This window comes from Puma concolor, chromosome C1 (genome assembly GCF_028749965.1).
Source record: "Puma concolor isolate L17-30 chromosome C1, mPumCon1.1.hap2, whole genome shotgun sequence".
In the NCBI taxonomy this organism is placed as follows: Eukaryota; Metazoa; Chordata; class Mammalia; order Carnivora; family Felidae; genus Puma; species Puma concolor.
In genome coordinates this window covers 143,571,519-143,640,728 of record NC_141674.1, presented here as the reverse complement: position 1 = coordinate 143,640,728, position 69,210 = coordinate 143,571,519, and the positions used below count along the sequence as shown (strand labels likewise).

Genomic DNA, 69,210 nt, shown 5'->3' with positions numbered 1-69,210 from the left:
AACCTAACCTTACATGTAAAGGAGCTAGAAAAAGAAAAATAAACAAAACCCAAAACCAGCGGAAGGAAGGAAATAATAAAGATTAGAGCAGATATAAACGAAATAGAAACTAAGAAAGCAATAGAACAGATAAATAAAACCAGGAACTGGTTCTCTGAAAAGATCAACAAAACTGATAAACCTCTAGCCAGACTAATTGAGGGGGAGAAAGAAAGAAGAGAGGACTCAAATAAACAAAATCAGAAATGAAAGGGGAGAAATAACAACTGATACCACAGAAATACAAAGGATTATAGGAGAATATCATGAAAAATTAAATGCCAACATACTGGAGAACCTAGAAGAAATGGATACATTCCCAGAAACATATAACCTCCCAAAAATGAATCAGGAAGGGGGCGCCTGGGTGGCTCAGTCGGTTAAGCGCCTGACTTTGGCTGAGGTCATGATCTCGCGGTTCGTGGGTTGCAGCTAAAGACACCTGCAGCTCTGTCAGCTCTGCTGACAGCTCTGAGCTCTGAGCCTGGAGCCTGCTTTGGATGCTGTGACTCCCTCTCTCTCTTTGCCCCTCCCCCACTCATGCTCTGTCCCTTTCTCTCAAAAATGAATAAACGTTATAAAAAAAAGTGAATGAGGAAGAAATAGAAAATTTGAACAGACTGATTGCCAGCAATGAAATTGAATCAGCAATCAAACAACTTCCAACAAACAAAAGTCCAGGACCATATGGCTTAACAGGTGAATTATACCTAACATTTAAAGAAGAGTTAATACCTATGGTTTTCAAACTATTCCAAAAAATACAAGAGGAAGGAAATCTTCCAAATTCATTCTATAAGGCCAGCATTACCCTGATATCAAAACCAGATAAAGACACCACAAATAAGGAGAATTATAGGCCGATACTCTGATGAACATAGATGCAAAAATCCTCAAAAAAACACTAGCAAACCTAACCCAACAATACATTAAAAATCATTTACCATGATCAAATGGGATTTATTCAAGGATGTAAAGTTGGTTCAATAATCACAAATCAATCAATGTGATACATCTAATCAATAAGAGAAAGGATAAAAAGCATATGATCATTTCAGTAGATGCAGAAAAACACTTAACAAGGTACAACAGCTATTCATGATTAAAAAAAATAAAACCCTCAACAAGGGGCACCTGGCTGGCTCAGATGGTAGAGCATATGACCCTTGATCTTAGTGTCATGATTTTAACCCCCACATTGGGCAGTAGGGCTTACTAAAAAAACAAAACAAAACAAGAAAAAAACCCACCTCAACCAAGTAGGTGTAGAGGCCATAATAAAGGCCATATATGAAAAACTCACACTGAACATCATATTCAATGAGGAAAAACTGAGATCTTGCCCCGACGGTCAGGAACAAGACAGGATGTTCACTCTTACCATGTTTACTCACTCTTATTCACCACAGTACTGGAAGTCCTAGGCACAGCAAACAAACAAACAAAAAAGACATTCAAATTGTTAAGAAAGAAGTAAAACTTCCACTCTTCACAGATAACATGATACTATATATGGAAAACCCTAAAGACTCCATGAAAACACTACTAGAACTGATAAATCAATTCAGTAAAGTTGTAGGACACAGTATCTCTGTTGAGGAATATATTTCATTTCTATACACTGATAATGAAACCACAGAAAGTAAAATTAATTTAAAAAATCCCATTTACAATTGTAACAAAAATAGTAAAACACTTAAACTTAAAAAACTTAACCAAAGAGGTGAAAGATCTGTACTCTGAAAACTATAAAACAACAATGAAAGAAATTGAAGGTGACACAAAGAAATGGTACGACATTCCATGCTCATAGACTGGAAGAACAAATATTATTAAAATGTCTATACTAACCAAAACAATCTACACATTTAATACAATCCCCATCAAAATACCAATAGCATTTTTCACAGAACTAGATCAAGCTAGAATGTATTATGCTAAGCAAAATAAGTCAATCAGAGAAAGACAAATACCATATGATTTCACTCATATATGGAATTTAAGAAACAAAACAGATGAACATATGGGAAGGTGGGGAAAAAAGAGAAGAAAGGGAAACAATACAATCTTTATCTTAATGATAAAGGACAAACTATGAGTTAATGGAGGGATGTGGGTGGGAGATGGGCTAGATGGGTGATGGGTACTAAGTAGGGCACTTGTGATGAGCCCTGGGTAGTGTATGTAACTGATGAATCACTGAATTCTATTCCCAAAACCAATATTACACTGTATGTTAACTAACTAAAATTTAAATTAAAAAAAAAGGGGAAAAAAGAAAAATAAAAATTAAAATCAAATATTACTCTAAAAAAAAGGAAAATTGATAGTTGTAGGGGGCAGGCAGAATAGGTGAAAGGGATCAAGAGGTATAAAATTTCAGTTATAAAATAAGTAAGTCATGAATATATACATATATATATATGGCATGATGACTATTATCAATAATATTGTATTGTAAATTTAAAAACTGCAAAAAAAGTAAATCTCAAAATATTTCTCATCACAAGAAAAAATATGTAACTTTGTATGCTGACAGATGTTAACTAGATTTATTGTGGTGATTATTTTGCAATGTACACAAATTCGAATAATTATGTTGTATACCTGATACCAATATAATGTATGTCAATTACACTTAAATAAATGCTTTAAAAAAGTCTCTCAGGAACCAACCCAAAGACAACAGGGGAGACAAAAACAAGCACATCAGAAGAAAGTTAGTCTCTGACACCTACAGTTACAGCAAACAATAAACACAGCCTAACCCTTAACCAGATAAATAGGCATCAGAACTAAACTCAGGGGCACCTGAGTGGCTCAGTGGGTTAAGTGTCTGACTCTTGATTTTGGTTCAGGTCATGATCTCACAGTTCCCGAGATTGAGCCCTGCATCGGGCTCCACATAATGGTGTGGAGACTGCTTGGTATTCTCTCTTTCTTCTCTTTCTCTGCCCCTCCCACCCCCCCAAAGATAATTTTTTTTTAAAAGAACTAAACCCAGATATGGCAGAGATATTAGAATTATCATACCAGGATTTAAATTAACTATATTAATATGTAAAGGTGCTAATGGAGCAGGCTGCAGGCTCTGAGTTGTCATGCAAGAGCAGATGGGTAAATCAGATGGTAACTACACTTAACAGTGGTGAGCATTTTGTAATGGATATATAGTTGACCCTTGAACAACATGAGTTGAACTGCATGGGTCCACTTACATGCAGATTTTTTTTACAGTACAAAAGTGTAAAGATATTTTCTTTTCTTTATGATTTTATTAATAGTATTTTCTTTTCTCTGGTTTTATTGTAAGAATACAACACATAATGTATATATAAAATACCAAATATGTGTTAATCAACTGTTTATGTTATTGGTAAGGTCTTGGTCAACAGAATGCAATTAGTAGTTAAGTTTTTAGGGAGTCAAAAGTTATATGTGGACTTTTGACTCTGCAGCATGTCAGCACCCCTAAGCCCCATGTTATTCAAAGGTCAAATGTAATTGTCAAATCACTGTGTTGTACACCTAAAACTAATATAATATTAAAAGTCAACTCTAATTAAAAAAAAGAATAGATGGGTAATATTAGCAAAGAAACAGAAACCCGAAGAAAGAATCAAAAGGAAATACTAAATATTGAAAATACTGTACAGAAAATAATGTTTTTAATGGGGTCATCAATAGCCTGGACATGGCTGAAGAATCTGTGAGTTTAAGAAATGTCTAACATCCCTGCCATGTCTGAGTCTGGTTCTAATGCTTGCTCTTTCTACTGTTTTGTGTTGGTTTTGTCTTTCAGTACACCTTGTAATTATTGGCTGAAAGCCAGACATGATATGCTAAGTAAAAGAAACTGAAGAAAATAGGTCTGTAGCGGCAGGGTTTTATATTTGTCTGCTTAGGGGTTAGGTTGTGCTCCACAAAAGACTTACTAAATCAGAAACTATGAGGTAGGGTCCAGTAATTTGTGTTTTTAACAACCCCCACCAGCTGGTTCTGATGGATGCCAAATTTGAGAACTACCTCTGTACCATCACAATTACTAAGACCATGGTAAATTGGGGTTAAGCATAGGTGAAGGGCATGCACTGGTTTTACAATAGCTCTAACTAGCAGTTGAGAAAGATGAAGACAATTATAAGTACTGTGGAGTTGGTTGATTATTATTAATTGCTATTAATGTGCTGCAGGAAATGACAAGCTCAGGTTAGCCAGCTATCTACTCAAAGCATATCATAAAGGCTAGAAATCATCTATGGCAGCCTTTAAAGAGCCTTTCAGAACCTGGGTTCCTTTGAGAAATGGTTGCATCTAAGACTGAGGCAGAGAAAATACAAGATGAGCCTGAAGCATTGTAGTACCAGAAAGTAAAGAAATTCTCAAAAAAAAAATGGGGGGGACTTAGAAGTCATTTAGAAGAGCCCCCAGTGGGGCGCCTGGGTGGCTCAGTCGGTTAAGCGTCCGACTTCAGCTCAGGTCACGATCTCGTGGACCGTGAGTTCGAGCCCCGCATCGGGCTCTGGGCTGATGGCTCAGAGCCTGGAGCCTGCCTTCGGTTCTGTGTCTCCCTCTCTCTCTGCCCCTCCCCCGTTCATGCTCTGTCTCTCTCTGTCTCAAAAATAAATAAACGTTAAAAAAAAAAAAACATTAAAAAAAAAAAAAAAAAAAGAAGAGCCCCCAGTGACCAAAGCTGGAACAATTTGAGCAAAACCAAACAAGACAGCAACAATAACAACAAAACATATTATTGGATTTCAACTCAAACTATAAAATACATGAGTTCATCCTGGACATAATTAAACAATTTAATAAATACATATATAGGAGAAAAGAGACAAATTTTCCTTACAGGAGAATTCTAATAATATATTTAGATATTCACCTTTATAGAAAGTAAAGCTTAATTCCCTCTCTTCCCTTTAAGGATGGGCTAGACTCAGTAACCTGCTTCCTTTAAATTTAAATTTAAAAAATGTTTTTTAAGGTTTATTTATTTTTGAGAGAGAGAGAGAGAGGAAGGGAGACACAGAATCGGAAGCAGGCTCCAGGCTCTGAGCTGTCAGCACAGAGCCCTAGGCAAGGCTTGGATGTGGGGCTTCAACTCATGAACTGCAAGATTATGACATGAGCCGAAGTCGAATGCTTAACCGACTGAGCCACCCAGTACCCCATCAGTAACCTGCTTCCCAAGAATAGAGTATGGAAAGAGAAAACTATTAACTATAAAGCGGAAGAACTTGGCAGCTGGTACATTTACCAAGTGCTGAACAGTTACCATCACCAGAAATCATGTGGACATCATGTACCCCCTACAATAATGTGATGAGGATACCTCACCTCAGAGGTATTCTTTCCAAAACCCTGTAATGCCTATTTAAGCACAAAAAAGACATGAGACAAACTTCAATTCGGGGACACTCTGCAGGATATCTGATCAGCACTCCTCAATGCTATCAAGGTCATGAAAAACAAGACTAATAAATTGCCACAAACCAGAGACAACTAGGGAGGCATGGCCACTAAATGATATGTGGTACCTTGGTATGCAGAAAAGAGATAATATTGCAGTCTTGAGATTGCTATCTTTATAAAAGGCCTGCTTGCAAGGTTGGTCCTTGACTAGTGTCTGGGAGCTTAGATTTTTGGGAGAACTCCCACAATTCCCTTATAAGAATGATTCATGGCACCTAAACTATAGAAACAACACGGTTTATGCAGAACACCTGCTTTCCTTCTGAGAGTCTAGAAATTTGGGTGCATGTTAGCTAGAGGGTGCCTGTGTGACTAGCCCTAATAAAAATCCTAGGCATTGAATCTGCAATGAGCTTCACCCCATGTACCATTTCTCTTTGCTGATTTTGTTTTTTAATCCTTTCACTGTAATAAATCATTGTCATGAGGATGACTACATGTTGACTCTTGAGTCCTGGCAAGTCTTTGAAATTGGGATGGTCTTGGGGAACCCTGACATACCTGGGGAAAAAAAGAGGACATTAATGTAAACATTGGTAAAGTACAAATAAAGTTTGGAGTTTAGTTAATGGCAATGAGCCAATGTTGGTTTCTTAGTTTTGACAAACGTATCATGGAACCATAAGATCTTAACAATAGGAGAAACAGGATGAGGGGTAAATGAGAACTCTCTATACTATCTTTGTAACTTTTTTGTAAATTTAAAATTATTCCAAAATAAAAAAAAATATTTTAAAAAATAACACAAACAAAATGCTTTGGAAATTCATGGAAAAGAATACACCATTCATCAGAGAAAGAGGGAGAGATTATCCAACTGAAACACGACGAAAAAAATGAGGAGGGGGGATGAGAGTGCTTTATTTACTATAGCCAGAGGGACAGATGATAGTTTAAAAAAAAAAAAAATTAAACTCAGGACCTGACTCTGAGAGTTACAGAATTTGGAAGAAGGTTGAATTCAGAAACTCACCGCATATCTCCTAAATTAAAGTCAGGGCTCCGAAGGGAGAAGACTGAGACCCTGACACCCTATGACCTAGGATGGAGATACCTGGGTGGATACTCTTGAGAATTTTTAGTGGATAGATTTACCTCAGTCCTCTGGACTAGAGACACTCACCCTTGCTATAGAATAGTGACCTCGTTTTGAAGACCACACAGAAGTCTCACCTTATCAAGATGCCTTCCAAGATGTTAGATTCCCTTCTTGAGATTTGCCACAACCATCTCCAGTGTTTCTAGACCAGTAACTAGGGTCAGCTCTCATTATGGTCTTATTGGGGAAGCACTGTCCCTGTTTTGGAAGAAAAAGGATTCTTCACCAAACATTTACTGGCAGAACTGGAAGAACACACATGGCTGGGGATGGATCTTGGTATATGCTCAGGGAAAGTGGTCTGAGGTCAGGATATTATATATTTGTTGAGCGTAAACCCAAAATAACCAAGAAAACTAAAGAACTGAATTGAACTGAAATTGATAAGATCATTTTCTGTTATCAGGGAGCCCCTGTTAGGGGCCTCAAAAGAAGTTGCATTATAGAAAAATGAAAAAGTTGCATTTCTTTACACACCAGAATTTGTGAGCAGTCACTAACATATCTTTTAATTCCTCAATAACTTCATTAGGTGAAGTAGCAACAGACAATCTTTGTATCCTCTCGTTTCTAACAGAGTCTGGCTCTTAGTGACCATTAGGAAATTTGTTAATTGGAGGAACTCACGAAGAGACTGAGGACACCCAGAGAAAGATAAATCCCTATAGATTCTTGGGTATGCTTGCTCTTAAAGATGCAGAGGACTGTCTTTAAAATGTTAATGCTTTCCACTGCTAATCCTCAGCCCTGTGCTCCTTCCTGTCTCAACACGAGCTCCTCTACAGTACCTCTTCTAATGGCTTTCAAGTGCTGCCATAGCCTCCGAAACTGTTCTGCCAGGGTCTTCTTCTTCAAATACATCATGCATGCTGATGTCAGATTACTATCCAGGAACTCTTTTTCGCATGTTACTCTGCTGCTCAAAATCATTAAATGAGTATTTAGTGTCTTATATGCTAAAATTAAAATCTTAGCTTCTTTAAGGCTCTTACCAATCTATTTCCTCTTTACCTAGTTTTCCCTTCCAACCCTAAGTCTTAATCCTAGACAAATCCATCTACAGTCTCCAAACATATCTTTAATATCCTAAGTTCAGTTTTTGAAAACCAGCACAAATGTTTATTTGTGCACCTATCTTTATAGTATATGCAACCACTGTTCTGAAGTATTGCATGTGCAAGGGTTCACTCTTCTATACATCTTCTTTATACTAAAGGTTGTAAAATGGTTTTGTTTAACCCATTGTTAAAATGTGAAAGTAATTCTAAACATTTTAAAATCATTTAAGTTCTAGTGGGGCCCACACTGCAACAAATGGCTAAAGTTCACTAGAAGCTGCCATCTTTAGATATGTACTGTTCAGTTGGATAGTCACAATTACATTCGAAAAGTACTTTTTGAGCACCCATTACTTGCCAGACACTGTATTGGATGCTGGGGATAATGCAATCAACAAAACTGGTAACGGAGTTTGTATTCTAAAGAGGAGAGACAGAAAACATAGTAATTACGTAAATTATTAGAAAGTGATAAATGCTACAGAGAAAGAAAGCAGGGGTACGAGGGATAGGGAGCGTGTGGTTGGGAAGCATGCTTGCACTTTTACATTCATCTAAGTATCTGGCTGGCTCCTATGGATATTTGAGTTTGTGACCCCTCTATTAGGATCGTAATATACGGTCTTGTGTAAGCTATACACTGGCCCTACAAAACTGTCTGCAACTTGAAAACAGGGAGTGTGTGCCTCATTCGTCTTTGGATTCCCAGAGTCAAGGAGTGTGATCACGTGTTCAGAGAACACGATGGAAAGCGAAAAGTTAGGGAGTCCCCCACAGAGCCATAGGTCCACCACCGATTTCCAGGAGGGTTATTCCAGCAGGGATTAGGCGCGGAGGCTCCATCCGTTTCCAGGGCAACGGGACTGTGACGCGAACACAGCCACTGGTCCGCCCTCGAGGGACTAGGCTGCAGTTTAGGAACGAATTAAATTAGCGAGAACTAGAGACTCCAAAGGCGGAAAATCCGGCAACACCGCGGCCCTCCGGGTGTCGCCGCACGCACAGCGGCTTCCGGGCCTCTAGGGTTGCCCAGTTCTAGGCGCGACAACTTCCGGCCCCGAAGGTCCCCTGCTCCGTGGCTTGCCGGGGTCCTAGCGATGAAGAGGTGGCCGCGGCGGCCGCCTGACCCCCCACGAACGTCTGGGACAGGGCTGCTGCCTCTTCCTGAGAGGCGGAGGCGACAGGTGCGCTGAAAGAATCCCCGCGCCGGCGGGACCTCGTTCCGGGAGGGGAGTTAGGCCGGAGCGAGGGGGTGGAGTGCGAATCGGCAGCTGGCCTGTCAGGCGGGGGCTGGACAGTGGCGGTGGCGGAAGTGCGAGGACGCGGTCGGAGCGGAGCCGTCTAGGAAGCGGCAGCCGCGGGTCACCCAGCTCGGAGCAGCCGCCGAGCCTCGGCCAGACCACAGCGTTTAGGGCTTGGGCACCGGCAAGATGTCTCTGTTCACTGCAAACCCCTTCGAGCAAGACGTGGGTAAGTGCTGGGCCCGCGCACAGGACGCTGTTTGTCGTGCTAGAAAGTGGGCGGTGGCGACTCCGAGGACTGGAAAGCCAAGCAAAGGGAGAGAAGGGGGCGGCGCCGCTGCCTAGTCGCGGGGACGTTTCAGTGGGGCTACCTTGGCGCGTCGCTGGCAGCCTGGAGAGTACCTCTTACCTGAGATTGGACACCCTGAAAAAGAGGTTATTTCCCTTTGCCAATCGCAGGAATAGGGAAGAGCCTGTGGCTCGCAGGGGACTGGACTAATTAAGCAATTGCGGAGTTTATGATACAAACTTCCTGCTCCCTCTATAGTTGGTTCATTACCGTTCCCCTCACCCCTCACCCCCGGCTTTGAGATGGTGCAGCGGTGGACAGACCCAGCTGTCTGAGGCAGCGCAACACTAGGGACCTCGACTTGCCTCCGTTCAATAGGAGAAACCCATTTCACTTCACTTCATTCATATACAAACGCATCCAAGCTCTGATAGCATAGCTTCGGGATTTATTTACAATGCTTGGGAGTGTTACTCTCTATCCATGGACGGCGCAAGTGCTACGAGATGCTGTGTCTTAGGGTATGAAAAGGAAAACACTAGAATGTCAAAACAGATCAGGACAACTACTATTTTATTTGTTGGAGTTGTAAGAGTGCTGCTGCTGTCTTTAGTGATTGTGGAATGAGAAAAACAGTAAAATAAACTGGCCACGTACACATTTCTGTAGCAGGAGTTAACGGAACCCTAGGTAGAGTTTTAGGACTTAGTGGAATGGAAAAACCCATGGCTGAAAATTGCCAGTCACATAGAATACAGCACACCAAAGCGGTGAGCCACCTTTTCAGTTACATTTTTCTAATGATGAGTAGACTTAATAGAAAGTGCCCTATTTTGGTGTGTTAATGTGATTCCAAAAACATGTTCAAAAGTCAAATACAACGTATGTAAGAACCTTCTTCTATTCCTAGAGACCTAAAAAATTTATGATTATCTTTTGACCCTTATATAGTCGTCAAATATGTATTTCCATAATTTCTTTCAGCTTTTTTCTTGGTGGGTTAACACAGGTGACTGGCATAAATCTAGGAAGCATCAGGTCGAGGCTCACAGGCTCTGCTTTTAGGAACACCTAAGGACGTCTTCTGTTGTTCCAGTGAGACCTCTCCTTTTTATTGCTGATTTGAAGACTTTCGTTTTGTCTTAGTGAAATCAAACAAGTCAAAATAGAATAAGACAAATTATTTTCTGACTTGAAAATCTGTAGAACTCTTTCTTCAAGGGAAATCTTTCCCGGAAGCCTATTGTTTTCTGTTTGAAAACTGGTAGAAGTGGGCGGAGTTGCTCTGCCTGTTTTGCCTTCCTAACCCTTCCCCGCAGTGACTCTTGATGTCCCTGAATGTCTTAGTGGATCACAGTTTAATGCCCCTGTAGTAAAAGAGGCACTGCTGTTCAAACAAAAACCACTGCTGTGTAGAGATCATTTCATGGGCAGTGCCACCAACCAGAGCTTCAAGTCCTTGTTAGTTTAAGTATGATTGAAGTCACTGTCCAAAAGTCAGTTTGATAGTAAAAGCAAGTTGGATCAAGGCCCACCGGTAACTCCTGTTAGACAAATGAATGGAATTAGAAGAAAAAGTGGAATGAAATAGGAAGGAGTTTAAATTGCCCTTAACTCTGTATCACAGAAGAAAAGTTATATATCGCATTTTTCAGAACTTAAATCTCTTTTAAATTTGAAATAGTTAAGTAATATAAGAAAGTTATTATTTAATTTAAAATGTCTACAGGAATATGTTCCTTTGCAGTGTCATTGCCTTTCCACTTACCCTTTGTGATTCAGTCAGATTTTTTTGTCATTCTTTTGTTCATATTTATTTTCTTTGTCATTCTTTTGTTCACTTTTCATTCAACACACAGGCATTGAGTGATTACTGTGTTTCAGATTTGTGTTAAGTTCTGGGGACACAGAAATCCCTGCCCTCGAGGAACTCTCAGTCTAATGGAGGATACATACACATATAAAAAGATAATTGTCACATAGTGTGATAAATACAGTGCTAGAAATACACAAGATGCTTTACATTCCTTTTTTCTTTAAAAGTCAACTTCCCTGAAGAGACAGCAAGGACTTTTCAGGCACATGCTTTCTCTGTAAAGGTGTTGACATTATTCTCTCTCTCCCCCACTCCTTTCCTGACAGCAATTCTGCCTGCAGAATTGTATATGGTCATTTTATAATTAAGGGTTTTTAGAGATGAAACTACATTCCTTTTGTAGGTGCAGTTTCACTGGAGGTTGAGAATTCTTTCTGACATTATTCATGTGGGGAAGAAATTCTTTCCTCAGACCTTGAGAAAAAGCTGTAGTGGGTCAGAATGTCTACGAAGGCATTCATAAGTTGTTGATGGTAAATGACTTGTCAGATGGAAGCAGGCCAAAGCCTAGGAAGTAAGGATCTTTGGCAGGTTCCTATTTTTTTCTTGGAGTCAGATCCTATAAACCCTGAAGGGTATGTTAGCTGTCGTAGCATTAGAGATCTTTAAATATTTTATTGGATTTCTTCAAATCTGCATTTATTTTTTGGTCCATAAAATTCCTTTGAAGCTGGGCTGAAGAAAAAAATATATCCACACACATGCCACCATCCTCGGTCACCCCCAAGGTGTGTAAGCGTTCTTGAGGTGGAGCCTGGTTGGGGCAGCCATTGTGAGGGAATTCCAAGGGGAGAGTGAAACCTGAGGGACAGAACCACAGTAGGAGGATTGAGTGGTTAGTGTTAAAAAGGAAGATGTCATTTCCTTATATTTTGTACCAATTTTCTCAGTTTTCCTACATTGCTTCCCAAGTCAGGACGTCTGTTCTACTCTCCACGTCTGGTTCTTACTCGGACATCCTTTTTCTTGATACTCAAGCCAGACAACCTTTTTCTTTCTTTTTTTTTTTTTTTTTTTTGTCATTCTTTGCCTTTGTACCATTTACTATTCAGTGATAGCTTTTTTCTTTTCTTTTCTTTTTTTTGTCTTTACTTTTGAGAGAGAGAGAGAAAGAGAGAGAGAGAGGGAGGGAGGGAGGGAGGGAGGGAGGGAGGGAGGGAGGGGCAGAGAGAGAGGGAGACACAGAATCCGAAGCAGGCTCCAGGCTCTGAGCTGTCCGCACAGAGCCTACCGCAGGGCTCAAATTCACAAACCATGAGATCATGACCTGAGCCGAAGTCGGAGACTTAACCGACTGAGCCACCCAGGCACCCCACCTTTTTCTTTTTTCAACAACCTTGGTATTGCCTCCCTTACAGATACACTAACTTGTGTCTCACAAAGCTGAGCTCAAATTCTACCTCTGTAAAATGCTTCTGACACAGTGCATTGAAGGGCGAACTTTCATCTTAAAAGTAGACTTTTTTAAGTGACATTTGAATGCACATATTGCTGTTTCTTTCATTTGTGTTAGACGAGCTTGCCCATGAGGTAACTTGGGCTTTTGGTCATGGAATCTTCTCCAGTGGAGTTTTATAAGAAATGCTTATAGGGGCATCTGGCTGGCTCAGTGGGTGGAGCATGCAACTCTTTATCTGGGGGTCCTGAGTTCAAGCCCCAGGTTGGGCATAGAGCTTACTTAAAAAAAAAAAAAAAAAAAACAAAGAGGGTCGCCTGGGTGGGTCAGTCTGTTAAGCTTCCGACTTCACCTGATCTCACAGTGTGTGATTTCGAGCCAAGCGTTGGGCTCTGTGCTGATAGCTCAGAGCCTGTAGCCTGCTTCAGATTTTGTGTCTCCCTCTCTCTGACCCTCCCCTGGCTCACGCTCTGTCTCTCTCTCTCTCTCTCAAAAATAAACAAACATTAAAAAATTAAAAAAAAAAATGTTTACATAAAAAATGGATAGTATTCCTATAATACAATTTACTTAATATGTTCAAATTTATAACATTTACATACTTATTAACATACTTGCTTGAATACAATGAGATTGCTGTGATCTTTGCAAAAACTTACAATTAAAAATTTTTTTGCTTATGGATGAGAATGGTAGCTTTAACAGCCAATTTCATTCTGTATTTTGCTTACAGTGTTAAGCTTTCAGATAGTTATAAATTTTAATTAATGTATTTTAACATAAAGTATAGGTTATGACATAAAGTCCTTTTCCTATCAGCCAACTCTGTCCAGCCTAATATTTTATACACTTTTTTTTTTTTTAAGAAAAATTCCTGATAGAGTTTAATTTCTCTGGTGTATTTAGTAGCTACCTGATCCAATTCTTTTTCCTTCCTTCTCAGAGTTAAACACTCCAAAAAGATATAATATACATACAAATATACTGTATGTATTTTATTTGTTTGTAAACTTTATAAAAAGTGTCATTCTTTGTTATTTGCATTTTGTGAATGCACCTCAGCATTTTTGTCGATTATTTCTGTTGATATTTATTGCTCTACTTCCATTAATTTTAATAGTTGTGTAATATTCCACTGTACAAATGTACCACATTATTTGTTCATTCTCCTATTAATGGACATGAAGTTTTTTCCATTTTTCCTATAGACAACAGTGCAGTAAAGGCTCTTACTCATGTTTTCTTGTTTACATGAGTGAGAGATTGTCTAGGGATTGTGTCTTGAAGGGGAATGCCTTAATTAAAGTTTAGATAGTGAAAACTTGCAAAATATTAGTGTAGAACTGCCTTTCCAAGTGCTTGTGGGAGATTTTACTCCCACCTGCAGTGGTAGTGAAGTTCGTTCTTGTTCCACATCATTACAAATACTGGGTATTGCCATATTTTTTAAAATTTATTCCCATTTGATGGGTGTGAAATAGGGTAGGCAGTGTTTTCATTTCATTTCAACTTCATTGTTAGTAAAGTTGAGCATCTTTTCATCTATTTCGTGGTTATTCTGTTTTCTATACATTATCTGCTTGTTACTTATTTTTCTGTTGGGTTATTTTTTCTTACTGAGTTTAGAGTTCCTTGTACATTCTCTCCTAATCTTTTGTTGGTTATGTCAGTTGCAGGTGTATATCTCAATTTGTTGTGTTTTATTTTCTGATGTCTTTTGTTAAGAAAATCTAAGTTTAATTTAAAAAAATTTTTTTAATGTTTATTTATTATTGAGAGACAGAGAGAGAGCATGAGAGGGGCAGAGAGAGAGGGACTCACAGAATCTGAAGCAGGCTCCAGGCTCTGAGCTGTCAGCACAGAGCCTGACGTGGGGCTTGAACTCACAAACTATGAGATGATGACCTGAGCTGAAGTCGGACGCTTAACCAACTAAGCCACCCAGGTGCCCTGAAAATCTAAGTTTTAATTTAGTGATACCGTCTGATTTCATTTTTCTTGTTTTTTAAATTTATTGTTGGGGCGCCTGGGTGGCTCAGTCGGTTAAGCGGCTGACTTCGGCTCAGGTCACGATCTCGCGATCCGTGAGCTCGAGCCCCGCGTTGGGCTCTGTGCTGACTGCTCGGAGCCTGGAGCCTGTTTCAGATTCTGTGTCTCCCTCTCTCTCTGACCCTCCCCTGTTCATGCTCTGTCTCTCTCTGTCTCAAAAATAAATAAACGTTAAAAAAAAAAATTAAGGGGCGCCTGGGTGGCGCAGTCGGTTAAGCGTCCGACTTCAGCCAGGTCACAATCTCGCGGTCCATGAGTTCGAGCCCCGCGTCGGGCTCTGGGCTGATGGCTCAGAGCCTGGAGCCTGTTTCCGATTCTGTGTCTCTCTCTCTCTCTGCCCCTCCGCCGTTCATGCTCTGTCTCTCTCTGTCCCAAAAATAAATAAACGTTGAAAAAAATAAATAAATAAATTTATTGTTAATTTATTTTAATGTTTATTTATTTTTGAGAGAGAGAGACAGAAAGAGTGCAAATGAGGGAGGGGCAGAGACAGAGGGAGACACAGAATCTGAAACAGGTTCTAGGCTCTGAGCTGTCAGCACAGAGCCCCAAGTGGGACTTGAACCCATGGAACCATGAGATCGTGACCTGAGCTGACATTTGACACTAAGCCACCCAGGTGCCCTCATTTTTCTTATTTGAAGAAAGCCTTCTCAGGGCACCTGGCTGGCTCCGTGGGTTAAGCGTGGAACATCAGCTCAGGTCATGATCTCACGGTTCGTGGGTTCGAGCCCTGCATTGGGCTCTGTGCTGACAGCGCGGAGCCTGCTTCAGATCCTCTGTCTCCCTTTCTCTGCTTCTCCCCTGCTTGCTTTCTCTCTTTCTCTCCTTCTCTCTCAAAAATAAATAATAAACTTTAAAAAAAAAAAAAGAAAGCCTTCTGTGTACCCTTAGGTTATAAGGATCTTCTCATATTTTTTCTGAAAGTTTAGAGTTTTGATTTTCATAGTTAGGTCTTTAATCCACCTGGACTTGATCTTTGCATAGGATCTGAGGAGGAATTTGGATAATCAGTCTATAGTAGGCAACAATCAGTTGTCTCATCACTACTTATTGCATTGTTTGTCCTTTCCCCATGACTTTGGAAACACTCTCTCCTTACAGTACATTTCCTTTTATGAAGTCTGTGTCTCTGCTTCCTGTCCTTCTACACTATTCTCTATCTATTCTGCACCAATACCACATTGAAATGCCAGTGGCCTTGGGCAAGTTCCTCTGTCTTAGCTGTTTTTGGCCTTTGTTCTTTCATTTGGGTTTATGATCAGAGTGGTGAAATCCTAAAAGGAAATTTCTTTTATGCTCTTAGAATTTAAGAGAAAAGGCATTATAATTTTTGTTTCATGTGAATTGATGATGTTGGTAATTAAAAATAGATGTTTTTATTCCTTACAATAATATTTAGTTCTAAGCTTTCTTAGATTATAGTTTGAAAGTAAGGCAAGAGGGCAAGAGAATAATTTTTCTACAAGTGAATGAATATACAACATAATACCATAGAAGTGTTCTTAGGTGGATGTGTCTTGATGCCACTTTTTTTTTTTTGTTTAAATGAAAGAAACGTAAAGGTGTTTTGAGTGATAAAAGAGTAGACCTTATTTATAGTGTGTAGTATAGAATATCAAAGTCTGGTTACTCGACAACTGATAATTCTGAGCATCTGTCCCCTAAATATCAAAATAAAACTTAAGGATATGTATTTTTTTTCAAATTTATTTTTTTCCTTCCTTGGTTGCCTTTATCCCCAGATCTAGCCTTTTCCCTCCTGACTCCTTTTGGTTTTTCACTTTGTCTTTTACAAAGTTTTCAAAAATGTTTTTACCTATGGTCTTCTTTCCTATTTCAGATATCTGTCAATCAGCAATATTTGTCAATCCCCATTGCTGAGAATAGTTCTAGAAACCTGAGACATTTTGATGTTGCTCCTCTTTTTCTCGTATCCTTTCCTTTTTAGGGCTGAGTTTCACATTGGCTTATTGGCACCTTCAGTTTTCTTTTGGAGTAATAAATTTTGCTCCCATCTTTTAGACCACCCTTAACGTTATTTTTTTTAATGGGCGTATATCTGCTGGTGTCTGAAGGATAAACACCTCTCCTACAACACCCTGTAAACCACTTCTATTTCTTTACCATTGAGGCTTGCTTGTATCAGCCATCACTGTTCCGTTCAAGGAGGATTTTCTTTAGTTTCCTCTGGTTAAGGAATGTTGAAAACTGAAGATCCCATGAAGTACTTACAGTTCTGACTGACTTTCAGTGCATCCTCAGAAGTTGTATTTAATAGGTCTTTTATAAAAATATGAAGAGAAATGAAAAATTGAAAATTTGTATTATGTACACTATCCCTATTTAATAGAATTTTTAAATGATAGTAATGATATAGGATGAAAAAAACTTGTTTGCTAGTGAAATTTTTATTGTATCTAAAAACTCTCAGACTCTGGTCAGTAAATATTCTTTTATGAAGCATTTATTAATTTTCACATGCAACATGATAATTGTAGTGGCTCAGAATTTAGTTCATTTGAACTAAAAGGGATTTTTTATTGTAATCTGACCAGCTTCTTTTGCTTTCATATGTCATGGGATGAATTATCTTAACATTCTTTTCTAAAAACTCTGCTTAAATCTAGCATAGACATGTTTTGGTTTTCCTAGTAGTGCTATGCCCTTGAGGGTGGAAGGGGAAGAACTTTTTTTTTTTTTTTAACATTATTGCCTAATGAGGCTCTGTTGCTTTACTTGATAGTGAATAAATATTTATTTGTATTTAGTTTAGGGATTGAACCTAAGAAGGTCAGTGTGACACAGATCAGACATTGTCCTCTGAAAATCAGTGTTTTGTTTTTTTTTTAATGTTTGTTTGTTTAGTTTTGAGAGAACACAAGCTGGGGAAGGGTAGAGAGGGGAGACAGAGGATCCAAAGCAGGCTCTGTGCTAACAGCAGTGAGCCCGATGTGGGGCTTGAACTCAGGAACCGCGAGAGCATGATCTGAGCCAAAGTCGGACACTCAAGTGACTGAGCCACCCAGGTGCCCCACATAACATAGTCAGTATTCTGAAGCATGCCATTTATTTATTTTTAGCTCATATGACTTCAATTTCATGTCAGAAATTTGTAACTGGTAGTATACTTTAAGAATTTTAGCCATTCTAGTGTTACCTCACTATTGTATTAATATGCATTTATCTGATGACTGTTGATGTTGGACACCTTTGAACATATTTATTTGAGGGGCACCTGGCTGGCTCAGTTGATGAAGCATACGATTGCTGATCTTGGAGTTGTGAGTTCAAGCCCCATGGTGAATGTAGAGCTTACTTAAAAAAATGAATGAATGAATAGCCTCTTTTTTGAAGTATCTGTTTAAGTGTTTCATCTACTTTTCACAACTCCTCTTTTAAGCATGGCAGCCATCTTAATTTCCATTTTACAAATAAGAACATGATTCAGATTTGTGTCTGAGCTGAGGTGACCTACCTAGAGACCTTAGGCTAGTAAGGTAGTTTCAGAGCTGGGTGTATAGAAGACAGGTCTTAAGTGTTTAATGGGTGATATGTGTACTTCACAGGTGCATACAGAGTATGCATGATGATTTCCTTAGTTTGCAGAGGTCATATGATCCCCTGTCCAGTCTAACTGCTTTTGATTTTCCTCTGCTTATGACATTTTGGCTACTTCGGAGACTCATTTTTCCTTTTTTCCAGCTTGCACATGAGGTTTCCTGATAGGTCAATTACAATTATGCTTACTACCTTTCTGTTTTCTTCCTTTTTCCCTAATGTAAGTGTGTTTGTGGAAATGAGCATGCCCATTTTGTGGAGTTGGGTGGTGGTATGGGTCTCATCTGACAGGTTAGAGATGGGACCTTGGAAGTAATAGCCAGTCAGAAAGTGAACTTGCAGGAATATAAAGGTTGGTCTTAGACCTTTTGCCTTTAAAAAAATTTTTTTTTTTTAATGTTTCATTTGGTTTTGAGAGAGAGACAGAGTGTGAGTGGGGAAAGGGCAGAGAGAGAGGGAGACAAAGGATCCGAAGCAGGGTCCCGACTCAGCTGTCAGCCCAGAGCCCGATGCTGGGCTCGAACCCATGAACTATGAAATCATGACCTGAGCCTAAGTCACATGCTTAACCAGCTGAGCCACACAGGCGCCCAGACCTTTTGCCTTTTTTAACAGATGGTTTGTAATATTAGAAGGCAGTAAAAGGTGATTTTGATGTGGTTTTCCCCCTCCCTAACTTCCTTACGTGCCTAACTCACCTAACTCTTCCTAGTCCTCCCCAAAAATGTTAGTGGTAACACGTGAAATCAAAAGAGTGGCAGTCACTCTTCTAAGTATTCCACCAGAGCAAGAAGCTATAAATATATTGCATTTTTAGATGATGTGGCTGTAGATTAGATGATACTGGATGATCCTTTCCTTATAAATAAGACTTGAATTTGTGTTTGTCCTATTCAGTATGTTTAAAATATTCGTATATAGGGAAACCGAAAATTAACTTGTTGGGAAGAGCTACGTTAGCAGTTTTGAACAAAAATTGCACTCAAGAGGCAGTTTGTTTAATATTTACACTAGAGAGGATACTCTGAGCTAGACTTCCCAAATTGAAATCCCTGTTTTACTACTTACTAGTCGTGTGATCTTGTGTTACTTTTCTGTGTATGTTTCCTCATCTACAATATGGGGAATCCTTACTTTGTTGGATTGAAGTGTAACTGGTTTAGTATATGTAAAATGTTTTGAAGCTGTTACTTCTTAATTAAATTACCAGGGCGCCTAGGTGGCTCAGTGGGTTAAGTGCCCAACTTCAGCTCAGGTCATGATCTCATGAGGCTGTGGGCTCGAGCCCTACGTCAGGTTCTATGCTGACAGCTTACAGCATGGAGCCTGCTTCTGATTCTGTCTCTCTCTCTCTCTCTCTCCCCCTCCCCTGCTTGTTCTCTGTCTCTCTCTCTCAAAAATAATAAACATTAAAAAAAATTATTACCTATCATTCAGCACTCAGAGTGGTAAGTAGGTTTTCATTTTAGAAGATAATGAACAGTGTATGTTTTTAAATGTTTATGTATTTTGAGAGAGAGCGAGTGAGCATGTTCGCTCACATGCAAGTGGGGGAAGGGCAGAGAGAGGGATGGAGAGGGAGAGAGAATCCCCAGCAGGCTTCATGCTGTCAGAACAGAGCCTAATGTGGAGCCTGATGTCAGGCTCTATCTCAGGAACCATGAGATCATGACCTGAGCTGATACCACGAGTGGGATGCTTAACTGATGGAGTCACTCCCCATGAACAGTGTATTTTAAGGTAAAATTTATATTACTGCTTTCCCCAGAGTAAACTGAAGATTTACAGCAATGAAATATACCCAAACAAATCAAGACATTAAATGAGGAGTAAATGAGAAAATGTATGTTAAACCCAAGTATTGTAGAATGCTAAGTATGGGTGTTATTGAAGTCAGAGAAAGAGGTGAAATATTTATAAACGTCAGGTTGAGGCTTTGGACATTTAAATATTTTTAGTGTAAATTTACACAAAAATTGTATGGTCTGGAAACTTAATAACAAGTGTATATTGTTATTTTAATCATTAAACATGTATGATTTATTTTATTTTTTAAAGTTTATTTACTTATTTTGAGAGAGAGAGAGTGCAAGCAGAGAAGGGGCAGAGAGAGAGACGGGGGAGAGAGAATCCCAAGTAGCCTCTCAGCACAGAGCCTGACTCAGGGCTCAACCTCACAAACCATGAGATCATGACCTGAGCTGAGATGGAGTCGGATGCTTAACTGAGCCACCCAGGTGCCCCATGATTTATTTACAAACTAGAAAGAATTGGCTCTACTATATTTTCAGTAATTATTTAGTTCATAATGAATTGGTCCAAAGAAAGAACATGTTTATATCTTTAGTAAAAGCTGTCAGCTGTGGTTTCCTGTTACAAACCAAAAATGAATTCTATTCATTTACTTTCCATTTTCCAGTTTATTTTTGCTATTGAAAAAAAGTTTTTTCCAGTTTTCTCCTATTCTCCTACTACAATTTTAAGGTATAAAAATAATTAGTCTTTTTCTTACTAATACATAAAAAACAAATTTTGTCTACCTTCTAAGCATTGCTTTAGTTATGTCCCAAGATACTGATATATCATATCCTATTTATAACAAGTTTTTGTATTGCTTTGTTACAGTCTTAATTATTTATATGCCTCATTGTTCATTTCCATCTGGTTGTGTATTACATTTCGTCTAATAAAAAAGCATTGTATTTAGAGAATATATTATGTATATTGTCCTAGATTATTTCTAGGTTTTGATAGTTCATGCACATTTGAGGAAAGATTTAAACTTGGCTTTCTTTAATGTACAGGTAGGCCTCACTTTACATAGTTCCAATATGCATGAATCTAGTTCTCATGTTTTAGCTAAGTAACATCAAACACCAACAATAAGCCTTGTAATACTCTGAGCATAGAACCTAGCCAAGGCTGCATAGATTTTAACTGTACGACTATGAACTAATAATGGGTGTTTTAAACTACTAATTTGCAGTAATTGGTTACATAGCAAGTTTTAAAAAATCAATATATGGAGACTGTTCAGTTAAAAAAATTTTTTTTATTCTTCAAATTTGATAACTGCTATTGATTTTTCTTCACATTCACTGTTTCTGTGGTCTCCATTCTGCTTTTAAACCCATCTGGTGAATTTTTTGGTTGATATTGTACCGTTTAGTTCCACAAATTCAATTTTATAGTTTCCTTTTCCCTGCTGAGCACTCACCAGCCTTTGGTTTAAGTTCTTGGTAACACCTGCTTTAAAGTACTTTTTTCTTTTGCTATTTCTGATATTTCAGTTATGTTATTATCTCTTTTTATTGATTACTTTTATCTTGATTATGGGATACTTTCTCGTATACTGGTAATTTTTTATATTATGCTGTTCACTATGATTATTCTTTGCAAGGAGGCTAGGTTATGTTGTCTTCCTTTAAAGAGTCTTGAGTTTTTTCTGTCAGGTAATTATGTTATTAGAGGATCGTTTTGGTTTTCTTTGTGTGACAGGTCTGTTTTGATATTGAATTAAATTATAGGGGGCCTTTATTCTCTTTTGGTGTTTCAGTTGAATGCCTGAAATGTTCTCTGTACTCTAGTTGGGTGGAGTATTAGTCTGCTTGGGCTGCCATAACAAATTACCTTGGACTAGGTGAATTGAACAACAAATTTATTTTCTCACAGTTCTGGAAATTGGGAAGTCCAAGAGCAAGGTCCCAGCAGGGTTGGTGTCTGGTGAGGTGTCTCTACCCTTGGGTTGCAGATGGCTACCTTTTCATTGTGTGCTTGCATGACCTCTTCTTGGCGCATGTATGGAGAGAGAGAGAGATAGTGAGCTCTGTGTTCTCTTCTTATTAGGATACTAATCCTATTGGATCAAGATCCCATCCTTATGACCTCATTTAACCTTTAGAGGTTTATTCTCCAAATACAGCAACACTGTGGGTTAGGGCTTCAATATCTGAATTTTGTGGGAACACAAACAAGAACTGCAAAGACTCCCTGCACTGCACAGCCTTTCAGCCCCATAGTCGGTGATCTCTGCTAGACTTCTTAGAGACTCAAGTAGCCTAGCCCTTGACCGAGGACCCATGGTAAGTCCCTGTGCTCAGAAATTTGGTCTGTTGCTCTACTTGGGCTAGTTCTCCTTGTGTTGGGACAGGAAAGTATTCCCAGGCAAAAACTAGGGACGTTATGGGGCTTACTTCACATTTCCCTTCCCTCAAAGATCTCAGACCTGCACTGCCTGTTATTCCTTTCCTGAACACAATTGCATTATATATTGTGGCCTGTTTTGTTCTTGTTTTTGGTAGAATAGCAAATCTGATAGCGGACACTCTGCCATGGTTGGAGGCAGACCAGTCGTGAGTTTTTATTTGCAAACATAGTAGGAGGAACCTTATAAATCTCTTCTGAGCATTTTTCTTTTATATAGTTAAATTTTAAAAATTACTGGTAGAGCCTATTTCATTAAAAGTTTTCTGGGTAGACTTGAATTCTTTTTAAATTTTTATGCTAAACACAATGCACTGTGTAGAGGGGGCGCCTTTTTGTTCTTTATAGGTATTGATGGACGGAATATGATATTGTTAGAATCTTTCTGAAATATTTCAGGATATTTGAGGCTTTCTATATACAATAATCAAAACCTGGTGATGAAACATTATGACTTACACCCACCAAACCCTGGAAATTTAGAATTTAGGCCGCAGGAGGGCTTTTTAAACTCTCTCCCACTCTATGCATTTGACACAGGATAATGTGAAGTATGCCCCCAACACTGGGCAAAGTGACAGTGCTATAAAAGAATGGTTCCTTAATTATAATATTTAAAATTTTTTCCAGGAGTTTAAAATGCTCCTAAGTACATAATTTGACTGTTACTTAGTTCACTTGAAAAATGAAATCCTTTTTGGCAGACCATTATAAAGTCTTCAGATTTTATACTTTTTTAAAAGAGTGAGCCCTGTATTTGTAGACCATAAACTATGCTGGATAGAGTATTCAAATCAGGATTTTTGCATTTTCTATAAAAATAAAATAAAAAACACTGTTTAGATATACTTAAAATTGTTGGAATGGTTTTTGGTAGGTATTAAATAGATTTCACATTTAATTGTGTATCACAGGACTGAAATTGAAAAAATAATCATTAAAAGTCGAGTAATCAATAATGGGTAGGTTATTAGATGGTCTCAAATCAGATTCAACTCTTTGTATGCATATGTGTACTGACGAAATTTGGTAAATGATGATGCTTGGCTTCTCATATCAAAGAGGAAATGATAGATTCTTAGATGTTAGAACTACTGACAAATAATTAGTAAAAATATTTTTCTATCCTTCTTTCCATGTAACAAATGAAATTCCAGAGAGACTAAAGATTTACCTATTAATGAGAAATAATACATATATAAAAGAGAATATAGCTTAATGTCGAATCATCAGGTAGTTCTAAACACTGTATCAAATGATAGTATGAAAAGGAGTGTTAGATCTGTACAGCAAAAACAAAACCCTGTCATAAGCAAAGAGAAGGATGAGCATGAGACTGGCAAGTCATGTATAATAAATGTGATTTGCTTTTCAGACTCCATTGAAGTCACCTGTATATCACAGCACAGGAAGCCCTTTGCCTCCTTCTTGAGACAGTCCCTTCCCTACTTACCTTGGCTTTTGGTTAAGACTCCCAAAAAGGTATTGTCATTCCTCTTTAGTAAACAAGCAGAGAACTGGAACCTCATAAGCCCACTAGTGCTATTGCCTTTTATTGCCACATGGTGTTGCTAGTGAAGTTTGATCCTGTATAGCCCCTTTGGATATTTGCTCAGCAAACTAGCTGGCCAGAAGCTCTTGCTAGTCCAAAACTTTGTGCACACTTTAGAAAGACCACATTGGGCATCATTGTACGCACAGTAATAGGATATGGAGGAGCAACCAGCATCATTCAATTTATTTATCAAACCAGAATTTACTGAGTATCTACTGTGTGCTTCAGACTGTTCCATGCACTAGAAATAATAGTGAACAAAACAAAAATTCCTGCCATCATGGAGCTTACCTTCATTATTGGGATTGAGGAGAGGAAGAGAGGTCGGGTGGAGACATATGAAAGACAAAGTATGCTGAAGGGCCTCTGTGTGAAATCCTGACCACTTTTAATTATCTTATATTTCTTCTATGTGGGGCATCAGTATGAGTGATATCAGTGAGTATAAGAGAGGCTGAGTACGTGGTGGATTTAAAATCACGGTGTATTGGGACTCCTCGGGGGGTTCAGTTGGTTGAGCGTCCACCTGTTGATTTTGGCTCAGGTCATGATCTCATGTTTTGTGAGATCAAGCCCCACATTGGGCTCCACACTTGGGTTTCTTTCTCTTCCTCTCTCTCTTCCCCTCCCCACTCATGAGCCCATGTGCACATGCTCTCTCTTTCAAAATAAATACATAAACTTAAAAAAATAGTAAAAAACAATGCACTTAAGGCAGAGAAAGCATTTAAAAAAAATCAATGTGTTGATTGTATAGGTATTTTGTGGCCACTCTGTATATATGGTACATCACACTGTTATTTAAAAATATTGTTATAGGTGTATAATTATGAACATAGGTGTTTATATAAGTACAAATGCAAGTTAGAAAATAATACATTTAATATCACAAGTATTAGTGAGGAATACTTTTTCTCTACCTCTGAGGTTTCCTTGCTGAGAAGGGAATTCCGTTAGTGTTCACCCTGAGTCTGCTCTGGCTCCCTTAGTCATTTCAACCTTGATGTAATGACTTATCTGACTGGTAAATTTGAGACTAGTTGGCCCAGTGGATGCACTTCATTGATGTGTCAGAGCTAGCGAGTCTTTCCACAGCCATCGAGTGATTTCTCATCTCCTCCATGGAATAAGTTGTGCAGAGGCTTATCCTGCAGGGAGCAGTCTGTGCCTGTTTAGTGCTAAGACATGCTCTCCTCTGAGGTTCACAATTAGCAAGCCCATTTGTCTAATAAACCTACAGCATCTGTTAGTAATAGCAATGATATTTTATTCTTTGTTTCTCAACTTGTTCATAACTTTGGCAGGGAAGGAGGTATCAGCTTTTGGGTGCTCTTTTTGGAGGTACCTCATACATACAATTCTATTTTATTTAGTTTTACATATATTTTTATTTTTCCATATTCATGTAGAAAAATATCTGGAAAGATAAGCATCATGGTTTCAAAAGAGGTTGGTAGAAGATTTTTTTTCTTGTCTGTACTTTTGAATTCACCGAATTCATTAGATGTGGGAAAGAAAAGAAAAAAAAGTAAGAAAACATTTAAAAATTTAAAAAATGTATGCAATAAAATAGAATGAAATGAAGAAAGTAAACCACAAAAAATGTTTTAAAAAGTTAAAATAGTAAAAAAAAAAAAAAATTTAAAAAACCCCAGAAAATAAAAATAAATTTTTCTCTTTCTGTATCCAAGAATAAGAAAAGAACAAAGACAAGAAATGAATAGATGGACCCGTGAACAGAATGAAATCCGAATGAAATTACATCTAGTTTCCCCTGGAAGTCAACTGTGAAGCACTAAGCAGGTGGAGAGACTTGTGGTGGTCCTCTATGGCCTGAGCTTGGTTGGCGCATTTGGACGGGGCTTGGCGTAACAGCTGTTCTCCACTAGATGGTGCTGCTTAGCTTACTGAGGTGGATTGGTGTGGTGCACGTGCAGGTGTGTGTGCATGCTTGGGAGAGGTGAAAATGGCATCACCCAGCTTCCCAGTCTCTGGTACCAGAATAATTGCGCTCAGCAATTGTGACCGGCAATCAAGCACCCCTCTTTTGTCTTCAGCTTCCATTCACTCCCCACATCTATGCTGTCGGCTTCCAAGCTGTCAGCCTGGCAGCAGCACCTCCCTCCTGAATTATATCTCATATGGGGCTGTTTCCAAACCCCTCACTTCTGAGAGCCCTGTGGTTTGGACTGACTCCAGCACTCTGGGGAGGGTCTTGCCGAGCAGTGGTTGGGTCCTGGCTCGCCCCTGGGAATGTTTGTGCGGTCACTGTTGCAGAGGTTCCGAGATTGTGGCTGGGTGCCTGCTTGCCCCAGAAAAAGTTTGTGTGATTGTCCGGCAGCAGAGGTTCAGAGATTATGGCAAAACAACACACAGCCGGCACCGGGTTTCACCACACCCTTGCGTCTTTGTTCCAATATGAGCACATGTGGCTGTTCTCCAGGTAGGGTCCACTGGGACCTTTCCCTGTGAGGAGGCCATATGGCCTCTACCAAATGCCCTCCTAGCAGAGGAACCGCTTCTTGTGTAGCCTACAGACCCCTCAGATCTCACTGCCTGCTCCTGGGAATTTGCCCTTCCCACCAGGGCACTGCTAGATACTGAGCTACAGAATTTCTGACTCTGCTGTCCCCTGTTTATAGAGTCCTAATGGAATTGAAGCCTCTTTCTCCCTTTCTTGTTCAGTCTGTGTGGGTGTTTCCACTCTTTCTCTTTGTCTCCACCTACTTCTGGGGAGAGTGCTTCTCACGCACTCTCCCCTCCTTTCTCTGTCCCCTCTCCACAAAAACAGCTCCCTACCCCCTGTGGCTTTTCTCTCCTCCATTTCACCTCTCTGAGCTCTGTATCTGCCGAGTTCTATGGCTCAAGTTATGCAGATTGTTGTGTTCATCCTCAGATCAATTTTCTAGGTGTGCAAAATGGTTTGGTGCTGATCTAGCTGCATTTCAGGGATGAGAGAAGCCGGGAACTTCCATGCTGCTCTGCCATCTTGGCCCCCTGAATTTATTATGAAATAAAAAAATTGTTAAGGAGCATCTGGGTGGCTGAGTCAGTTGAGCGCCCAACTCTTGATTTCAGCTCAGATCACGAGCCGCAGGGTGGGGGATTGAGCACTGCGTTGGGCTCCGTGCTGAGTGGAGCCTCCTTAAGATTCTCTCTCTCTCTCTCTCTCTCTCTCTCTCTCTCTCTCTCTCTCTCTCTCTCTCTTCTTCCTCTTCCCTGACTTGTGCTTGTACTCTTTCTCTAAAAAAGAAAAGAAAAGAGAAAAGAAAAAAGAAGTGGTTAAATATTTTAAACCTCTAAAATATACAGCCTGGTCTGACTTCCCATGTAGAAGAATTAGTCATCTTTGTACAAGGACAAAAGCTGGACGCGAATAGTTTCCATGTCATAGCCTAGTGTTTGAGTCTAGAACTTATACTAGGTAAAAATCTATTACATTTCTTAAATCTCTGGCTTGTCATTTTATTACACTTGTCACAATAATTGCTTTCCATCCATTATAATAGTGTGAAGCAGTTTGCATGGTTTTTAAAAGTGAGTTCTGGCATTTAACTGAGGTTAACTAGATTCTGTATTTTTCTCTCCTACTTGTAAAGTATAGCTGTTTGCTAAGCCTGTTTATTTTTTGGCTTTTATTACTCCTTTTAAAAAAGGAACAGCTCTAGAATTCTACCATCCTTCCTGCTTATCACCGTGATAAGTCCATATGAATATAATACTCAGGTTTGACCATATTTGAAATTATGTGTTTATTAAAAGAGATTAGATTTTAAAATATTGCTAAAGTCATAATTTTTATATCCTTATCCCTCTATATTAGCAGAAAAGAAGTATCTCCTGATTTTCAAATTTTGTAAAAGTCAATCAAGTAAAAATGCAACATAATTCAGTGATGATACTCTCATCATGCTTTTTAACAATTCACTTTTTAATTGTTATTTTGATTAGGAAATACTTCAGACCACAAAAACATGCTGAGAATAAAATAATCTCTAGATGTTTCATGTACAACTTAATAAATAAAATTTTATAAATACAAGTAAGCCCCTGTGTACCCAGTTTTGATCCCTCATCCTAGTTTGCTAGGATGAGGGATAGTTTGGTATTTATCATTCTTATGTGTATGCTAAAATATTTTTACTACCTATGTCTGTATCACTAAAGACTATAGTGTATTTTTTAATGTTTTACAACCTTATATGAAACATTCATATATTGCTAGTGAGAATGTAAAATGGAACAACTGCTTTGGAAAACTTTTGCCAGTTCCTAAAAAAGTTAAATACAGAATTTTTTTACCATGTAACACAGCACTTTTCTTAGGTACATACCAAAGAGGTATAAACCACACAAAACTTGCACAGAGATGTTCATAATAGCATTGCACTACTCATAGCCAAAAAGTTAAAAAAAAATAAAACCAAACAATGACCAAATATTCAACTGGTGAATGGATAAATACAATGAGGTAGATCTACAAATGGAATATTATTCAGTCATAAAAATAACTGAAGTACTGATGCATACTTAAGCATAGATGAACTTGAAAACGTTGTACTAAATGAAAGAAGCTAGTCACAAAAGACCATGTATGATTTTATTTATATGAGAAATACAGATTAGGCAAATTTATAGAGATATGAAGTAGACTAGTGGTTATCTGGGGTGGGGATTATGGGGGGAGATTGGGCTGTGACTGCCAATGGGTATGGACTTCTTTTTAGGGTGGTGAAATGTTCTAGAATTAGATAATAGTGATAGTTGCACAACTCTGAATACACTAAAAAAATCAAATGGTACACGTTAAATTGGGTGAGTTGTATTGAGATGTGAACTGTATCTCAGTAAAGCTGTTTAGAAAGTTTATGTGAATGTCTAATATTCTGCCATTAGCTTTTTCAACTCAGTATAAACCAAATCATTATATTTTGGGATTTATACATTTTTTGAACATTTAGTTATATATAACTCAATTTTCATATTCTGTTGTATGAATTTACTGTTATTTTATTAACCATTTTCCTCTTTTGCCCTTTAAAAACAATGCTTTTGTTGGGTACCCAGGTAGCTCAGTTGGTTAAGTTTCTAACTTTGGCTCAGGTCATGATCTCATGAACCATGAGATGAGCCCCATGTCAGGGGCTCCATGCTGTGAGCGCTGAACCTGCTTGGAATTCTCTCCCTCTCTCTCTGCCCTTCCTCTGTGCCCTCTGTCTTTCTTTCTCTTTCAAAAATAAGCTTTAGGGGCGCCTGGGTGGCTCAGTCGGTTAAGCGGCCGACTTCGGCTCAGGTCATGATCTCGCGGTCCGTGAGTTTGAGCCCCGCGTCGGGCTCTGTGCTGACCGCTCAGAGCCTGGAGCCTGTTTCAGATTCTGTGTCTCCCTCTCTCTGACCCTCCCCTGTTCATGCTCTGTCTCTCCCTGTCTCAAAAATAAATAAAACGTTAAAAAAAATTTTTTTTTTAAAAATAAAAAAATAAGCTTTAAAAAAATCCTATCAAATTCTAATTTGAAAGAAAGCCTTAAAAATATATATCATCATATAAGAAAATGTGGATTACTGTTCACTATTTGCAAAAGCATTGGTTTTAAAAAAAAATTTTTTTCAATGTTTATTTTTGAGCGAAAGAGAGGGTGGGTAAGGGGCAGAGAGGGAGGAAGACACAGAATCCAAAGCAGGCTCCAGGCTCTGAGCTGTCAGCACAGAGCCTGACGCGGTGCTCCAACTCACAAACCATGAGATGATGACCTGAGCTGAAGTTGAACGCTTAACTGGACACTTAACCGACTGAGCCACCCAGGAGCCCCAAAGCGTTGTTGTTGTTGTTGTTGTTGTTGTTTTTAATGTTTGTTTATTTTTGAGAGAGCGTTAGAGAGAGGGGGACAGAGAATCCAAAGCGGGCTCTGTGCTGACAGCACATCTTGTGAACCGTGAGATCATGACCTGAGCCAAAATCAAGAATCAGACGTTTAACTGACTGAGCCATCCAGGCGTCCCTAGAATTTTATAGAATTATTGCTGATTTGTAACTTATTTAGTATTATTTCACTGTTTAGAAGAAATTTTATTGGTGTACCTTAGAACATTTAATTCATATAGCTGTACAATTTAAAGTTGAAAATACTTTATCTTCTGAAATTTTTCTGTAGTTCTTTTATATTTGGCAAAAGAAAAGGTTTTAACTACTGTGCCTTTTTTGGTATTTTATTGTTAATTTTTGTGTGTGCTGATATTTTATAGAAAAAGCCACAAATGAGTACAACACTACAGAAGATTGGAGTCTTATTATGGACATATGTGACAAAGTTGGGAGCACTCCTAACGGGTAAGATGCCCAGTCATGCATGGTGAATGTCTAGGAGCTTAATTACCTGTCTCTTTGCCTGATACAACTTTGAGAGGAAAATGGGATTTTACTGTTTACTTTTGGGGGACAAAAGTAAAGAGATCCTGGTGGCCAGATTTATGGGACTAACCTTATCATGAAAGAACAAATGGAAAAGAGTTCAAGTGAAAACCTGAGACATATTAAAATATGTAATTAGGGCTTTTACACAATAGGAACACGTGTTAACAATGAAAGTTGTTTAGGGAATTCCCCTGTGACTTAGACATGTATGGGAGCCTTTTAATAAAGTAGATAAATATAATAATATAGTAGGTAATATACTGAAAAAGCTCTTTGATAATGAATAGATGAAAATAGTAATATGATGAAAAAGTGAATATAAAAAAGTGCTTTTGGGAGAGAATGCAATAAGTAAGCTGAACTGATCTATACTTTAGAAGTGTAGCAGACTGATGAAAGTATTTGTTTTAACATTACAACTTTTCAAAGTACCTTCATACATGTTTATACTGAAAACTTTGAAGACTATGTCTCGGTAATTTTTTTTATGATAAGAATTTGTTGTCTGAACACTAAACCTGTCTTGAAGAAAAAAGGTAATTTATATGACATAGTTTTTTTGTGTTGATCTTTTGGAAATGATTTGGCTCTTGATTGGGGAATATACAACATTTACAGCAAGCTCCTTTTTTTTTTTTTTTTTTGAGTTCTGCAGTTCTATGAACGAAAGATTGTGTAGAATCATTTTACAGATTTAACCCTTTAATGAAATGAAGTTTGCAGGATGTTATTTGTTTACTCATTTACTTAACGTTATTTTGAGAGAGAGAAAGAGAGAGAGCCTGTGCGCATGTGTATGCAAGCAAGCAGGGGAGGGCAGTGCTAAATCACTGGAAGGCATTGGTAAATATTAAGGCACAGGAAAGTGGACAGTGGAAAATATTTTTTGGGGGGGACAAAGTTTTTATTTAAATTCCAGTTATTTAATACACAGTGTAATACTAGTTTATGGTGTACAATTTAGGAAATATTTTTTTAATGTTTGAGAGAGAGAGCACATGCACACATGGGGGAGGGGCAGAGAAAAAGGAGTGAGAATCCCAAACATGCTCCAGGGAGCTGTTAGCATGGAGTCTGACATGGGGCTTGACCTCACAAACCGTGAGATTATGACCTGGGCTGAAATCCAAAGAGTCAGAAGTTTAACTGACTGAGCTACCCAGGTGCCCTTGCAGGATTTTATTTTTAAATTTAAAGTTATTTGATAGGCCTTATATTTTTAATGTTTAAGTTGAAATTCTGAATAAATCCTTAACCTTCTTCATTTTTTTCTTAGAGCAAAAGATTGCCTAAAAGCCATAATGAAAAGGGTAAATCATAAGGTTCCTCATGTTGCTCTGCAGGCGTTAACTGTAAGTAAAAGTCATGTTATTTATTATTTGACCCAAATTTTAAATGTGTATTTATTTCAGTAAGTTAAATAAGATAATATCTCAACATTTGTATATTGATTTTTATTTTAATTAATAGCTTCTTGGGGCTTGTGTGGCAAACTGTGGAAAGATATTTCATTTAGAAGTATGTTCCCGTGATTTTGCAACAGAAGTACGTGCTGTGATAAAAAATAAGGTAAATTTTAAAAAGAGAAGAATTTAAGTCATTAAAAAGTGCATATACCGTATGTCATTTTAACTCTATATAGCGTTAATAAAATTGTTATAAATGAAATAATTTTTAGATAAGTTTGAGATGAAATAAACTTCCTTTTGTAAAACTTGATGTTTTCATTTGAAGCACCAAAACCTGTTTTTCTTCCCAAAACATATATACTAGTGATAATAGCTCTTCTTTATTGAGAGTTAGTAAGCAGTCACTGCTCTAAGAATTTTACATATACTATCTTGTTTAATGCTCTTAATAACTTTTAGAAGTTAGATTCTCTTGTCATTCCTTTTTTATCAATACAGAAACTGAGCCTTAGAGAGAAGTTGAGTAACTTGTCCTAGGTCATGTGACTAGTAAGTAGCACAGCTGAGGTTCAGATCTAGGTTTCCGTACCTTCAAAGTCCAAACCACCACTATCCTGTTCAGATTCACATTAGAGATAACAAGCAAAGGGGGTCTTTACTTTAGAGCAGGGCCGGGACGGGGGGCGGGGGGTGTTTTCACGATAGGGTTGTTATTGATATCCTTGGGATAGAAATTCTGAAGCACCGTTCTCTTGCTATTAGTAAAATTCCAGAATTTTAGTTTGGCTGATATAAAAAGCTTAGTCTAATGTTGAGCATATTAAGAAAACAAGAAATAACCTCTGAATATAAAAAATCTGTTGTCATTGTAGTAAGAGTTAGAAATTGATGTTTAAAAGGGTAATTTTACAAGAAATAACTCTATCTTAAAGCAAAAATAGGCATTTACCAAGTACTCATGTAGGCTGAGGATTGCTGGACTTTCGTTGATGTTTAATTTTGGTGGTAATTCTCTTTGTTAAATGTTTCAAGTTCTTTAACCATTACTTAACCATAGTTTTCTTTCTTTCTTTGCATTGCCCTTAAAAGGCTCATCCTAAAGTGTGTGAAAAACTGAAATCTTTAATGGTGGAGTGGTCAGAAGAATTTCAGAAGGATCCTCAGTTTAGTCTAATATCTGCAACTATTAAATCTATGAAAGAAGAAGGAATTACTTTTCCTCCAGCAGGTTCTCAGGTAAGAGATTCACTTACACCCATGGTTGATCTTAGACTATTTTGAAGGTACGTATCATATAAAGGCTGGGCAAAGTCTGTCTTAATCATCATTTCCCACCTCCACTCTCCAGGTGCCTATCTGAAATAGCGCCTTATATTAGTAGATGTTCTAATTGTTGAGTGAATTTCTTTTTTTGTTTTAAGTTTATTATTTTGAGAGAGGGGGAAAGAGAGAATCCCAAGCAGGCTTATCACTGTCAGTACAGAGCTCAGTGTGGGGTCAAACTCATAAACCGTGAGATCATGACCTGATCCGAAACCATGACCCAACTGCTTAACAGACTGAGCCATCTAGGCGCCCCTCTTGAGTGAATGTCTTATACTTATCAGAACTTTGAAAAGTGAATCAGCCATAAATAATCTGTTTAATGCTACTCTAAGTCTAGAGTCATGCAAAAGGCATATATGTATGAGGGAACCCTTAGGTTTAAGAAATTTATAGTAAAGTTGGATTGTTATAGACAGGTGAAAAATAACTAAATTATAAGTGACACATATGGATGAGGGATGGGTAGGATGGGTAACAAAGACAGGATGCCAGGAGAGAAAGGTAACTACAGACTGGGATGGTAAAGAGGTAGAATTTTTAGATTGGAATGCGTTTCAGTATGTAGACAGGAGAGGAGATCCTACTGGGGGAAGAATGATACAAACAAGTTTATGGAATTGAGAAAGCTCAACACCAATTTTTTGAAGAGTGAATATGCCTGCAGGGAATGGTTTACAAATAGATAAGGGGAACTATAAGACTAGAAACTTATTTGAGGAGATGGGAAGATAGCTTTAGTAGGACAGGGGTGAAGGTCAGGATAATAAGCCACAGAGTGGGCTGTCCTAAGTGTGGGAGAAAAACACTATCTTAAGTTTTGCTTCAGTGCCTCTTTCCTTCCAGTTAATATTGGGATATGGACTAGGGAAAGAAACTAAGAGAAGTACTGTATATTTTATTTTTCTTTGGACTGTAGACTACACAGTCAAAAAGAGTCTTTATAGCTGAGCAGAACTAAGGGCTCAAGGGAGAATTTGGGGACAAAAACCTTATAAGTAATAAAAGCAAGCATTTTTCTGCTTTGTCCTTTCTGCATGTCATTAAAAACCTGTGTGTGTGTTTTTTTAAATATGAAACTTATTGTCAAATTGGTTTCCATACAACACCCAGTGCTCATCCCAACAGGTGCCCTCCTCAATGCCCATCACCCACTTTCCCCTCCCTCCCACCCCCATCAACCCTCAGTTTGTTCTCAGTCTTTTTTTTTTTTTTAGTTAATTTATTTTTTTATTTTATTTTTATTTTTTTTAACGTTTATTTGTTTTTGAGACAGAGAGACAGAGCATGAACGGGGGAGGGTCAGAGAGAGGGAGACACAGAATCTGAAACAGGCTCCAGGCTCTGAGCTGTGAGCACAGAGCCCGACGCGGGGCTTGAACTCACGGACCGCGAGATCATGACCTGAGCCGAAGTCGGCCACTTAACTGACTGAGCCACCCAGGCGCCCCTGTTCTCAGTCTTTAGGAGAGTCTCTTATGGTAAAAACCTGTGTTTAATGAACTCGTTGATGGTTCAGGATCCTGGACATCTCTGTCTTCCATGGCTTTAACGTTGTTTTTAATTTATTTTTTATTTTTGAAAATTGTTTTTGTGAGACAGAGGCAGCCTGAGCAGGGAAAAGGCAGAGAGAGAGAGAGACACACAGAGTCCGAAGCAGGCTCCAGGCTCTGAGCTGTCAGCACAGAGCCCGGTGTGGGGCTCAAACTCATGAACCATGAGATGATGACCTGAGCTGAAGTCAGAAGCTCAACTGAGTGAGCCACATAGGCACCCCTGTCTTCCATGCCTTTAAATTTAAGCATGAGCCTCCTAATTCTGATGTGCCTGAGGTGCCACCATGATTCAAGTACAATGGTACTAAAAGAGCTTAATAAGTATTCCTAGAACCGCACCTATTGTCTTCATCCACCCTCTTCTTTTCAGTAATTATTATGGCTTCTTGCTGCCTCTCCTAGACTTCAGTGTCCCTCACTGAATAAAATACCTTGGACAGTTGAGGTTAGGAAAGTCCAATTGGGAAAGATTTGTGTTTCAGTATTTTCTGTATGCCATGATCTGTATCATATACTAAGATTTATGCATAATGTAAGCCAGTTTGTGCCTTGTGAGTTTATTATGTTTTCTCGAAAACCATGGTATTTTATTTTAGTATTTGAAAACTGCTACTTTAAATTTTTACAAAGAACTTCACTTTTAGAAGAAACTCTTGTCAGCTTTTTAAAAATTAACATGTGCGAGTAATTATAGAGCTTGTGTTTTCTTTGAAACAGTAGTTGTGTTCATTTTACTCATACATTTACAGACTGTCTCAGCTGCTGCCAAGAATGGTACATCATCGAACAAAAACAAAGAAGATGAAGACATAGCTAAAGGTAAATGCTCAAGCGTGTATAATTTAATATTGCTTAAAACATCCTTGCCAGAACAATTTATTTAAATAAAAATTATAATCAAACTGGGTATGCTTTTACTATTTTGCCTCATATCTAGTAGGGTCTGAAAAGTAAGGAAAACAATTAACATGATACAAGAATGATTTAATTCATAATCATTGTCAATAATACGTATTTAGTGTCTTACCTTTGGAGAGATTTCATTTCACCTTTTCTTTAATGCCAAAGTTATGAGTCAAGCACAGAAATATGTTCACGGCTTGTCCTATATGGAAAGCTACCCATATTATAATGTCACAATCTGTTTGCTATAAAAATAATAGCTGCTGTATATGACAGACTGTGATAATAAGGAATGAGCAAAAACTTTATTTTAAAAAATGTCATGATTCTCTGCCCTGTCCTCCCACACTCCAAAAAAGTTAACTGTTTAGCATTTAATTGGACAAATAAAATACTCAACTTGATTTATTTTATTAAGTATTACATTAAAAGTATTTCTTTTTTGCTTTAAAAAAATCAGAATTAATTTTGGCTATCTTGTTTTTTGCATTTTAATTTTTCAAATTAGCTATTGAATTATCATTACAAGAGCAGAAGCAGCAGCACACAGAAACAAAATCCTTATATCCATCTGCAGAAATTCAGTTAAATAATAAAGTTGCAAGGAAAGTGAGAGCTTTATACGATTTTGAAGCCGTTGAGGACAATGAACTTACTTTTAAACATGGTGAAATTATTATTGTTTTGGATGACAGGTAAGTTTTCTATCTTTATTTCTGGAATATTTTGAAGTTATTAAGTATAATATTCTTAATTTAGAATATGGATATTAAGGTCTTTGACTTAGTATATTTAAATCATAATAGAGCCTTTTCATACCTTAATTTTTTTCTAACATAAAATTTAATCAGGGATGCATGGATGGCTCAGTTGGTTAAGTGTCTGACTCTTGAGCTCAGCTCAGGTCATGATCTCATGCTTCGTGACATCAAGCCCTGTATTGGGCTCTGTGCTGACAGCGTGGAGCCTGCTTGGGATTCTCTCTCCCTCTCTGTCTGCTCCTGCCCTGCTTATGCTCTTTCTCTCTCTCTCAAAATAAATAAATTAAAAAATAAAAATAAAAGTTAGTTAGACTAGGTAATGTGAGTTTGTTATTGTTTTGTTAAATTTGGTAATATTCTCTATATCTTGGATAAAAGATGTATTAAATAATGTTACTTATCACAATTGTGAAGCATAAATATTTGGTCCTCTGAATCCATTTGCACTGGGAGTTGTGTATATCAAAAAAACTGGTAAAAAAATTTAGGAAGAGGGGCACCTGGGTGGCGCAGTCGGTTGAGCGTCCGACTTCAGCCAGGTCACGATCTCGCGGTCCGTGAGTTCGAGCCCCGCGTCGGGCTCTGGGCTGATGGCTCAGAGCCTGGAGCCTGTTTCCGATTCTGTGTCTCTCTCTCTCTCTGCCCCTCCCCCGTTCATGCTCTGTCTCTCTCTGTCCCAAAAATAAATAAACGTTGAAAAAAAAAAAATTAAAAAAAAAAATTTAGGAAGAAATACAGCTATATTATCTTTGGTAAAAGCAACCAAAAGCTATGCTCAGGTCTTCTCTAATTCTAAATCTGCTACTGTACCCTCCCTCACAATTACTCTATCACTTAAAGTTGCAGTAAAGAATATATCTGTTGTACACCTAAGCTAATATAGTATTGTATGTCAACTACACTTCAACTTCTAAAAAAGGGTAGATCATGGGGCACCTGGGTGGCTCAGTTGGTTAAGCATCTGACTTCGGCTCAGGTCATGATCTCACGGTTTGTAGGTTCAAGCCCCGTGTCAGGCTCTGTGCTGATAGTTCAGAGCCTGGAGCCTGCTTCATATTCTGTATCTCCTTCTTTCTCTGTTCCTCCTCCTCTCTCTCTCTCTCTCTCTCTCTCTCTCTCTCTCTCAAAAATAAATAAACTTAAAATAAATAAATGTATGTATGTATGTAGGTAGGTAGGTAGGTCTGTCTCTATTGGGCCTAATTCTGTTTTTTACTTTGCCTTTAAAAGAAGTTGATGAGGAGTGCCTGGGTGGCTCAGTTAGTTGAGCGTCCGACTTTGGCTCAGGTCATGATCTCACGCTTCAGGAGTTTGAGCCCCACGTTGGGCTCTGTGCTGTCAGCTCGGAGCCTGGAGCCTGCTTCGGGTTCTTTGTCTCCTTCTCTCTCTGCCCCTCCGCTGCTTGTGCTCTGTCTCTCTCTGTCTTAAAAATAAATAAACGTAAAAAAAAATGTTGATGAAATTTAGTAAAAGGGTGGACATAATAGCTTATTACTGTGAACAGAGATTGCAGATGCATTTGGTATCCATTACAAATAACTTAGTAAGGATATTTAGTCTGGTGCATTTTTAAATGAGTATATACATAAAATAGTGTTACTTTGCTGCAGTAAATAGTTATTGAAAAAGTATTATGTAATAGGGTGAGGATGTGGGGTGCCTGGGTAGCTCAGTTGGCTGAGTGTCTGACTTCGGCTCAGGTCATGATCTCACAGTTTGTGGGTTCGAGCCCCGCGTCAGGCTCTGTGCTGACATCTCAGACCTGGAGCCTGCTTCAGATTCTGTGTCTCCCTCTCTCTCTGCCCTTCCCCTGCTCATGCTGTGTCTCTCCCTCTCTCTCAAAAATAAACAAAAAAATAGGGCGAGGATGCGGAAAAAGAGGATCTCTTTTGCATTGTTGGTGGCAATGCAAGGTGGTGCAGCCACTCTGGAAAACAGTATGGAGGTTCCTCAAAAAACTAAAAATAGAACTACCCTGTGACCCAGAAATTGCACTGCTAGGCATTTATCCACGGGATACAGGTGTGCTGTTTCAAAGGGACACATGCACTCCCATGTTTATAGCCGCACTACCAACAATAGCCAAAGTATAGAAAGAACCCAAATGTCCGTCGATGGATGAATAAATAAAGAAGTGGTGTATATATATACAATGGAGTATTACTTGGCAATCAAAAAGAATGAAATCTTGCCATTTGCAACTACGTGGATGGAACTGGAGGGTATTATGCTAAGTGAAATTAGTCAGAGAAAGACAAAAGTCATATGACTTCACTCATATGAGGACTTTAAGAGACAAAACAGATGAACATAAGGAAAGGGAAACAAAAATAATATAAAAACAGGGAGGGGGGACAAAACAGAAGAGACTCATAAATATGGAGAACAAACTGAGGGTTACTAGAGGGGTTGTGGGAGGGGGGATGGGCTAAATGGAAGGGGCACTAAGGAATCTACTCCTGGAATCACTGTTGCACTATATGCTAACTAATTTGGATGTAAATTTTAAATTTTTTTTTTTTTTCAACCTTTATTTATTTTTGGGACAGAGAGAGACAGAGCATGAACGGGGGAGGGTCAGAGAGAGAGGGAGACACAGAATCGGAAACAGGCTCCAGGCTCTGAGCCATCAGCCCAGAGCCTGATGCGGGGCTCGAACTCACAGACCGCGAGATCGTGACCTGGCTGAAGTCGGACGCTTAACCGACTGCGCCACCCAGGCGCCCCTGGATGTAAATTTTAAAAAATAAAAAATAAAATTAAAAAAAAAAAAATTTTTTTTAAAAAGTTGATGAAATTTAGTAAGGGTGGACATAATAGCTTAATACTGTGAACAGAGATTGTAGATGCATTTGGTATCCATTACAAATAACTTAGTAAGGATGCTTAGTCTGGTGCATTTTTAAATGAGTATATACACAAAATAGTGTTACTTTGCTGCAGTAAATAGTTATTGAAAAAGTATTATGTAATAGGCTCTGTTTATATAAAAAATGAATGAGGATGCGGTTCTGTCTTATAAAATCTAAAGTAAGGGAGTTGAAATTTCTATACAGGTATTAGTATGGAATGCAGACTGTGAATGCCATAAAAGAGGCAATGTTGGGGTCCAGAAGAGACCAGATTTGTACTGGATGCAAGCATCTGGGAAAGAAGGCTTAAGCTGAGAGTTCATTTCAGGTGAACTTTGGTTTTGATGGGATAGGAAAAATTTTGCAAGAAATTGAGAGTAGGAAAAGGAAGGTCTCTTAGGTGATCAAGAAAATAATCTTTTTTTTTTAAGAATTTTTTTTTTTTTTTTAAGTCATTGAGGATGGAACACATGACTCCTGAAGGAGAGTAAATAAATATTGGTGCTCCTGGGTGGCTCAGTCGGTTGACCATCAGACTTTGGCTCAGGTCATGATTTCGCAGTTCGTGGGTTCGAGCCCTGCATCAGGCTCTGTGCTGACAGCTCAGAACTTGGAGCCTGCTTCAGGTTCTGTGTCTCCCTGTCTCTCCGCCCCTCCCCTGCTCATGCTCTGTCTCTTTTTCTCTCAAAAATAAATAAACGGGCCATGTGGGTGGCTCAGTCGGTTAAGCGTCCAACTTTGTCTCAAGTCATGACCTCACAGTTTGTGAGTTTGAGCCCTGCGTCGGGATCTGTGCTGACAGCTCAGAGCCTGGAGCCTGTTTTGGATTCTGTGTCTCCCTCTCTCTCTGCTCCTTCCCTGCTCATTCTCTGTCTCCCTCTCTAAAGAAATATGTAAATAAACATTTAAAAAAAAGACGACGACTAAGTAGTGTGGGCTCTGAACACTGACAGTCTGAAATGTCAGGCTTCTTAGTGTAATTTTAGTTAGAATATTTACAAAGGAACTTAAGTTTATACTTTAAATACTGTTATGCAACTAGAAAATTAAAGACATTTATAAAATAAGTGGAAAGAAAACTATAAAATGAGTAGTTTTTGCTCTAAGATTCAAATTTTGAGTATTTGATCTAGTGAGAAAATATTCGAAAATAAATTGCTACTTACAGGGTACTGATTAATGGCACAGATACTTTATCACTTATCTTCAGTAGGCTTCTACTATCCTGTGCTATAATAACTCAATTCTCTGACTTTTTCTTTTGTAATTGTCATGAATCCTTCATGCATACTGTATCCCTTGACATCATTTGGTGTTCACGTGGCATTATACTCCTATTATAGTCTACAGGCTTGCCATGAGTAAAGGGTTATGTTGCTGTGCTGCATGTGTCTTTTCACACATGTTTAATTAGGCACAAATACATTTAACAACTTAGACTCATATAAAACTATTTTCAGTGGAGACTTAACACTATAAAAAAGAACTTTTTTCTTAGTAACTTCTAAGAGACTCAACATGAATATGGTGGAATATGTAGATTGATTACAGTCATTTGATTGGCTACCCCAATCTTAAAATTGCCATAGACCTCCTCATTAACACCTATAGGTTACATGTTATCATTCTGGATGATGGATTATCTTTGCAAAGGTTTTTAAGCTCAAATGCAAACTTGGGTATTAAAGTTAAATGGCAAAAAATTAAAAAAAGTTAAATGGCAGTCTTCAGTTGAAAGAAGTTCATCTAAATGATTCAGAATATGCCCATCTTCATTGTTTTCATATTGCTGTGGAAATGAAAGCACAAAATTAAAATTTTCACATACAGAACTTGAAGTTGCTTGAAGCTACATCATTCTTGGATTTCAGCTTAAGAAACACTGAACTAATAGAAAAGGCACACATTTCTTATTAACAGAGTATACTAAAAAAGCTTTTCACTTTCTACATTTTTAGCTTTATCTCACCACTCCTTGCTGACTCTTTACGTATTATTTCAAATAATCAAGTAGAATTCTTGCATTTCCAAAAATGCCATATTGTGATTAGATCCTGTGCAGCATTGCACACTTGATTCTTTATTCCTGGAAACTCCTGTCGAAAGAGGCAGACACATTTAGAAAAGAAAAGGAAGTTTACTTGCAAGGAAGATTTGCAAGGGAGTCCAGGCTTTAGAAGGATTGGTCCCCTAAATTAAAAAATGCGTATATTAAGGAAATGATCCCCACAAGATCACTAAGATTTCCAGATTCACTACTTGTATGTTTGTGTTTTTTTCACATGATTATCATATCCATAAGTAGAGCATCAGTTATTTTCAGCCATTGTCATTACAAAAGACAGTAAATAAGTTGTCTTAGTTGGGAAGTCAATAGCTTAAAGGAGAGGCTCAGGTTTTCATTTTTTGAGACCTAAAATGAGCCAGGATAACTTTGTTTTTTGTTAGTGTGCAGTTTTCTGTTTCTTTGTATTTTTATTTTCTTGCTTATTCATAATGGTAATAGAGAATGTCATTTTTATTTCCATAACCCTAATTTCATTTTCTTCCTGGCACTGCCTGCTTAATCTTCAAAACCCATGTAGATTTTATATCTTCTTAGAAGCCTTTAAATCTTCTCTGCTGTTAGTTTCCGGTAGTTAGAAATAGTTTCTCTTTGCTGCTATACATCCCTGAACATAGTGGCATTTTTCATACTATACTGCAGTCACTGCTCTACATGTCTGTCCTGCTACATGAGTTGATTTTGAGAGGAAGGGAGAAGGAGAAAACAAATCCTACAAGGTAAAGCAAGGTAACATGTTCTTAACTGGTATGAGAGGGTTGAAAAATACTGCACTAGATTTTCGTTCTTGAGGGCAGAAACCCTATCTCCATTAGCTTTGTAACTTCATTGCTTAGTCTAATGTCACTTGTCCTCTCTTTGGTAGTCTTTTCTAAGTGTTAGCTGAATGATCAGTTCATTGACAGTGAAGTTTCTGTGTTTATCATTTTTCACTCAGCTGTGATTTATTTTTACTTAATATAAAAAGCTAAATATAAATGCTGTGTTTAATGATCAGTTTGTGTAAAATTACTGTGCTGAATTACCTTAATTTAGAAATTTAAAAATTGAACAGTATTTTGTATCATTAACATTCCAAAGAATCAACTCATTGTCAGTGGAGAGAATGTAGAGCTGGGTTAGGGCTAGGAAGGAGTCATCATGCTTTGACATGGCATTTGGTTGTTTTGTCTGCTTTTATGTTTCATCAAGCCTGGGAAAGGCTACACATAAAATTGTTGATAAGTTCAAATCTGTGTGTCCATTTCATAGGTTTGAAGTTTCTGGTTTTATATAAAAATTGCTCTGAGTTCAGCTGTCCTTTTTAAAATGGAAGGTTTAATTTAAAAAAGCATGTGTGTAAGAGAGAATTTCTCATTCTAAATAGACATCAGCAGACATGATATATTACAATTGTCAATACATCAATTATTTTCTGGTTTTAAACATTTGGATGATACATAGCTTGCATCTTCATGGTACTTTTTTTTTTTAAGTTTATTTATTTATTTTGAGAGAGAGAGAGCACAAGCAGGGGAGGGGCAGAAAGGGGGAAACAGAGAATCTCAAGCAGGCTCCTGTCAGTGTGGAGCCCGACGTAGGACTCGAACCCATGGACCGCGAGATCATAACCTGAGCCAAGATCAAGAGTTGGATGCCCAACTGTTTGAGCCACCCAGGAGTTCACTTTGTGGTGCTTTTTAAGTCAAATTATGTTTCAGAATCGTAGAAGTTAATTCATCCTGAAATTTCATTTTTAAGAATGTCTGCTCAATAAGTCAAATTTTTGGAAAGGAGTGGACAAAATTATCCTTTCTGGATTCTATGATTGTCCATATAGAAAATCCAAGAGAATCGATGGACAAACCATTAAAATTGGTAAGAGTTCATGGTTGTCGGATACAAGCTCAACATACAGAAATCAGTGGGTGCTTTAATCACAGCTTTTAGAAAATAGAAAAAAATTGCCATTCTCAGTACTAATAAAAAATATAGATGATCTAGGGATAAATAAACCTAATAAAGATATATAAGGACTTTATGGAGAAAGTTATAAAATTCTTTGAAAGATATAAAGAAATGTATACATATAATATGTTTATATAAATATAATGTTTTTATTTTATTTTTTATTTTTGAGAGAGAGCGCATGAGTGGAGGAAGGGCGGAGAGAGTGAAGGAAACAGAATCTGAAGCAGGCTCCAGGCTCTGAGACTGACACGGGGCGGGGCTCAAACTCACAGCCTGTGAGATTATGACCTGAGCCGAAGTCGGACGCTTAACCGACTGAGCCACTCTGGCACCCGTTTATATAAATATAAATGGAGAGAGATACCATGTTCATGGTGAATAAAACTTTAATGTTCTAAAGATGTCATTTTTCCCATATTAATGCATAAATTCAGTGCATTTCTAATTACTATTTTTTTAACTTAAAAAAATGTTTTTTAATATTTATTTATTTTTGAGAGACAGAGCATGAACAGAGAAGGGGCGGAGAAAGAGAGGGAGACACAGAATCCAAAGCAGGCTCCAACCTCTGAGCTGTCAGCACAGAGCCCGACATGGGGCTCAAACCCATGAACTGAGCCGAAGTTGGATGCTCAACCACCTGGGCCACTCAGTTGCCCCTTAAGTTTTTTAATGTTTATTTTATTTTTGAGAGAGAGACAGACAGAATGGTAATGGGGGAGGGGCAGAGAGAGGGAGACACAGAATCTGAAGCAGGCTCCAGGCTCAGAGCTGTCAGCACAGAGCCCAACACGGGGCTCAAACTCACAAACCATGAGATATGACCTGAGCTGAAGTTGGTGCTTAACTGGCTAAGCCACCCAGGCACCCCAGTGCATTTTTAATTAAAATCCCAACAGGACTTTTTTTTTTTCCCCCAGAGAACTTGAAAACATTTTAATTTTAACATTAATATGGAAATATGAAAGTATGCAAGACAGAGTACTTTCCCTGCCAAGTATCAAGGCATATTAACAAGCTGTAGTAAATAAATATATAGACTGTTCAACAGAATGGAATCCAGATCCATCTGCTCACGAACAGATAGCAGCCTGCTTAAGATAGAATATTATAAATCAGTAGAAAAAATGATGTGCTATTCAATAAATTTTTGCTGGGATTAATAGCTCTTTATACAGTACAAATAAAACTTTGATTCAGCTTCACATAGTACATACAGTTTCATTCCAAATGATTAAAGATTTACACACAGGGGAGAGATAAAAAAGAAAACCTAAAACTATTAAATATATAGGAAAACAGATTTAGAAGCTCAAGGACAGTGAAAGATTTAAGAAAACTATAAACCGTAAGAGATTGCTAAATTTGATTACATGAAACAAAATACACCATGCGATAAAAGAAACCATAAATGTATGTTAAAAGACAAGTAGAGAGAAGGCATTTACATAATTCAGACAAACAGTTGCTATCCAGAATATATAAAGAACCCCTATAGATCCATAAAAACAAATAAATGGCCCAGTGGGAAAAGGAAAATGGACAGAAAACATGAATGAGCAGTTTACAGAAGAGGCAGTCTGAATGGCCAGCAACACATGCACATGCTCAGGAAGTGCAAATGAGCACAGCCATGAGATAGGGTTTCTCTCCTGTCTGATAGCAAGTGTTGCTTGGACAGTTAACACAGGTGAGGGAAAAAGACATTCTCACATGTTGCTCAGGGAAGGAGGATGGTGCATGGCTACAACCACTTTTGAGAATATTTGGAAATATTTGGTAAAATGGAAAATGTTTATATCCTTTGGCCCAGCAAGTCCATGTGTGTGAATAAGCCTCAAGAATTGTTGCTTGTGTGCACTAGAATCTAGAATGATCATCACTCCAATCTTTATAATGGTGAAAGGCTGGAAATATTTAAGTGTCCATCATTATGGAGATCAGTAAATCAAATATACTGTGTTTGTATAATGAGTCTTTAAAAGGGATAAATAAGATATGAAAATAATAAAGTGAATTGTAGAAATCTATAATGGTTAATATATCTATAGACTTTGCTATAAGTATCTGTAAACAAATAAAATATACACTTGCAGGAAGGCCACATACCAGCTTTATGGTAGTGGTTTGGCAGGTTAGATGTGGGATTGGGACTTGAGGTTGTTGATGAAGAGGATTCAGTGTTACCTATAATTTTTATTATTTTTTTAAAGCCCAGATTCCGATATGATCACTTGCTAATGGTTCTAAATTTTAATATAGGAATATGGATGTTTGCTTTATTTGTGCTTTTTTGTATCTTTTATTAAGTATAAGAACTGTTTAAATATAGTTGGATATGAGGTATTTTCAAAGTAAGCTGAATATAATTTTTCTTTTAATTCTTCTTGCCATTAATGTACTAAAATGTAGAGGAACAAATGACATTTTTGTACTGTATTTTCAGTGATGCCAATTGGTGGAAAGGAGAAAATCACAGAGGAACAGGACTCTTCCCATCTAATTTTGTAACAACTAATTTAAACATAGAGTCTGAGGCAGGTAAGTTAAATTTTAAGGGTGAAGAGTAAATCTATTAAGGTTTTTTACACTTGAAGTTTATGGTTTAGTTTGTTTGTTTTAAGTAATTTCTACACCAAACGTGGGACTTGAACTGACAACCCTGAGATCAAGAGTCAGATGGTCTACCAACTAAGCCAGGCAGGTGCCCTGGTTCAATTTTGAATACAAAGTAGATTGGTGTTTAACTCTTGTTTTAAATTATTTATAGACACTACAGTTTAGCTTACTTCTTAACAAGTTAAGGGGTTAATTTATCCCAGGTCATTTCCAAGAATTACTTTAAACCCTTTGAGAATTAATGTACATAGTTACATAGAAGGCATAAAACAATCTGTGATGACCATGTAAATATTTAAATCAGCATAATTATGGTTTAAGAGACAGTGTGTGTCAGTTCAGTGTAGAATATGGATTTTATTCATCACTGAACCATAGTACTGAAGGGAGTAGTAGGTGGCATGGTGGGGGGCTGGTTGACAAGTGCCAAGTGTGATTACAAGGGTTAGGAGTACTCCTAAATTTTAGACTTTTCCTCACCTTGATTTGATCACGGAACTTGGGACCTTGAAGCAATAATACAGCAGTATAATTAAGACTGTAGGTTTCTGCTTCAGATCTTCTGTCAACCATGCAGAGAAAGCTTCCATTTGTTACACAGGCAGGAAGGTGGGGGGGAACTGAATGTAAAGAACAGCTGACAGAGACAAAGACAGTGCACGAGCCGGGTAGGGGCAGAGAGAGAGACACACACACACACAATCCAGAGCAGGCTCCAGGCTCTGAGCTGTGAGTACAGAGCCTGACGCAGGGCTCAAACTCACAAACCATGAGATTATGACCTGAGCTGAAGTTGGACTCTCAACCAACTGAGCCACCCAGGCTCCTCTTGAGTACTCATTTATTAGGTATTGTGCAAAGTCCTTGGCTTGCACTATTTCATTTAATCCTCACAAGTCTGTGAGATAGGTACTTTTGTTACCCCATTTTATAGATAAAGAAACTGAGGCTGAGGGTTTATGAGGTTAGTAGGTGCTAGAGCCATGATTCTAAAGTCTGCTGGTCTGCTCTTAGATGTACTTAAACTGACTTGTGGGACATGTCAGTGCTAGTCTGTATTATCGGTTTTAGGGAAAAAACTTAAATTGTGAAAGCTCTGTGCATTGTGTGTAATACCATCTTTGTATGGAGTGATGGCATTCAGTTAAAGTTGAAACATGTAAAGACTCATTTAAAGACTGAGCACTTTGCCTGTATTTGTACTTTTTATTCTTGTAAACTAAGTAGTTATGAAAATTGGAGGCACTGTTTTTAATAACTTGGTGAGACCATGCTCAGGGGATCCTACATAGAAATTTCCCGTTGGCATAGGCTGGAGAGATTGAGCTGTGGTTTTAAAAGTAAAAAATACTCTGGCTTTTCAGTACATCCTCATGTTATTATATTGAGCTCTGCTCCTTAGGACCTGTTTGAAAGTTAGCCACATATTTGAAGTAAGCAGCTGTCAGGACTCAAAAATCCTTTGGTTATAGAGATTTTTCTTTTTTCTGGGGGGGGGGGGGTGGTATTTATACATTTTCTTGGAAACCTTATATACTCTTCAGAGAGAACACAGTGTCTTCAATGTGGCCTACAGAGCACAGAGATTTTTGGATTAGGGGCAAGGTAGGTTTTTATTGTAATTTTATTATCAAAATTTATTAAAATACAGTACATTATAGCAGCACTCTAGTGAACATTTAAATAGTTTTCTGGATATGTACGTTTATGAATTATCTTTTAACCTTCTCTTTATGAAAGGCGTTTTTTTTTTTTTTTTCCTATTGCTTTAAAACTATTATCAAAGTGGGGCGCCTGGGTGGCTCAGTCAGTTGGGCATCTGACTTCGGCTCAGGTCATGATCTTGCAGTTCACAAGTTGGAGCCTGGTGTCGGGCTCTGTGCTGACAGCTCAGAGCCTGGAGCCTGCTTTCGATTCTGTGTCTCCATCCCTCTGCCCTGCCCCACCCCCCTCACACTCTGTCTCTCTCAAAAATAAATAAACATTAAAAAAAATTTTTTTAACCTATTATCAAAATTAGGTTTAAATTGGATATTTTTTTCTTATTGTGAAGATGAAATCGAGTGTTTTTTTGTTCATATGGGAAATACATTTTTATAGCAAGGAAAGTGTACTGAAGGAGCTCATATATTTGACTCTAACCCTAGTGTTAAAAACACTCAGTTTTTCAGAAAATGCCTATAATGACAGTTCCCGTTAATATTGCTCACTTGTTCCACTAGAAGGTAAGTTCCATTGGGGCAGAGATTCTGGTCTGTTTTATTCACTCTGTATATCCAATGCCTAGAACAGTACCTGACACATAGTAGTAAGGGCTAATAAATGTCTGTGGCATGAGTGGATGAACACATGAAATAATGTATGTTACCTATGAAATGTGATGACTGAAGAGTTCCTTTTTTTTTTTTCTTACGGATAATCACAGGCTACTTATATATTAGTAACTAAAATACCAAAGTAAATGCTGAGGAACTTAAAGTTTACTTTGTTTCCATAGCAGCTGTGGACAAATTGAATGTAATTGATGAGGAGGAGGAGGAAATTAAGAAATCAGAGCCTGAGCCTGTTTATATAGATGAGGTAGAGTTCTTCTTTTGTTTAATAGTTAAACTATCAATACTTTAAAATCTATTATCCTTGAGAATACTTGGAAAGAGTAATTTTTATGTTCATTGAAATGAAAGCTTTTGCGTTTTTAAAGTGCCCATTTACTTTTTTAGGATAAGATGGATAGAGCCCTGCAGGTACTCCAGAGTATAGATCCAACAGATTCAAAACCAGACTCCCAAGACCTCTTGGATTTAGAAGGTACTTAATGAGTGTTAGGGATTACTTCATTGTCATTTAATATTTTAGTTGTTTATAATGTCTTAAATATCTTCTGCTTTGTGTTTGCTTCTATAAATTAGAACTCTCTCTCTGGTGGAAAACAGACCAGTATAGTAAAATAGTAAATATATGATTTGGAAGATGTTGTTACAAACCTGCCTATCCTGTTCAAGAAGGAAGTCTTTGTTTTTCTGTAAACCCACCAGGGATACTGGATGAAGAGATTTGCAATCCGAAAAAGGACAGAATTAAGAATAAGAACATATTAAATTAATTAAATTAAAATTTTAGCAATTCTTATTTCTCTTTTAATTCTCTTGTATCATGATTTTAAAGGGCAAAATTATATATGGTCTGTGTTAATTTTGTAATGTAGTCATTTGATGCATGCTGTGTCCTTTTAATCCCCAGAAATTTGAAACAATTAAAACAAATGTTTTTATGCCTTTTTTTAATCCTTTAATCAGAAAAATCTCTGATAAATGGATAAATCTTCTTAAATCTTTTTGTAGAATAAAGTCTAATTATAAATACAGGATACTACTCTATTCATTGTATCAGTGTTTACATTTGGAAATGCACAAAATGTTTGATTTTGAAATGGCTTAAATACATGAAAAAGTTCATATCTAATCTGTACATAATTATATATTTTATACATTGTGACTCAAGTTAATATACGTAGCTAATAATAGTTTTCCAGATTTTAAGATAACTCCAGACTTAATAGTCTGTAATGTTAGCACTTACTTGGTGGGACATGGTGGGATTTCTCTTTTGATTATGACTTTGCCTTTAGTTGTATGATATTAATATTGGTGATGAACAGTATTAAAATTAGGTCTTTCATAGTCGTTTCTCTAGCATAAATTTCATTTTCTTTGTATTATGCATGGTGTTGTATATTGGTGTGGTCCATTGTCAAAAGCTTTTGAAATTGACTTAAACTGGTTTAAGTTTCAAGATTCAAAAGTATTTTTGTATTTACAGATATCTGCCAACAGATGGGTCCAATGATAGATGAAAAACTTGAAGAGATTGATCGGTGAGATTCTTTGTTAAGGGAATAACAAGTATAATTTTCTTGTTTTTTGGCAAAATTTTAGACTGAGTTTTGTGGAACTGTTCAATCTGTTGAAATTGTTTCTCAGTTTCCAAAACTCTTACAAGTGAATAGTAAGGTGGTACTTTTTATTTTGGTAGCAGTTTTCTTCCATGGCCATATAGTAAACGTAGAATTGTGGGTTCTTGCTCTTATGGTGCCAACTTTCATTTTCTTACTTGGACTGGAATTGAGAGATAATGAGGAATGAGGAATAAAAACTGAATAGAGCACAGATTGAGAACTGGGATCTTGGGCAAGCATTGTCTTACTCCGTGATGAGAAGTAGTATTTGTAAATCTTTCAAATGAAATTTCCCTTGGGTTTGTGAAGCTAACTCCAGTCCACATACCTCTCCTCATTTTTCTCCCTTGTATTTCTGTTATCCTTTTAATCTCCTTATTCCATGTAGTCTTACTCTTCCTTAGAAACAGCAACAGCACTGAAGGACACACTATCAGCATTTGGAACTTTTCATTGATTTTTGCCTCCTTTGGTTCCTCGGAGCTTTCTATTTGAAGTCTCAGGGAGAACCTATGGTGAATGGAAGACAAGGACAAGGCTTTAGTGTTCCATTGTCATCCCTTTCTGGAATCTGTTTATTGAACTACAGTATAAAACTGCACAAAAAGAACAGGAACTACTTCTTATCTGCGTTTACCAGAGAAGGGTAGTAGCAGCAAGATTTTTTCTAGTCACTGAAGATTATAATCTGTCTCCATGAGACATTTTTTATAAATTCCTTATATCTTCTACAGAAATGAAAAATAAATACCCATCAAAAATTAATGAAATGATGGTGGTAGTTTCATCATATTTTTATTTTGGAAAAAGCATTAAATGTCTACTTAACACATCTCCTATTTTTATTTCAGTGCAAGGGTGTTAATGGTCAGTGAATAATAAAACTGGAGAGGATTAAAAAGAAAAATGTCAGGGGTGCCCAGGTGGCTCAGGGTTAAGTGTCTGCATCTTGATTTTGGCTCTGATTATGATCTCATGGTTCATGGATTTGAGTCACATGGGGCTCCGTGCTGGCGGAGCTGAGTGTGCTTGGAATTCTCTTTCCCTGCCCCTCTCCCACTTGCATGTGCTGTCTCTCAAAAATAAATAAACTTACAAAAGAAGAAAGAAAGAAGAAAAATGCCAGTATTACCTTAGGTGTGGCTAGGAGTACAATGATCATAAACCTTTCTGGACCTTAAAAATAGTCCATAATCTTTAACCCAGTAAATTCAGGCCCATACTAAGTATACAGGGACATATGCAAAGATTTAACTCTTATTCTTCACAGTATTATTGAAATTAGGTTTGTAGCAACCAAGTTGGCAGTAACTAAAATGTCTTTAAGTGTGAGATTGATTTAAAAATAATTACATCCATACATTCTACAATAAAAAGCATTATCATTGATAAATATCTATTGATTATAGAAAGATATACTATGTAATGAAAAAGCAGAGGATATGACAGTATACATAATCTTTTTTTTTTTATCGATAAAAGGAATATTTTCAAAGGAAAAGGTCTAGCACAGTTAAAAATCAGAGCGACCATTTCTGATAGTTAATTTTTTGAGTCATAGCTCACCTGTTAACCAGTTCTCTCTTCAGTTTCAGTTTCTGAGTAGTCCAGCTGGCATTTTCCTTTCCCATGGTCACTGACTACAGATGCAGTTCTTGTTCTGGAAAACGTTTGCCGTTCTTCAACAAATTTTGACTCTTTATCTTTGTCAGGCATTCAAAGATGAATAAAATACTGTTTTTTCCCTTGACTGGATCACCATCAATTTGTTTTCCCTAATAAAAACAACTTTACTGCCAGAAAAAGAAATTTTACATTTCTTTTCTATCTGTAATTGTTTGGAATGAGATTTTATAGACTTTATCACACTAAGAAATTATGTCAGGCAGACATGTAAATTGACTCCAAAAAAGTTTAGATAGATTTATTGAAGAGATCCATAGTCTGAACTTAACAATATCCCAGACTATTTTAACCTTATTTCCTACTGCCCTCCAAAAATCATTGTCTACCACCGTGATCAAATTGCCCTTTTCATTCTTCCATTGTGTAACCTCACTCCTTTTGCCTGACTTGATTTGCACTGTCCCACTGATCTTAGTCTTCCTTTTTACTTGGGCCTATCCATCCTTCCTCGGTGCCTATTTAAGTCCCAGCTTCTCATAAAGCCTTTTCAGTTTACCACAACCCAAGTTAGTCTCCTCCTCCTCCTCTAAACTCTTCTGTTTCCTATAATTTTATATAATTTTGCAGTCATATGCCATCTTATATTGTTTGCTATTTTCCATGTGCTTAGCCTTGTCTAATAGATTGCAGTCTCTTTGAAGGACAGATCCACACCTTCTGCTCCATTTTCTTTGTGATAGTATAGTGTTTGGACACAGTTCAGTAAAAATTTAATTGCTTTGGGGTTATGTCTTGAATCTTTAAAGGTGATTTCTGTGTTCTCCTTGGTGTTTCATCAGTATACTGGGTTATGTGGACCAAATACCCATGGTTAATTCTTAGTCACATATTTGTTAGCATGGACACTAATTTCTCATCCTTTCTGTATGGTTTACAAATGATATCTCTGAAAACAGTTTGACTTGCTGTATATAGTTACACATGGAAGACAGGAAACTGCATCTTTTTGTTTATTTCAGACATAACAGATTATAAGAGAGGAAAGATGATAAGTCTTAACATGACTCAATCCAGGTCATTTATTTGGTAGCCCTGTGTCTGGTCATCTGCCTCTGCTTCTTGTCTTTTTAGCCTCCTTGTATATATATAAAAAGAGCTATATTTAATAAATAGGCTTGTGGGTGCCACATGACGTGGCCATTTAATTCATATGAACTTGTCAGTTGCAATGGGAGTTCTTTATTACTCTCCAGGGTAACAGACAAAGTTGTACCAAGTCAGAAGGATTTGAACTAGAGTTCCTTGGGCAAATTTGAGAATGCTCTTACTTGGATTTGTTATTTACACAATAAGGTATCTGGTTTCACTCCCCTTCTCAAAAGAAACCAACAAACAAGAGTAGTAGAGACTAGTTTATATATATACATTGTTTTCATTTGCATTTTCAAAGATAATTATTAGGATTTTTTCATTGGATCCATTAGTGAATATAAGCAAATGAAAATGTGTAATTTTGTTTGTGAGTGTGTTTTGATTTCAGTCATATCGTGCTTCAGAGCAGGCTCTGGACCTTGCCTGAGTACTTTCTTTTACTTAGATTTTTAATTAAAGCTTGGGCTTTTCCAAAATTGAGAAATTATTATTCTTTGTACTTGAGATTTCAAGAGAAACCTATAACATGTGAAACAGAATTGTCCTGGCACCAAAATTATGAATTGATTGCATTTTTATGAAGTGTGGAAGGGACTTTCCCTAATATTATGATGTCATATTAGCCTAGTTATTATGAGAATTCAGTAATTCCTCCTCCCATTTTTCATGATGAATATTTCATTGTATGTAAAGAACCTTTTAAAATATGAATAGAAAATGTGCTAAATTTAAAAAGTAGTTTATGTTCCTAAATACATGCTGAAAAGCATTGAAGAAAATTAAAGTGCTTTTTCTATATCAGGAAGCATTCAGAATTGTCTGAATTGAATGTAAAAGTCTTGGAAGCCCTGGAACTATATAACAGGTTGGTGAATGAAGCACCAGTATATCCAGTCTATTCGAAGCTCCATCCTCCAGCACATTACCCACCTTCATCAGCTGGGGTTCCAATGCAGGTGAGAGTATTTTTGAGCACATTTTTCAAAATGAGGAAAACAGTTTTAAGTTCAAAAAAATGTCTTAAAGCATAATATCAAAATGTCTGTGGTCCATGAATAAAATCATAAAACTCATCTTTTATAGTAAAAAAAAAAAAAATATGGGCTAAACAATTAGCGTTTGCCAGGAGAAATTAGATATTGATATTTTACAAATAATTTTAGTTCATTTTTAATGTGAACAACGAGATCGTTAAATATATGATGGGAGTTCTGGTTCTTCATTTGCTTTTGTAAATATAAAGCACAAATCCTTTATTTAAAAGTTTAAGTCCTTTGATTTAAGACAGTGCTTGACCCATCACAAGTCCTCTCTATGAGATACTGATGCAGTTCCTGTTGCTCAACAAGCAAGATTTACCATTTCTTTTAAAATTTCTCTCAAGATTGGGGCGCCTGGGTGACTCAGTCGGTTAAGCGGCCGACTTCGGCTCAGGTCATGATCTCACGGTCCGTCAGTTCGAGCCCCGTGCCAGGCTCTGTGCTGACTGCTCAGAGCCTGGAGCCTGTTTTGGATTCTGTGTCTCCCTCTCTCTCTGACCCTCCCCCGTTCATGCTCTGTCTCTCTCTGTCTCAAAAATAAATAAACGTTAAAAAAAAAAAAATTCTCTCAAGGTTTATTTGACTTACATGATTAGTGGAAGGCTTATTAGTTAATGAACTTCTTTTATCCTGAGATCATGTTCTCTGTTTTTCCTTTGATGAATGACTTATATTGTCAAAAATTCATGTGTGGCAAGGATATGATGCAGGCCTATAGGTGCAGGGTCCGTAAGCCATTCATGAACAGCTTCTTTTTCCAGGATTTACACCTTGTCTGTGCTTCCTGCTGAAGTGAATACTTACATTTATAATCATTATCAAGCATTGTGAAGCCTTTTTCAAATTTTACTCAGTTAGCAGTTGAATTCAGAATGAATTTGGATGAACAAAATTCATGTTAATTTATGGGAACTGATATGTAAAGGAGTGTGTGAAGGAGACACCAAGGAGAAAAGATAGAATGTGGGTGCATAATCTAGATGACTTGACATGACATAATTAAGTAAAAAAGAATGGTTACTATGGTAACTGTCACATCAGACAAGATGCATTTATCAAATATGCCATGTCCCAAACTTTGGAAAATGGTGAAAGGATCATTATATGTGAGGGTAGAAAGGATTTCTGGGTGCAAAAGACAGCTGGAGTTTATTCAGTAGTGCTTCTGTTTTCAACGAGTTAATTTGCTGCTCCTGTGAAAGTGGAACAAAAAAGAAGTGTCTCCACCATTGTATGATGGAACTGTGTTTTATTTGCTTCTTTGTGTGTCTATAAAGGGTTATTTGTCATTCTTGTATCAGGTTTCTGTGTTTAGTTGCATACTACTTACAGTCTGTGTTTTGCTAATAAGCACAACTCAGGGTTTTAAAAAGTTAAGCTTTCTGTCTCTCTGATTTTTCACATAACTTCTTTATATACTATTTATGTATAATAGCATTTAAACTATTCACAGTTCCTATTCTAATTAGAAGAAAATTCCATAGTAAAAAAGTTGGAGTAACACACCATTAGTTGAATCTGTAAAGGCTACTCAGGAACCCTACACTGCAGCAGAGGTCAGTTCCCAGCTTATTGTCAGTGGATTGTTACATGTTGACAAAGGAAGCGGTATGATTGCAACTACATTAAAGTTGATTGGCACTTCTAGCATGCTGTTTTCATGTCAGTGGGCTTTACAAATAGCTTTGTTTATTACGTGCAGTTCAAACTGCCTCCAGAAATCCCCATAACTGTGTAAGTGAACTAAAAACTTATATGTAGATAAAAAAGAAAACAAAAAACAAATAGCTTTGTTTAAAATTGGAGTGATGATAATCACTGTCTAATATTTATTTATTAAGTATGTGCATTGTTTTGAATGCTATATTTGGTAGGCAGGTCCTTAAAGGAGATACTACCCTGAAAGTTAGGTAGGGCACATGAAATATCCAAAGAGACTTAGACCATTTTGCTATTTCCTGAGGGAGGATACATCTTCTCCTTTACCTAAAAAATCATCTTTGCTTTTGTCCTATTTGTTGTAAAGGCAGAAAATAAAGGAGATGTTATAGAGAGCATCTGCGCCCTGCCCTGATACCATTTATTCTTATCCTCTCAAGTTTCATTCTTAGGAAGGAGTTGAATAAGTCATCCTGGGATGAGGGTGAAGTTCACCATTTGGATGGTGACTTGAAGTGATGATGGGCTGCCCTTCGAGGAGTGTATAGTTTCCTGTGGCTCTGCAGCAAGGCAGGTCACTGAGCAATAGGCAACCCGGATGGACTCCAGCCTGCTGCTGAAAAATATGCCACCTCCTTTCCTTTCAACCTCCCGCAGAATAAAAGAACAACCAAATAAATCACAAATTTCCACAGATTTGGCACTGTAATTTCGAAGCTGTCTACTTTTTGTACTAGGGTAGATAGATTGGTAGAACCAGATTGCTCCCTGAAGAACGGTAACATTTTATTTCATTTAAGTTTTTTAAAGTTTTAAATATGTTAGGCAGATGTTTGGGAAATCAGTGAGTCAACTTTTTCTCTTTGGTTAATAGACATACCCAGTTCAATCGCATGGTGGAAACTATATGGGTCAAAGCCTTCACCAAGTCACTGTGGCCCAAAGCTACAGCCTAGGACCAGATCAGATTGGTCCACTGAGATCTCTGCCTCCAAATGTAAATTCCTCAGTGACAACACAGCCTGCACAGACTCCATATTTAAGGTAAGTTTTGGGGAGCTGTGTTATTTTGTAATTACATACATTAAGGTTTCACACACTTTCATAATGAGAATAAATTGACCTCTTTATAATAATAATAATTGAGATGAAGTTACAGAACTTCCCATTCATAAACCCATGAAGTCAGAATGGTGCTGCTCTTAGCTTTGATACCTCTACTAAAATGGTACTCCAAACATGGCCTAAAGTCTGGTTCCCTGGGACAAAATAAAGATAACTGTCCTTTACAGGGACCAAGCCCATGATACACTCAGCACTATGCTGTAATCAGCCTCGTAAAGTAGTCCCAGGCATATTGATTTGCATGCATTCCTGAATATCAGAAAACTTTGACTCCCAAGTGTGTGTAAGCTGTGGAATTTGTGGTCTGATTTTTTTATACTAACACTTCTGTTTTGAAAATCATATTTAAATTATTGCCTTCTATTAACTTTGCTTAGCAATACAAAATGTTCATTCAATACAGTCATGGGTAGATGATCTCTAAGGTCTCTTCCCACCCAAATTCCATAAGTATAAACTTTAGATATTAACTGAAAATTAAGTAAACCTGTTCACATTGGTATTTAGTTCAATTAAAATGTAAAATTTTGTTATTCTGTGTGAGACTAGAAATTATGGAGAAAAAAACTGGAGCAGTATAGACATTAATCTTCCTATACTGTAAGCAGTGTATTTGAGTAATTTGAAATTACATATTACAAAGCTTTTTTTTTTTTTTTTTTAATTTTTTTTTTCAACTTTTATTTATTTTTGGGACAGAGAGAGACAGAGTATGAACGGGGGAGGGGCAGAGAGAGAGGGAGACACAGAATCGGAAACAGGCTCCAGGCTCTGAGCCATCAGCCCAGAGCCTGACGCGGGGCTCGAACCCACGGACCGTGAGATCGTGACCTGGCTGAAGTCGGACGCTTAACCGACTGCGCCACCCAGGCGCCCCTACAAAGCTTTTTTTAAAAAAAAATGTATGCCATGGTAATTACAAGAACAAGCAGAGTCCTGCAGTTTGGTGTGATTTCTCAACTTGTTCTTTTGTTTGTTTTGGTGTCGTGTTAATAAGTAAACTATAGGTCAAGACTACCTTGAGGGTAGATTCAGGGTCCTGTGTGGATTACACTGTTTGCCTTACCCTTATTATTTTTATGTAGAGGTTCAGATTAAGTTAGCAGGGCAGCTCTGAAAGTGTCCTATCAAAGGAAAGTGTAAAGAGTCTGTGAGGAAAAGAGGTGGTCTCCTCCATGCTGGATTGAGAGACAGACTAAGGGAGAATATGGCTGAAGGTATACTTGAGCGGAGTTCGGTTCTCGTTATAGCTGACCAAGGATACCACTGTGAGAAACACAGTCTGCATCTCCTCAAAAGATTTTTTATATGTTTGCAGTGATAGATTTTGGAGAAAACAAAATTAAATAGGCCATATAATCTTATATTTTGTTTCATTTTTGAGTACTTTCTCCTTACCAAATTTAAAAATTACATTCACAGTGTTGGCTAGTTGGAATAATGAAGTCATAATCGGAACAGCAGAGTTACATAAACTTACAAAGATGGAAAAAGGAATTTTTATTGTCTCATGATTGATCTTGACCATGACCTTGATAATGCAAAGTAAATCTGGTTTTCTTTTCAAAATTTTGTTTGTAGCACTGGACAAGACACTGTTTCCAACCCTACTTACATGAACCAGAACTCTAACCTTCAATCAGCTGCTGGTACAGCTGCTTACACACAGCAGATGGGGATGCCTGTGGATATGTCATCGTACCGGAACGCTACTTCCAATTTGCCGCAACTGGCAGGCTTTCCGGTGGCGGCTCCCGCTCATTCAGTTGCACAGCAGCAAACAAATTACCATCAGCAGCCGCTTCTTTAGAACAAAGCAAGCATTTTCTCCAAAGCCTTCATATGTGTATTACCTGACCCCAGTGATTCAAATCTGAAAATATTTAAAAAATAGTTTTTCTCAACTCAAAAGAACCATGAATAAGTAAAGCACAAAAACTTACCTTACTCTGCTAGGCCATGAAAGGATTTTTTCAGCCCAATTTGTTTGAAATCAACTTTTGATGAGAGGCAGCTTCATTCAGGTAGCTTCCAGTTAATCCTGTCTTCCTTTCAGATCTCTCTACACAAATCTGGACACCCAATCAGTAGCCTTATGACACTAAACAGCAGGAGATAAAATTTTACTTTAAAGAAACCATTAATCCTTAAAATGTCATGATAATTGGGAGCGCACTCAAACCTTTGAATATTTTTTTTGTCTGCATGTTTTTTCAGTATTCCCCACAAACCATTATTTTAAAAGGCGAACTTCCTTTTGGGTGAGCATTTAGCTTGCCAACATATTTCCCTTGGCTCCTTAAATTGCGGTTGTGTTTGCAGTCCTGTCAGTTTTGCTCTCCGGTTATGTTGAGTAATAATTAGCATATAATTGTCGACAGAAGCAAGAGCAGTTTGGAAGGAACAAAGATGTTTTCTGTAGTTAACAGTGAAGACCATATAAATGCAGATATATGATAAAGCATTTAGCTAGTCCCCAGTCCTGCCAGCAGTGAGCTAAGGAATGCCCCACTCCCTGCAGATAAACATTTCTTTTCTAACAAGGCTCCCTTGTACTTAGAATTGCCACTAATGACCTTTTAAAGTGACGTTGGCCATCCTCTAATAAGTGTGGTGTGTGCAGAGATGCTGCATTTTCTTTTTACGGATTACATGTGAATTTGAGCCATGAGACATTCCTAGTAATTTGATGTGATATATCCCAAGCATGAATAATAAGTGTTCTTATTGCTGTGTTGTTTCTTTAAAGAGGCAATTCAAGTACCATTGCTATGCCAGGCTGTTGAAAAATTTGGCCATTCCTTTCAGAGATAATTCTGAGCCTGTGGGATAATAGCAGGCAATAGATTGATAGGGAAGCTATCAAGACAGTTTTTCTGAAGCCTACATTTTATAAATTAGTTTATAGTGCTAATAGATTCCACATACTGTAGGAGTTAGGTAGTAAACCAGTAGGGAATGTTTTCTCCTAAAAATTCATACACTACTGCATCATCTATCACTTTTTAGACAATGGAATAGAAGATGGTGAATACATATGCTTACAGGTACTTGGTACTTAAACTGGGAAAACAAAGGACAGAAGTGGTTACTTGCCTGGAAGCAAGATTTCTAAATTGTTTTTTTACAGAAAGCCCTTAATCTTTCTGCCAAGGATCCATTTGAAGACAGTGTGCTGGAAATTTTTATCATTTATCTATTTACAGAAATTTAATGATAAGTATGTTCTTTTTTCAAAGAAACTGTCCGAAAATAAAAGTCTACATACTACTTGGTCTACATTTAAAGGAAAAAACAAGCAGTATTTGAAAGCCTAATTTCTGTCATTGTCTCATTTCAGATAGAAGTAGCTGAAAAAGTTTTAACCTTGAGTATGTCACGTTCTTTTTTTCATCCAGTATTTTTCTTCCGTGTGAATTCGTTTATACACTTATAAAAAAACTTCTAAAATGGCACCTTATTTTTTTGGAAACGAAACTTCTATTCTTTAAAGAAAAAACATAAAAAGCATTTACGAAGCTGCTCTTGATAATAGTTCATGTTTGCATATATATCGAAAATCTTAACGTTTTTTCCTCCCAAACAGTATTTAATAAAGTTATTTTAATGTTTCTGTAAATATTTCATGTATAATTGTGTTCTGAATTGTAAAAGCTTAATTCTGCCTAAGTCTTTGAACTAGGGGAAATATGGCACACCCACTAAATTGGGATCAGCCAATTAAGTTCACCAAATGTAGTTTTGGAATAACATAACAGGTGACATGTATATAAATACTGTATATTGGCATTTATCTGTGAAATTTTATACATCCAGAAGTTTCTTCTCCCTCTTAAATTAAAAACAACTTTATTTTGGCCATACTCTAATGAATTTTGTGTTGCAGGTTGTTGATAGTATAAAAATGTTACTAAATCTGTGTACTAAGATGATATTTTTGGTGTTAATAGGAAATAACAGGGTTATTTTTCTTTCTTTTCCATGATCTTATGAGTTATATTTATTTTAAGATCTCTTTATAATTGAATGTTTTCTGCCAAAGGAATTGTCTAATACCAGATTTCTACATTGGGTTCATACTTGCTGTTTTATAACAAAATAAAAACAACTTCTGCATTTTCATATGAAATCTTGGTACATTAGAAAAAATTTCTGAAAATTTATAATAAAATCACTTTTCATCAATGTAGAATTTCCCTTGGGTGTTAAAATATATGGAGTGGTGGGATATATAAAATAGTTTGGAAAATGTACGGTCTACCAACATTGTCTTGTAATTTGGTAATTTACAAAATTACCTGAATATTAAATAATTACAATATTTATCAATTAGGATTTTAAATTATTTGCAGATACATTGTCATCTGATTCTATTTCAAGTAGTTGATAAGTTGACCACATAACAAATTTCACTACATTTTGAAGATGATTATAAAGTTTCACCTTCCAAAATTTTTAAAAATTTATTTTGAATATTAAAAATATTATGGCTTAGATCTTTTAAAAAGTTTTCATTGTAAAAATCATAAGTGTCTGGTCTCTTGACTTCAAGGAGAGGATTTATTGAACTGTTATGAGAAAGCTCAAGTTATTTTTGTAAGTAATAAATTATAAATAATAGAGCACCAACCTATCATGCTTTGTTTCTGTGAAAAGACATTTTTCTTATTTACTTACATCAGTTTTAGTCAGTAAATGAAGGGAGGATTCATTTCTAGGGATTTAATTTTTTTGTTGTTAGTACAATTTAGTTTCTTTTGGAGATTAAAGTTGGGTGTTTTTTTTTTTTTTTGCATTTTCCCCAGAAGAATTTTTCTAATTTTACCAAACTAAGTTTGAATTAGAGTTCTCTAAAAACCTTACTGTGTCAAAAAAAAGAAATTATGTAGCTTACATAGTGTAGTGGGAGGAATCGTGTCCCCCCAAAATTCATGTTTGGCTAGAATGTCAGAATGTGACCTTATTTGGAAAAAGAGGTTGCAGATGTTGGAAGTTAAGGACCTTGAGGTGAGATCATTCTGGATTTAAGGCAGCCTTATAAGAAGAGACACCCAGATGCACAAGGTAGACGAGGCATGTAAAGATGGAGCAGAGACTGGAGTGATGCTACCTCGGATCAGTGATGGCCTGGGGCCGCCACGAGCTGGAGGAAGCACGGAAGGATTCTCCTCCAGAGCCTTCAGAGAGAACACAGCCCTGCTGACCCCCTGATCTCAGATTTCTAGCCTCAACCTGAGAAGACATTTATGTTGTTTAAAACCACTAAATTTGTTATGGCAGCCCTAGGAATCTAATAAACATAGATAAAGGTATACAGCAAAATCTGAGTACCAACCATTTCAAACTTCCATAAGAGTGGGTAAGATTATCGCAGGAGTTCAGAGACAAATGTCTGCAGTCCAGTAGTAGCACTTTTATTATCTTTTCTATATTCCAATGAAATTGCATGGATAAATGAAACTGATCTCTGTCAACCTCATAATCCCATTTTACTGGTATTTTTTGTTTGTTTGTTTTACATCACATCTCAATAATTCCTTATGTCGGAGATGGTAACAAGATTATAATTTATGACTATCCACTCTTCTGTCCATCTTGAGTAGTGAGTATTGAATGAAAAGAACTGTTCAAAGGCAAGCAGACAAACAGAAGACACAAAACTGGTGGATGGGTATTTCCCACAAAGGCTACTAAAGAATGGAATTTGGTCTTCTTATTGTACACCATTTCATATCCTTTTTTTTTTTTTTAATCTTTTTTTTTTTTTTTTAACGTTTATTTATTTTTGAGGCAGAGAGAGACAGAGCATGAACAGGGGAGGGGCAGAGAGAGAGGGAGACACAGAATCTGAAACAGGCTCCAGGCTCTGAGCTGTCAGCACAGAGCCCGACGCGGGGCTCGAACTCACGGACCGCGAGATCATGACCTGAGCCGAAGTCAGACACCCAACCGACCGAGCCACCCAGGCGCCCCACCATTTCATATCCTAATGAGGAAAATAAAGGCTTTCCAATACTTTTACAGCAAGTCAGTGACCTCTACTGATCACCTTTTCGTCTAGGGAGCCATCTCCCTTTTTTAAGATACTGAGGTGAACTCACATAAAATGGCCATTTAAAGTAAACAATTCAGTATCATTTAGTACATTTACAATGTTCTGCAACCACTACCTCTAGTTCCAGAATGAGACCTTTTGTGTCTGCTTTCACATACCATATGTCTTTTGAGGTTCATCTCCACATGTACCACAGTATATAAGGTTCATATATCAGTTCATCCATACCTCTGTTGATGGATACTTGGGTTGTTTTCATCTTTTGGTTATTGTGAATAGTACTGCTATGGATATGTGTGTATATGTATTTGAGTACTATTTTCAGTTCTTTTGGATATATACCTAGGAGTGGAATTGGTGGGTCATGTGGTAATTCTATGTTTAATTTCTTGAGGAATTGTCAAAATTCCAAAGCTGAGCCATTCATTTAATATTCCCACCAGCAATGCAAGAGAGTTCCAATTTCTCTATGTCCTCACCAGCACTTATTTTTAATTTTAAAAAATCATAGCCATCTTAGTAGATGTGAAGTGGTACCTCTTTGTGATTTTTATTTCCATTTCCTCAATGACTAATGATGTTGAGCATCATTCATGCTTTTTGTCCACTGTATATCCTCTTTGGAGACATGTCTATGTAAATCCTTTGCTTATTTTTTAACTGGGTTGTCTCTTTGTTGTATTGTAAGAGTTCTTAATATATACCGGATACTAAACCTGTACTAGATACATTATTTCAAATATTTTCTACCATTCTGTAGGTTGTCATTTTACTTTCTTGATGATGTTCTTTGATTTACAAAGTTTTTAATTTTGATGACATCCAGTTTATGTATTTTTTTCTTTTGTTGCTCCTGCAAAGAGTCCATTTCAAATCCAAGTCATGAAGATTTCCTCCTGTTCTAAGATATTTATGGTTGTAGCTCTTGTAATTAGGTCATTGATTCAGTTTTAGTTAATTTTTATACACGATGTGAGGTAGGGAATCCAACTTCATTCTCTTGCGTATAGATATCCAGTTGTCCCAACACCACTTGTTGAAGACTTATTTTACCAGCTGCTTTTGGACACTGCTATAATTGTAATGCATCAACTCCATAGCTATATAGTTCATGGTCCTGAAAGGTAACAGCCTTGTTCTCATCACTTCTGTCACATACCTAAAGAGGAGTCAGTGCTATCTAGTTAGGAGATAGCTCGCCATGGTGAACAGATATGATAACGGTGTCAGTGTATGTAGAGGTGATTTTCAGTTGTCATAGATTTTTTTTTTCCCTCCAAGTAACCAAACAAGAGTGTGAAAAGTGCACTCTCTTTTTTTTTTTTTTTAATTTTAATGTTTATTTGAGACAGAGCATGAGTGGGGGAGGAGCAGAGAGAGAGAGAGGGACACACAGAATCTGAAACAGGCTCCAGGCTCTGACCTGTCAACACAGAGCCCCACACAGGTCTCACCCCCACAAGCTGTGATATCATGACCTGAGCCCAAGTCAGATGTTTCACTGACTGAACCACCCATGTGCCCCAAAAGTGTATTGTCTAAATAGAAAAATGGGACTTAGGGGGTGCATGGGTGGCTCAGGTGGTTGAGCAGCTGACTCTTGTTTTCCGCTTGGGTCATGATCCCAGGGTCGTGGGATTGAGCCTCATGTCAATGTGGATGTGGAGCCTCATGTAGATGTGGAGCCTGCTTGGGATCCTCTCTCCCTCTCTTTCTGCCCCTCCCCTGCTCATGCTTTTTTTCTCTCAAAATAAAAAACATTAAAAAAGAAAAAAATGGGACTTAGAACCCCAGCCAAAAATAATCTTCACCATATTTCTTTCCTGGGAAACCTTCCCCTCGGGATTTCCACCTACATGTTATTGGTCAGAACTGTCCCAAAAGGCTACCATTAGGAGCCAGTGAGTCTGGGAAGGTGAGTATTTTGCTTTCTAGCCTCTATAAAGAGAGAGGGAGGCAGGGGACAAGATGACTGAGAATGAATATAGAGTAGGCCATGCTATAATCTGCCACAGAGATGGACATGTCCACATGTGTTTACAACCTGGTGTTACTATTTTTGTGCCTGGTAAATAAATTCAAAGTTAAGTTGGTCTATTATTCCATGGTCAAATAAGCTCTTCTTAAGATTCTCTAATATGAGTATACCATAGTTTTTTGTCAATAAGGCTAGATTTAATATATTTGCATCCAACTTAATGATTAAAACTGGGACTTTTTTTTTCTAACCTTAGGAGATATAGAAAAGATCCTGAAAATGGAGATGGGGATAAAAGCTCCAAACTACTCTTGTCTGTTCTATTTTGAAAAATGAAAAAATTAAAGATGTATTAGCATTCATTAATGCGTTCGATAACAATTATTATATGCTGGGGATGCTAAGACCTGAATTTCCAATCCAGAGTTGTATTTGTGGCGTTGCCATGCACTAACTAGTTGTATAGTGTCAGACATTGCACTTTGGCTTGATTGAAAACCATACTTGGGTGCCTGGATGGCTCAGTCGGTTAAGCATCTAACTCTTGATTTAGGTTCAGGTCATGATCTCCTGGTTCATGAATTTGAACCTCCACATGGGGCTCAGCGCTGACAGTGCAGGGCCTGCTTGGGATCCCCTCTCTCTCCCTCTCTCTCTGCCCCTTCCCCACTTGTGTGCTCTCTCTCACAAAAATAAACTTAAAAAAAAAAACATTTTCATACACATTGTCACTGAATTCTCTTAACACTTGTTAGGTAGAGAGGTAGGAGAAGAGGGTAAGGTCACACAGCTAGTAAGTGGCAAAGCTGGGATTATAAATCTGGGTCTATCCGATGCTCAAGCATGTGCTTTTCTCCACTGTACTGGTGTGAAATAATCTGTTTATTGTCGTTGTCAGGTAATACCATGTAATGACTTCCTTTCACATACATCACTGAGATTGATGAGGCCCCTAAGGGCTCACATGGTTACAAAATGCCCTCAGATGTGACAACGCTCCTGTGAGGAACAGCATAATAGTGGCTGGATCAAGTTAGTGTGTGCACTGTAGTACAATTAGTTCTGTCATACAGGTGGGTTGATCAGACCAGGGCTTGATGTAAACAGACTGGCTCTTGGTGAGAATCTGTGAGGAAGGAGGAGGGGTCAAACATCTGGGAAAGCAGGAGGCTAATGAAGCATGTAGAGTTCTTTGTTTTCTGAACAGAAAAGCGCAAAATTCAAGGGATTTCTAAGGAAAACAACAGGTGACAACTATTTGAGGCTGATTTGAACTAGGAGAGTAGTTCTGAGTTGAAGCCTAAAAATACAGGCAGCCTTCCCCCCTCCCCCACATAGCCCGATTTGTATAGATTTGTATAGATTTGTTCAAGGTCTCTTCCAATTTTAAGTCCCTGTAAGTCTATGTTCTTCCCCGGGACAGAAAAGTAGAAAAACCAGAATTTGAATATTATTTGGCATTTAACTTACATCATCCAGCACCTTCATGTGAACTTCCAAAAGAATTCTTCCTTTAAACGTTATCCTGGAGTGGTATGTGTCCATTTGGTGATTTGGGTTTTGGTTTGGTTTTTGATTTGGTGTTTAGTCTTCTTTTGGCTGTGACATTTTCTCAGACTTTGTTTTTGATGACTTCGACAGTGTTGAGGAGTACCAAATATTTTGTAGACTGCCCCTCGATTGGGATTCATATGGTATTTTCCTCATGATGACAGTAGAGTTATAGGTTTGGGAGAGGCAGGCCACAAAGGTAAAGTACCCTTCTCTTCATGTTATATCAAGGGTACATATTAGCCTGACATCATGGTTGATGTTCATCTTAATCATGTGACTGAGGGAGTGTTTGTCAAGTTTCTCCAATTCCTCTTTCCATGCTATGTTGGAAGGAAGTCACTAATGCACAGCCCACACTTGAGAAGGGGGAGTCATGTTTTCCCTCCTTACGGGTGGAGTATCTACATACGTTATTTGGAATTCTTCCACATGGGAGCTTTGTCTCTTCTCTTCCATTGTTTGCTTATTTATTTATTCAATCATTTATTTTTATCACTATGGACTCATGGATACTATTTTATACTTTGGGATGCATTCCAATCCTACTTTATTGCTCAAATTGTTCCAACTTTGGTCATTGGGAGCTCTTTCAGTTTGTTCCTGTGTCCCTTTAACATACCCCCAGTCATTGTGCTTTTTGTTCTGTTTTGCTTTGAAAGCATTCTTTACTTTCTGGCACTACAAGACACTCGGGGTTCATCTTGTATATTTCCTGCCCCAGTCTTAGGATCAGCCATTTCTTCAAGGTGCCCTGGTTGCTTTTGGTAAAGATGGTATTACAAACTGAGACCTGGGTACTACATGTGTTTGTTGCTACTGATAATGTTATTTCTCGGCCCTTGGCTGAAAGCAAGAAAATATGTGTGTAGATTAACCTGTGTATATATATATATGTATATATACAAATTTATAAATATCCATATAGTTATCTATATAAGCTACACCTGGGTTCATACTGATGTTTCTAACTTGAATCCATTACCACATGGATCATCCTAGCCTCTTCTCCTTATTTATCTGTAACTGTCCACTCCAACAATAGAAAACATGGCTCCCATCATGTGCCATCGATTTACTTAATTGTTCAATTCCAGTATATATGCATAGTGATTTCGGAATTGGTAACCCATACCTCAGGAAGCAACTTTATCAGCAGCAGTAGAGTGCTTATGCACAGTTCCTTTGGCCTTTAGTCTCACAGACTCCACTCATCTCCAAAGATACTTAGACCACCACCTTCCCAATCCTTGCTCCCCCACCAGCCTTCTTTGGTGAGGTTGTTTCATATATTGTCATACAGTTATATTCTTTTGTTACATTCTGCATTCCATTCTGGAACTTCTCAACTTCCTAAATGAATTTTTAAAAATTTGCACATATTAAGGCTCACTTTGTGCTGTAAAGTTCTACAGGTTTTGATTGATGCAGTGTCATGGATCCACCATTATAGTATCATACAGAATAATTTCACCACCCTAAGAAAATCCCTGCTATGTTTCACATATTCAACCCTCTGCCTCCCAAACCTCTGACCTGTTTACTGTTTTTACAGCTTTGACTCTTCTAGAATCTCAAAAAAAAAAAAGTTATAAAATATGAAGCTTCAGACTGACTGTCTTCTTTCACTCAGCACTATGCATTTAAGGTTTATCCATGTCTTTCTATGGATTGCTTGTTCATTCCTTTTTATCCCTGAGTAGTATTCCATGGTATGATTATACCATTCACCTATTGAAGGACATCTTGGTTGCTTACAGTTTTGGGCAATTAAAAATAAAACACTATAACATTATAAACATTTGTGGGCTGGGCTTCGTGTGGTATTTCAAATCAATCATGTAAGTACCTAGGATCATGATTGTTGGACTGTATGGAAAGTCTATGTTTAGCTTATGAAGAACCTGACAAAATTTAAGAAACTGATAAACTGTCTGCAAAGTGGTTGTGCCAGTTAGCATACCCATCACCAATGAATAAGAATTCCTGCTGCTCCTAATACTAACAACTAGCATTGTCCGTTGTTTTTTTTTAATTTAGCCATTCTGATAGGAGTGTAATGGTATTGTATTGTTTTCATTTGTATTTCCCTAATGATAAATGATGTTGAGCATCTTTTCACATGCTTATTTGCTATCTATAGGTTTTCTTTGGTAAGGTATCCGTTCAAATCTTTTCTCCATTTTTAACTGGGTTGTTTGTTGTCTTATTGCTGAGGTGTTTTTTTTTTTTTAATTTTTTAAAATGTTTATTCATTTTTGAGAGAGAGACAGAGCATGAGCGAGGGAGGGGCAGAGAGAGGGAGACATAGAATCTGAAGCAGGCTCCAGGCTCTGAGCTGTCAGCACAGAGCCAGACATGGGGCTCAAACCCACAAACTGCGAGCTCATGACCTGAGCTGATGTGGGATGCTTAACTGACTGAGCCACCCAGGTGCCCCTTATTGCTGAGTTTTGAGAGTTATTTTTATATTTTTGTCTACAAGTTTTTGAAAAATGTTTTAATGTTTTTATTTATTTTTGAGAGAGAGAGAGATAATGCACGAGCAGGGGAGAGACAGAGAGACACAGAATCTGAAGCAGGCTCCAGGCTCTGAGCTGTCAGTAGGGCTCCAACTCATGAACCGCAAGATCATGACCTGAGCCACCCAGGAGCCCCAACAAGTTCTTTTTCTTTTTTAAGATTTTATTTTTTTAAGTAATTCTCCACCCAATGTGGGGCTTGAACTCATGAACCCAAGATCAAGCTCCACATGCTCCTCTGACTGGGCCAGCCAGATGCCCCTTTGTTTGCAAGTTCTTTACCAGATTTGTCTTACAGATATTTTTCCCCAGCCTATCACTTGTCTTTTCATTCTCCTAACAAGGTCTTTAACAGAGCAAAAAATTTTTAATTTTAATAAATCCCAACATACCATTATTTACTTTCTTGGATCATACTTGCATCTAATTTTTTTTTTTTTTTTACATTTATTTATTTTTGAGAGACAGAGAGAGACAAAGCATGAGTGGGGTAGGGGCAGAGAGAGAAGGAGACACAGAATCCGAACTAGGATCCAGGTTCTATGCTGACAGCTCAGAGCCTGACATGGGCCTTGAATCCACAAACTGCCAGATCATGACCTAAGCCAAAGTCAGACACTCAATGGACTGAGCCACACAGGCACCCCTGATCATGCATCTAAAACCTCATCTCCAAATCCAAGATCCTATAGGTTTTCTCTGAGAAGTTTTATAGTTCTATACTTTACACATAGATGTATAATCCATTTTGAGTTGTTTATTTTTATTTGTTTTAACTTTTATTTTTTTTCAATTTCACCATTTTTAACTCCTCTCAGTGCGGAGCCCAACTCGAGGCTCAATTCCACGACCCTGT

At 37.6% G+C, this 69,210-nt stretch overlaps 1 protein-coding gene and 1 long non-coding RNA gene across 6 annotated transcripts; one reads left to right on the top strand and one right to left on the bottom strand.

Annotated features, from left to right (window-relative positions):
* The first annotated feature begins 8,790 nt into the window (after positions 1–8,790).
* STAM2 (signal transducing adaptor molecule 2) lies at positions 8,791–60,877 on the top strand. 5 transcript variants are annotated; one of them, XM_086718601.1, is made up of 15 exons: positions 8,794–9,141; positions 25,533–25,644; positions 30,085–30,169; positions 31,530–31,605; positions 31,724–31,822; positions 32,752–32,898; positions 35,291–35,360; positions 35,953–36,139; positions 45,519–45,613; positions 48,189–48,271; positions 48,412–48,499; positions 49,511–49,565; positions 53,227–53,380; positions 55,998–56,167; positions 57,830–60,877. In XM_086718601.1, exons 3-15 carry the CDS (start codon positions 30,132–30,134, stop codon positions 58,056–58,058), a joined length of 1,491 nt encoding a protein of 496 aa, XP_086574727.1. In that variant the 5' UTR covers positions 8,794–9,141; positions 25,533–25,644; positions 30,085–30,131; the 3' UTR covers positions 58,059–60,877. The 5 variants fall into 5 exon arrangements, with proteins under 5 accessions (XP_086574729.1, XP_086574726.1, XP_086574727.1 ...); XM_086718600.1 differs by lacking the exon at positions 25,533–25,644 and having other exon boundaries at positions 8,792–9,141; positions 48,192–48,271; XM_086718599.1 differs by lacking the exon at positions 25,533–25,644.
* Positions 48,957–53,232, bottom strand: LOC147578475 (uncharacterized). The gene is made up of 2 exons (XR_015255225.1): positions 51,213–53,232; positions 48,957–50,156 (listed from the first exon to the last, which is right to left on the bottom strand). It is a non-coding gene; the product is annotated as an uncharacterized LOC147578475 (long non-coding RNA).
* Positions 60,878–69,210: the final 8,333 nt, after the last annotated feature.

Excerpts from the sequence above, each read along its gene's own strand:
- STAM2 (XM_086718599.1), top strand. The coding sequence starts at position 9,102 with ATGTCTCTGTTCACTGCAAACCCCTTCGAGCAAGACGTGG. Across the intron at positions 36,140-45,518 it reads ATTATTGTTTTGGATGACAG|TGATGCCAATTGGTGGAAAG; the intron begins GTAAGTTTTCTA and ends CTGTATTTTCAG. Across the intron at positions 53,381-55,997 it reads CAGCTGGGGTTCCAATGCAG|ACATACCCAGTTCAATCGCA; the intron begins GTGAGAGTATTT and ends TTTGGTTAATAG.